Source organism: Nicotiana attenuata, chromosome 4, assembly GCF_001879085.1.
Source record: "Nicotiana attenuata strain UT chromosome 4, NIATTr2, whole genome shotgun sequence".
Classification (NCBI taxonomy): domain Eukaryota; kingdom Viridiplantae; phylum Streptophyta; class Magnoliopsida; order Solanales; family Solanaceae; genus Nicotiana; species Nicotiana attenuata.
Window position 1 is genome coordinate 5,852,720 of NC_031992.1, and position 72,089 is coordinate 5,924,808.

General features: G+C 38.1%; 2 protein-coding genes across 2 annotated transcripts; both read left to right on the top strand.

Annotated features, from left to right (window-relative positions):
• LOC109225120 lies at positions 22,618-23,541 on the top strand. The gene has a single exon (XM_019389706.1). It carries the CDS (start codon positions 22,676-22,678, stop codon positions 23,309-23,311), a length of 636 nt encoding a protein of 211 aa, XP_019245251.1. The 5' UTR covers positions 22,618-22,675; the 3' UTR covers positions 23,312-23,541.
• LOC109224885 (probable membrane-associated kinase regulator 2) lies at positions 43,072-44,748 on the top strand. The gene is made up of 2 exons (XM_019389452.1): positions 43,072-44,202; positions 44,298-44,748. Exons 1-2 carry the CDS (start codon positions 43,275-43,277, stop codon positions 44,378-44,380), a joined length of 1,011 nt encoding a protein of 336 aa, XP_019244997.1. The 5' UTR covers positions 43,072-43,274; the 3' UTR covers positions 44,381-44,748.

Consider the following 72,089-nt stretch of genomic DNA (forward strand, 5'->3'; position numbering starts at 1 on the left):
GAGTCTATTTGATGTGAGTTGGACTTTCGGTGGAAGAGTTATGAACTTGAAGTGTTCATGATGAAAATGATGAGTTTTGAGGTTTAATTTATAATTTTACATGTTATTTTGATGATGTGATTGCACGAGTAGGTCCATATGGTGTTTTTGAGTTAGTATGCACACTTGGTTTAGAGTCCCGAGAGCTCGGGTGAGCTTCGGGTAGGTTACGGGATGTCTTAGGCTTAAAACATGGATGTTTCAGGTTCAGAGAAGTGCAAATCTCCGAACCCGCCAGTGCTGACCGCATTGGTTTTGGTGCTGTCCGTAGTGGGGGCTGTGCGGCCGCACTCGATTTTGTGCGGTCCGCACAGGTTCACTGGTCCGACTTCGGAAGCCTATATCTTTTGATCTACAAGGAATTTTGAGATGATTCAAAAACGAAAGTTATAGCCTTTCGTGTCTAGTTTCCAGAAAATAGAAGGAATCACAATTTGGACATCTGTAGAGAAAGTTATAGCCAAAATACTAAAATATATCACTGCAGTCCACATGGAGAGCTGTGCGGCCGCACTCGATTTTGTGCGGTCCGCATAGGGGGCCTGAGAGGGGCATATTTAAACGGTATTTTCAGTTATTTTTCATTTTTCAAAACCCCAAAAACATGAGAGGCGATTTTTCAAACAACCTTTCTTCTCCAAAATATTAGAAAGTGATTTCTAACTCATTTTCTTTAATCCTTAACTTCTTTTTACAAGATTTCATCCTAGAATCTAGGTTTTTCATGGTGGAATTGGGAATTTTGAGAAAAACCTAAGAATATTGAAATTTGGGGATTTAGACCTCAAATTGAGGTCGGATTCCAAAATCAATTTTATATCCGGGCTCGGGGGTGAATGGGTAATCGGGTTTTGATCCGAATTTCGGGTTTGGACCAAGCGGGCCCGGGTTCGATTTTTGACTTTTTGGGGAAAACTTTAGAAAACTTATTTCCATGCATTAGAATTGATTCATTTAGCATTCATTGATATAGTTAAGTAACTTGTGGCTAGATACGAGCGAGTTGGTGGTGGAATCAAGAGGTAAAGCGATAGTTGAGGCTTGAGTTGTATTCGTGGCATTGAGGTAAGGGTTTGGTCTAACCATAGCTTGAGGGATTAGGAGTTGTGTCCTATTTGCTATGTGTTATTTGTTGAGTACGACGTATAGGCATGGTGACTGTTACACCTCCTTTTTACCACCCCTGGAAGGGAGCAAGGGAGTTTTTCCAATTAAAGTGACAATTGAAACGGGATTATTTAATTAAAAATCATAGTCGCCACTTGGGATAATTTATGGTGTCCCAAGTCACCGGTTTCAAATCCCGAGTCGAGGAAAGATTGACTCTGTTTTAAAGTCCGCAAACATAAAAATCTGGGTAAGGAATCCTGTTAACCCGGGAGAAGGTGTTAGGCATTTTCGGGTTCCGTGGTTCCAGCACGGTCGCTCAACTGTTATTATTGGCCTAATTATCTGATTTTTGCACATGTTTTAGCCTATGATAGATTTTAATTAATTAACCGCTTTTAATTATTTTTAGGAAGATTCAACGTTATTTAAAACGCGTCCTGAACCACGCCACATGAAATGCACCAGCGGTCCATGACACATTTTATCTAACGTTGTTGAGATTTGGATTTGGGTCACATGAAATGCACATCCGAGTTTAAGGAAGTTAATTTAAATTACGCGCCTAAAGCAACTACGCACTTTCAAGTTTGCAAGGGCCATGGAAAATTCGGCTAAATGGCGCGCCTCGATTCTAATTTCAATAGATGTTTGAATTACTCTTTTGAGGGCCATAAAATATACGTTTGGCTAATATGGCACACCTCAACTAATTAATGAGCATGACTAGTTGATTAAAAGACGTAAGGGGATTTCTACTTATTTTATGCCAACGCATAAGCTAAAATTTAGTAATCAATGAACTAGTAACAGACAACCCATATTTGATTACGGAAGAGCCAGGCTGGTCATAAGCCCAACGTCTGACTGCCCGTTACTGCAGGCCCAGCATGTGAAACAACTAGGCTCAACATGAAGCCCAGCTTGGCAATCTGATCGCTGAAGGGGAAGATGATCACAACTGGGCCAATGATGGCAGCCCAGTACATTTTCTTAAACGTTAACTTCATGATTCAGCATTAAGTATAAAATCAACTTAACAATTTTTATCGCATAGCAATCTAAGGAAACAATACGACCCCCAAAGAAAATTAAAATTCAATTAGGAAATGATTCAAGAACCTCAATGACTTATAACCAAATCTTAGCATGATTTTTCCCAAACAAAACAAACGTATGTATACTAACTAGATCCCGTCCTGTCCAATTCTTGTTATTTAAACATAAACAACTACTGAATTCAGGCCAACAAATGAAGAAATAATCCACCAACCAAATAGAATCCAAAATTAACTCAAGGTTCTAAGCTAATATCCTTCAACAGAAACACAACATCAAAGGCTTCCTACTTTTACCTCTGTAATCTACAAACACAACAGTAGACTTGAAAATCAATTGAGAACTGTAACGACCTGGCCCGGTCGTTTTGAGCCCTAGCGCATCGTTCAGCAGTCTGAGGCCATGAACAGCTTCATTTCAGGCATTATGACTTGTACGCGTGGTCGGAATTAAGTTTCGGGAAGTTCAGAGTTGATTTGGAAAGAGAATTTTTATTTCGGAAGCTTAAAGTTGAAAGAATGAACTAGGATTGGAATTTTGAGTAAACGACCTCGGAATCGGGATCTGAAGGTTCCAGCAGGTTTTTATGATGATTTCGGACTTGGGCGTATGCCCGGTTCGGGGTTTGGATAACCCGGGAGCGTTTTGGCGCCTATTGTGGAAGTTAGCTTTTTTTTGAAGAATTTCATAAGTTTGGCTTGAAGTGCATTTCAGTGCTATCGATGTCCGTTTGGGATTCCGAGTCTGTGAATAGCTCCGTATGGTGATTCTGGAGTTGGGAGCGCGATCAGAAGTGAATTCGGAGGTCTGTAGGTCGTTTTGGAGCCATTTGGCTAAAGATAGAAATTTGAAGGTTTTTGAGAAGTTTGATCGGAAGTGGACTTTTTGATATCGGGGTCGGAATCCGATTTCGGAAGTCACAGTAGGTGCGTAATGTCGAATATGACTTGTACGCAAAATTTGAGGTCAATCGGACGTGATTTGATAGGTTTAAACATCGGAAATAGAAGTTTGAATTTTTGAAGTTCATTAAGTTTGGATTGGAGGTTGATTCATGATTTTAGCGTTGTTTGATGTGATTTGAGGCCTCGAGCGAGTCCGTAATGTGTTTTGGGACTGGTTGGTATGATTGGTTGGGGGTCTCGGGGGCCTCGGGTGGATTCCGGGTGGTTAACGGATCGAAATTTGGATTTTTGGACAGCTGAAGTAATCTGGTTGCTGGTATTTTCGCTTCTATGGTGGGTTGACCGCAGAAGCGGCACCGCAGAAGCGGACAGGGAGCCGCAGAAGCGGGTTTTGGTCTAAGGCTTGAGGACAGCAGATGCGGTCAAAGTACCACAGAAGCGGAACCGCATCTGCGGAGAAAGGGTCGCAGAAGCGGATGGGAGTATCTTGGAGAGGACCGCAGATGCGGTCAAAGTTCCGCAGAAGCGGGACCGCATCTGCGGGTGGCAAGTCGCAGAAGCGAGAAAGGGGTGGCTCAGGGAAGACCGCAGATGCGGCATTTTAACCGCACCTACGGAACCGCAGAAGCGGCCAAGGAACCGCAGGTGCGGAAACAGCTGAAGCAGTGAGGGCTTTTAAGTTCGGGGTTGAGTTCATTTCAACCCCATTTTTCTTCCATTAGAGTCGATGGGGAGCAGCTTTGAGGTGCCATTTTCGTCACTTGTCATGAGGTAAGTAATTTATGCTAGCTTGGAGTTAAATACAAGGTTTATATATGGATTTAGACTTGGAAAATTGTATAAATTTGAGGTTTTGGTGGAAAACCTAGAAAATTAGTAATCTTGGAATTTAGCCATGATTTTGAGTATGGAATTGAGAGAAGATTATATATTTGAGTTCGTAAGGTCATGGGCAATCTTTATCTTCGAAAAATTTCGGATTCCGGACACGTGGGCCCGAGGGCGTTTTGGTCAACTTTTCGATCGGAGTTAGGAATTGCTATAAATTAGTTTGTAATGAATATTTGAGCATATATTAATGGACTTGCGTAACCGTTGGCTAGTTTGGGAGCATGGTGCATCAATTGGAGTCTCTGGAAGGGCGTGGATTGCCGGTTATGGATCTTCGCAGCAAGGTGAGTCTCCTTTCTAACCTTGTAAGAGGGAATTATCCCCATAGGTGAAATAATTGATTATGTGCTCCTAATTGCGGGGGCTACGCACGCACGAGGTGACGAGAGTCCGTGCGTAGCTACTATTATGCTATTGTCCAGGTAGTTAGAACCCACAGCATGTTATACTTGGATTATTTATGAACCCATTGATAGCTTGAATTGCTTAAATCACCTTGGATTAGTAAATGAATTTAAAAAGAGATTAAACATCATTTTCCTAAATTGTTAAGAAGAGAAATTGTTTTATTTGGATAAATATTCCCGATAAGTTCTTAATTGACTGATTGAGCATGTATCTCTATGTGTACCTACGTCGCATGCATGATTCGCGAGCAGGCTATGTGTTTATTTATGGAACAGGCCGAACGCCTCGGCAGATTAAATAGATGCATCTATAGGCGCGCCGTCGACCCTCGACAAGTGCACAGTTTATTTCTGTTGGATCGGGTCGTCGCCTCGGTGTGATTGCGCATGTTATGTTGTTGCTTGAGAACCTTAAATGTGAAATTTGCCCTTCGTGGCTCGATATGAATTAATAAGATAATAAAGAGTAAACCTTGAAACTCCTTGATTATTTGTTGAAGGTGCTTATCTGTTTTCTGGCTTCGTGAATTAGAACTGCTATATAAATCCATGACTTCCTCACATTTTTAGTATATTGTCAATTGACCTCTAGTAAGTGTCGAAGTTGACCATCTCGTCTCTACTTCTTCGAGATTAGGCGGGATACTAATTGAGTACACGTTGTTTACGTACTCATACTACACTTCTGCGCATTTTTGTTTCACAGGTACATTTATTTCTAGCAGCCACTGGGCGTAGCAGCGCGGATGATTTGGGGACTAGGTGAGCTGCATTACTCGAGGCGGCCCGCAGCTAGTATAGCCCTCTTCAGTACATTGTATTTATTTCCTGTCCATTGTATTCTGGACGGATGTTGTATTTTATTTCCTTATCAGTAGATGCTCATGCACTTGTGACACCGGGTTCTGGGATGGTTTGAAGTATTGTATTAACTGCTTATCATTTAAATTTGATTGAGACTATATTCTTTAGAATTGCTAAACTTGAAGGAAAAATCCTAGATTTCAAAAGTATTAAAACGAGATTTTGATTAAGCAATTCGATTGGCTTGCCTGACAGCAGTGTCCGGCGCCATCACGACCCTTAGTGGATTTTGGGTCGTGACAACATGGTATTAGAGCACTAGGTTCCTAGGGTCTCACGACTCATGAGCAAGTCTAGTAGAGTCTCGCGGATCGGTACGGAGACGTCTGTACTTATCCTCGGGAGGCTGCAGGACTGTTAGGAGTACTTCCCTTCTTGATTCCTTATCGTGCGATTTGATCCCTAGAGGCGTATGCCTTTAATTCATTCCTACTCAATCTTACGCAACGCAAAGCGCTTGTTATAAATCGAGAATTGAATAGTCATGATGGTACTACAGATGTGGTGCGGGATGTTTCTCCCGATATAGTTGATCGGATTATTATCGTCGCTTTATGGAAGAATATTTTATTGCTTCAGCTCAGTAACGGTACTTCTGCGGGCTTGAGGCTAGGCACAAGTTGTCGTGATGCTTATGAATGACCGTTCCGCAGTAGTGATATAACGGTAGGATGTTGCCCACGTTGCGGGGCAGTGAATGACTTGAAGGGAGGTTTACTCAGTGCTTAATCAAGAGATTCAGTATTTTATTCCCGGCAGGGGGAAAGGCAAGCGGACTAAGGATGGTCAGATGTGGGCTGGTGGAAGTAATGAGAATTGGTATTCGCAAGCGTGGTGGAGTTTTCTTCTATGAAGGGGTGTCGTTGTCCTAATTGAACGTACTAAGTTTGTCTGTGTTATGACCTTCTACAATTCGCCTTTAGGGCAAGCTATTGTGAAACAGGATTGAAAATGTGACTGTCAGATATCGCAGGGTGCGGAGTTTCAGGATTGAATCAGTGTTTCTAATGTTGGCGGTTCGAGAAAGATGACCTTCGGAAAGGTTTAAAGTTAGTAGCGATTTGTGGACGCAAGTGCTATGAAGATAGATTTTATTAAGGCAACAACCGAGCAGCAAAAGATGAGAAATGCGTGCGGGAAGTGTCAGGCGGAGTTTTAAACTTCTAAAAGGCCAGGTGTATGAAGCAAAGGTCAGGTATCTGATTAAAGAAGTGAGTTTGCCCAAAGTGGGAGAGCGGCGGATGTTTCATATGGGCTTGGTGGTAGGGTGGTTACGCACCTTAAGGAAAGTCTGGAGTGATTTGGGAATTATAGTGGCTGGCGATTGAAGCCTACAGATCTAATTTGAAGTAGGGGTTCTTGTGCGGCAGGAGATTTAGTATAACGGAAAGGAGCCGCATAAATGAAGAAGGATGCAGCATAACTTTGAATTGGAAAGACGTTACCGCACATTTAAATGATGTCCACGAGAAGCAAATTGACCTGTGCAGCTGGAAAGTGAGCTCAGATTCAGGATGGGGTATTGATGTCGTAATGATTGTACCCCGTGTAGCAGCGCTGGGAGATGTCGGGAGTGATTTCTACGGGTAGTTCATCCCTGTGAGCAGGTTAGCGATCGAGTGGTTAGCGAGCTTCTGCGAAGCATTCTATTGGTTATACAGCGAAGGGATCGGTCATGCGAAATGTGTTGATGAGTCAGAATATAAGAAGGGGGTTTTACAAAAGATTTCGAGAATTTTGGCGGTTGATTGCGCAAACTTATGTCAATAAGAGATAAAGAGGACGGGTGAGTTCCAGATTTGTGAAATAATGGCTTCAAGCTAAGTGGGAGAGTCCCACCGCTTATGATTGGGTTGCATAGTTAGCCACTTGCAAGGTTTCTGGTTATTAGCATATCGATGGGTTATTTTAGCTACGAGAAAAGACCATAAGTGGTAATTTGAGCAAAGGAAATTATTAAAGGTGGGCTATCGTTGACCTTATTGACCCATGTTCAGACTTGGGGGAGGATTCAGGATTGCGCTTTGTAAAAATGCAGGTTTCAAAGGAAGTAATTCCGTCGGGTGCCTCGTCGAGAGGGTATTCATGTGTTATAAGATTTATGGAGTTGATTATATTCGGGACCAAGTCAGAGCGGGTGACTCTCAGTAACGGTCCTAATGGATTCAAAAGAGGTAAAGTATGGTGCCTAATGATTTCGAGCCTATAAGTACAGTTAAGAATCAAGCTTGCAGCAGCTTATGAGTGGAGGCTCAGAATGTTCTATGATGTTTTGACTTGCAGTATAGCACTTGAGAGAAAGATGATGAAGAGATTTCGGATTCGTAGAAGGATTAGCAGAATGGGCATATTAGTTAAGGGTGCGAATATGCGCGCAAGGAAGGTATGAAGTGGTTCGCAGGATTCAGGACAGCATAGTCTCGTGATTCGAGGTCACTCGAGATGGGTGCAGATGGAGTATGTGATGTGTTGGATGGAGTTAGTATTATCTCTTAGGCCATCAAGGATAAACTGGAAGAAGGTAGATTGATTAGCCATAGTTGAATTTGGCATATTGGTGAGTGATCAGTTCCTTCAGCGTGATCGAGTTATGCGAGTGATTTGTGATGGTACGTATCAGGCTTGTCAGCCGCCGCAATTGATGTTATTCAGAAGCATTCTACTGTTATGGCTTGTTATGTGGAAGCAATTTCCGGAAGGGCAATGGTGGCTTAGGCCACTACTTAGAGATTTGCATATTCTACGGTTATGGGAATTCACCTGTGTGATACTATGGATCTCCTGAAGTGAGTCAAGTGAAGAGTTTTTATATGATGAATTGTTAACCTATTAGTGGTTCTGAAGCTATGATGAAAAATGATTTCTATCGTATACTGGCATGTTGAGTGCAGTGAGTGGTATGGAATTTGCAGTGAAGATCAAGGTAGCAGCTCGGTGTGGACAAGGATGTCATAAGCTCATATGAGCAGGAAAGGAGTTTGATGTTTGAGGTAAGTTGGTATTGTCTCCAGCGTCACCTGAGATTGGTGTTTTGTAAAAAGGGGCTTGTGTCATGGTTGATGATTCTTGATCGCTTTTCAGCGTTAGTGCGGCCGGTGGTTTGGATGTGTGGACCTGTTATGTGTTTCGGAAGGTTGTGGGAGTGTGTCCCACAGGAAGATTGTATAAGTGTGGCAGGTAGTCACATGATTGATTAAAAACTTAGTCTAAGTATGAAGGTTGCGATAATATTGTTGATTTGAGAACATATGCCTGGAAGGCACTCAGTCTATTGAGTCACGGACTGCGGATGATTTCTCCGGTTATGACGGTTGTTCTTGTGTGTTATAAGAAGGGGGAAGTTAGTATGGACCTTTGAAAGGTTATTGGCCTAGTTTGATACGATCAGGATCGACTTGAGGTCGGTAGATGGATTTAAGAGGGAATATGGGCCCTATGTCAGGCCAGTTGTGTTCAGTTCAGTAATGCGCTCCTTACGGAAGAGTAGTCAGGGTGTTATTTTGTTGTCAGATATTTCATGTAGTGATACGTCGCGCCGTGTGAGTTGGGAGGCGGCTTGAGAAATTGCTTATGTGTTGAGGATCCGCGTAGAGATGATGTTTTATGAGCAGGGTGCTTTTGAGATTTCAAATCGTATATCGCACCTCAGTAGTGCTTGAGTTTTGTAGCTTACAGCGCTATATGTTCCCTCAGGGATGTTATTATGCATTTAGCATGCTTATGACCGATATTCGGTATTTTGTTGTAATGAGCAAATTTGGCTCGATGTGCATCTCCTTATGTGAGATCTATGTGTGGATCGGGTTGCACGCCGCAACAGTGTGATGTTGAGTATAGTTTTCTATAGGCTATTTTGTGTGCCTTGCTTCCTGTTTCTAAGGAAAGTCCGTATTAGTGCGTGAGTTAGGAAATTCCTTCCAGAGTTCGTTTTCCTTTTGTGTCGAGTTCGAATTGGTCGCCTATAGGCACATGGTAACATCATATGGGGCTTTTGATAGTGTCTGGGGTGGCTTATTGCCTGAGCAGTTCGTACTGGGTGAGACGAGATCATTGGATTTAGGATCAGTGCAATCTGACTATATGAAGTACATTAAGGAGCTAAGACCATTATTTGGTTCAGAAGGAGGTGATGGTTATTGTCAAGAGTATAGACCCAAATGATTGGTTGATTCGGCAGTTGATTATGAATTTCTGCACTTCTCTTCCGTTGTGGTGGTATTGTAAGAGTTAGAGTAAGACCTGTGTATGTCATGGGGTACAATGGGAGCATCAGATTCGTGGAATTTCGACTAAGTTGATCAGAAAATGTTATTGTGGTCTGGTGAGTAAAATGATGCAAGGTGTGAATTCAGCAAGTTATACAGTCATGTTTGGGTACAGCGTGTAGTGATTGATACAGCGTTCGTATGTTGGAAGCAGGCCTGACAGAGAATTCCGGATGTTGGAATTAGGCTCTAAGGCCTATCTGCTTGAATAAAAGGGAATATCTTCAGAATTGATCGAGCTGATGTGCTCAACTGAGTTGTGGTAGCACGGGAAGGTGCATGAGAAGTTAACCAGTGATTTCGGACTACTTCAGCATAGATCTCAGCACGTTTGAGGACGAACGTATGTTTAAGTGGGAGAGAATTTAACGACCAGACCGGTCATTTTGAGCCCTAGCGCATCGTTCAGCAGTTTGAGGCCATGAACAGCTTCATTTCAGGCATTATGACTTGTACGCGTGGTCGGAATTAATTTTCGGGAAGTTCAGAGTTGATTTGGAAAGAGAATTTTCATTTCGGAAGCTTAAAGTTGAAAGAATGAACTAGGATTGGAATTTTGAGTAAACAACCTCGGAATGCATGATTCGCGAGCAGGGTCAATTGACTGATTGAGCATGTATCTCTATGTGTACATGCGTCGCATGCATGATTCACGAGCAGGGTATGTGTTTATTTATGGAACGGGCCGAACGCCTCGGCAGATTAAATAGATGCATCTATAGGGGCGCAGTCGACCCTCGGCAAGTGCACAGTTTATTTCTGTTGGATCGGGCCGTCGCCTCGGTGTGATTGCGCATGTTATATTGTTGCTTGAGAACCTTAAATGTGAAATTTGCCCTTCGTGGCTTGATATAAATTAATAAGATAATAAAGTGTATACCATGAAAATCCTTGATTATTTGTTGAAGGTGTTTATCTGTTTTCTGGCTTTGTGAATTAGAACTGCTATATAAATCCATGACTTCCTCACATTTTTAGTATATTGTCAATTGACCTCTAGTAAGTGTCGAAGTTGACCATCTCGTCTCTACTTCTTCGAGATTAGGCGAGATACTCATTGAGTACACGTTGTTTACGTACTCATACTACACTTCTGTGCATTTTTGTTGCACAGGTATATTTATTTCTAGCAGCCACTGGGCATAGCAGCGCGGATGATTTGGGGGCTAGGTGAGTTGCATTACTCGAGGCGGCCCGCAGCTAGTATAGCCCTCTTCAGTACATTGTATTTATTTTCTGTCCATTGTATTCCGGATGGATGTTGTATTTTATTTCCTTATCAGTAGATGCTCATGCACTTGTGACACCGGGTTTTGGGATGGTTTGAAGTATTGTATTAACTGCTTATCATTTAAATTTGATTGAGACTATATTCTTTAGAATTGCTAAACTTGAAGGAAAAATCCTAGATTTCAAAAGTATTAAAATGATATTTTGATTAAGTAATTCGGTTGGCTTGCCTGACAGCAGTGTCCGGCGCCATCACGACCCTTAGTGGATTTTGGGTCGTGACAAGAACCAACACAACACCACCATACAACTTACAGGTTATTCCCTAAGTTATATCCATATCTCAACAATGACAAAAGTTCATCTATTAAAACTAGAATTCAGCTATACAATTCTTGACATGAATCCTGGAACTACATACTAAGTCTACATCAACAGCTTATTCTAACAGCAGTAAAGTCATGCAGCTTCAACAATCAACTAAGCTGCTCAAATTGAATGAACCAACTACTGCATTTCGACTAACAGGATTCACATGATATCCACATTAAAGACATCAGATGAGAAAGAATTTAACCAAAACTAGAACTAGAATGACAAATTAAAGTCCAAATATATAAGGGTTCGAACAGTAAATCTAATACACCAAAGAAACACACGAATAGTCTTTGAAGAACATAGATCTATGTTCAACCTCGTTCTCATTCATATGCAAACTCAAATTGTTTACATAGCTTTGATATGCACTTCACATGTTAATGGGATCCGAGAAGTACCTGATTTCAGCAATGTAACAAGGAAAATAAACTTGAAGTTAGGATGAAAGCAGCAGAAATAGACTAGCAGCAAGAGAATCACACAGCAGCTTCTAATTCAAATCATGTTTCAGCTTTTGCAAACCAAAAAACCAACCCAGAAGTTCCAGAGTAGAAAACCTTTCAAAACAACTCAAATGAAGGAAAGAAAATGAGCTAAGTTCAGGGAATCTAAAATTAGACTGCAGAGAGATTTTTCTTTGTATTTTTTCTTCTGATTATTCAAACCCTTTTAGTATTGGTATTCTTCAGCCGTTTCTGATTTTTCTCCAGGTCTTCTCTCCCTTCATTCTACTGGAAAACATCCTTATATATAGGGCCTTAGGGCAGCAGAAATGAGTTCACAGTTTTCACATTTGCCCCTTCCCCAATTTTCCTTTTGTTCATTTTAAACCCTGATTTATAACCTGTTTTGTTAAGTCAGTCCCTTCCCCAACTTCGTGGAAACTTCCTAGCAAGATTCCCTCAACTTAAACTCCTTAAACTACCCTTTAGACTGCTACTATTTACCCTTAAAACACTGATAATTACCCTTACCCACATCTGAAACTTGGAACCCATTAAACAACTCACAAACCCCAAAACCCCTCACAAGCCTTTTGGGCCTCAGCTAATGGGCCCGTTTGCATGTAATTCAGGCCCCAAGCTAAACAAAGCGCGACACACTGCAAATCTGGAAGAAGAAGAAAGTAGCAACAACCCGACTCAAATGAAATCAAAACAATCATAATGGACCAATTCAAACTAAACCACGAAATTGTAACAGAAATTAAATAGAGGAATTTAGAAATGACCAATACAGAATTACATGGATTCAAAGGCTACAAACACATTTGAACAAGAAAAGAAAGCAGGAAGAAGAACACCAGGAGAGGACAAATACAAAAAATGCAATCAAAAGAAAAGAAAGAAAATGAAACGACTAACCACAGCAAATGAAATAGAGGCGAATTGACTAGCCAACTCGAACTGCTTCATCAAGGGTGAGAAACTCGCCCTAATGAACTCCCTCAAACAAGAGTGCCAGGTCAAGGCGAGCTTCGAACCCTGACGAGCAAAGGACTTCAACTCGACTCCAGCTTTGAAATCAGATAGAGCCCTAGATCCCAAATTCGATAAACTCTAGGTTCATTTGGGCAAATAGTCCGGAGTTTTGGGTTTGGAGAGACGTAGTGACTGTGGGGTGCAAATTTGGGTGGATTTGGGTAGTTAAGGTTCGAGTGCCTGACCTTCGATCTCAGATTTGAAGAGTTTAAGGGCGATTTGAAGGGAACGGGTTATGGATTGGGCATGAGGGGACGAAGGGGATTCTATGGTGTGATTTTGAGGATTAAGGCAGTGTAAGGTGGCGCCGCCGGCGAGTATGGTGGAGGTTCCAAGGCGGCGGGTCTTAGGGTTAGAGATGAGAGAGATGGAAGTGAAGAGATACGAGGTTCTCTGAAGTTTGGACAGTTTTAATTAAAATGAAAGGGAGCTTCACAGCCATTGGATGATGAAAAATGAAAAGGCTGAGATCGATTTAACACTAATGAACTCAAAGCGACGTAGTATCGCACCCATACTACGTCGTTTCAAAGGTCTTAATGACTGACCACTTGGACCGGGTATTGGAGTGGAGCTAGGCCGGACTTGAGCGGGTATGGGGGGAAATTCATTTGGGCCTGCCAAATTGGCCCAAATCACAGCCCTTCTTATTTGACTCTTTTCATTTTTTTAATTAATTTTTTCTTTTTCCTTTTCAAATTAAATCAAATCCTAAATTACTCTTAAACTAAATATTTTACCAATTAAGCTAATTGCTCAAAATTATACTTACCACAACTAATTAATTCCCAAATTAAAAGAAAGCTACAAAATTCAAAGTTAAATAAAATATGCAAAAATGAGTCATTTTTTGTGATTTTTTCTATTTTTGTCAAACAAATTGATTTACTAATTAATCTAAAATGTAAAATTAAGTCCTACATGCAAATGCAATGTATTTATTTTTTGTATTTTCATGAATTAAATAAAATAAACGTGCATAGACAAATACAAGCAATTAACAAAAAATGCTACAAAAATTCACGAAATTGCGAACAATGGGAAAAATTTATTTTGTTTGAATTTATGGGAATAATTCATATAGGGCAAAAATCACATGCTCACAGTGACGAGTATCTATACGTTGGTGTCAAGCATGCCCGTGAGTCTTATACTATGATTAATGTGACTCCGTTTGTATTGTTCATGCCTTATGTGATGATCTCTATTGTTGAGCAAGGCTTGTGGAAATAATATTGGTATTTGAATATTGAAGAGCGTTGGCTCAAGTTGTAAAATGAACTGTGGAAGTATAATTGGCAATTGAACCTTATAGAGCATTGGCTCAAGTTGTGAAGTGAGTTGTGAAGTAAATGTGAAAAGGAAAAGAGAAGAGGGTTATTATATTGTCTTCCTTGCCGGGATGTTGTTGCTTTTAAGTGCTATCTCCCTTGCCGGGATGTTGATGTTTTTGATATTGTTCCCTCGCTGGAATTTGATTGTTGTACTATTGTTCCCTTGTCAGGATTTTACTGTGATTTCATTTATTTCCTTACCCTTATTTCTTGCGATTATTATTTGGGTGAGGAAGAGTGTTAAATCACAAAGGGTGATGCCGTACACTTGTCCTTGATTTTCGTGAATCTTGCTGATAATTGAGTTATGTTGTCCCTAACGTTTATTTACAGATTTTCTGTTGTTACTTGATTTTATTATGATGTTATTGAATCCCTTGCCGGGATATTGTTGTTCCCTTATTGTTCCCTTGTCGAGGATCTTTTGTGATTGGTGTCGAATTGTATATTGGGATCGGTTGCACGCCGCAACAAAACTATATTTGGATCGGATTGCACGCCGCAACAATATTATATTTGGATCGGGTTGCACGCCACAACAGTGATATATGATTTGGATCGGGTTCTGTGCCGCAACAATAAAGGATAGAAGTGGATATTGATTTGATATTGTTTCCTTATTCTTTCTGTTGCGAATTTTAAATTGTTCTTTATGCTTTTCTCCTGACTTACTGTTGGTAAATGATATTCCCCCACAGCATGTCCCCTTCCCACCTTTAACTGCTGATTTCCTTTATTATTACTTGCTATATATATATGCTTTAACTGCACAGGTTTAGTTGGTATTCTTGTCCTAGCCTCGTCACTACTTCGCCGGGGTTAGGCTAGGCACTTACCAGTACATGGGGTCGGTTGTGCTGATACTACACTCTGCACTCTTTTGTGCAGATCCCAGTGCTGTAGATTTCGGACCGTAGTGAGATTGCTGCTTCTTGTTCATCAGGCGACCCAAGGTAGTCCTGCAGGCATCTGCAGGCCTTGGCGTCTCCTTCTATCTATTATTCCTATTTCCTTCTTGTATTTCCAAAGACAGTGTTGTATTATTTCTTTCAGACCTTTATTAGTAGTAATCTTAGACAGTCTGTAAAGTTGTGACACCAATCTAGGGTAGATTTGTTATGGAATAGTATTAGTAGTATTATTAAAACTTGAAATTAAATCTTCCGCTTGTTAAATTTTGTTGATTATTAACTGTTGGTTTATAACTGTTAACGAATTTAAAAATGGAAACCAGGTAGATAATTCAATCGATTGGCTTGCCTATCTTTCACTAGTAGGCGCCATCACGACTCCCGAGGGCGGGAAATCCGGATCGTGATAATTTCTCTTTTGAAATCATCAATCAAATACCAAAAATGAAGATGGAATCACGGAATAAAATCAATACCGATTAGAAAACACTTACCCCATTCTATGTGGTGAAAATCGCCTCCAAAATCACCCAAATTCGAAGTCCACAACTCAAAATATGACAAAAATGAACCAACCCTCGAATTTATAAGCTTCTACCTAGAGATTCCGCTTTTGCGGACAACCTGCCGCTTCTGCGACCAAGCCTCCACTTCTGCGGGAAAACACTCAGGCCCTGACTACTTGAACCTGCGGATATACCTCCGCTTTTGCGACCTCGCAGGTGCGAGACAAGACTCGCTCCTGCACCATTCTCGCTTCCGCGCCCATCACATCGCTTCTACGGCTCCGCAGATGTGTTCCAGCTCACCGCACTTGTGATCTTCACGCCTAGCATGCCACTTTCACTTTTGCGATGACCTGTCTGCATTTGCATCCAAATTCCGCAGATGCGGAAACACCAGCACCAGCACTTCTTTAACAATGCAACATTAGACAAAATGATCCGAACCACGTCCGAAACTCACCCGAACTCCTCGGGCCCCGTCCAAACATGCCAACAAGTCCCAAAACATAACACGGACCTACTCGAGGCCTCAAATTACACATAATAACATCAAAACGACAAATCGCACCTCAAATCGAACTTAATGAACTTTCAACTTCCAAATCTCGTGTCGAACCATACAAATCAACTCGGATTGAACTCAAATTTTGCACACAAGTCCCAAATGATATAATGAAGCTATTCCAATTCCCAGAACTACAATCAGAACCCAATATCATCAAAGACAACTCCCAGTCAAAATTATGAACATTTCAAACCTTAAAATTTCCAACTTTCGCCAAATAGTGTCGATACCTTCTAGAAATATTCAAATGCAAATACGGTCATATGCCCAAGTTCAAAATCACCATCCGGACCTAACGGAATCGTTAAACTCTGATATAGGGTCAAATATACAAAAGTCAAACTTGATCAAATTTTCCAACTTAAAGCTTCCTAGTTGAGAATCATTCTTCCAAATCAATCCCGAATTACCTGAAAACCAAAACCGACGATTCACACAAGTCATAATACATCATATGAAGCTACTCAAGACATCAAACAACTAAACGGAATGCAAATGCTCAAAACGACAGGTTGGGTCGTTACAGGTTCGGTCGTAGCTTTTGTCCATACCATGTGTTTGTCTTAAGAAATTCGTCGAATATGTATAATTTATTAATTTAGAACCATGTAACTTAAACAGATTAGATTCTCGAACCCATAAACTTCAAATCCTGGCTTCGCCTCTGATTTGGTTGGTCTTATTAAACTTTAGACATAGCTAATCGTGACATATAAGTTATACAAAAATTTATGTTTATTTTATGTAGGATAACATAAAAAAAATAAAAAAAATATTAGTAATATATGAATTAGTATAATTAAGACAAATTTTAAGTAATGAAGAAAACACTGCATAATGATTCCTGTATTATTCTTCATCACATAATATTCGCGGCATTATTATTCACTATATATATAGTATTGTAAGTTATAATTCTTGCATAACTATTCCATGAACCCAACATCCTTTAGCTAGTCTTTTAGCTGGAGGAGAATGATATAGTATTACAAACAGTATACGTTAAGGGGGAGTTCTTTTAGCTCGAAAATCCACGGGAAGCTTGTCTATGTTGTCAAATACTTCAAACTTGGAGGACTCAAATCCTGCTATTAATTTGTCTTGTAGTATTACAGATTCCCCGTGAAACAATACCAAAATTAATTAAGCTCTGTGTTTTCTTTTTCGTAACTTTTCTCTAAAATTTGATTGTATTGATCCTCTTCTATTCTATGTGTACTCCCTTCCACAAGTTACAAAAGTGCGTCCAGTGTAATCTGCCTGCTTATCTTTTGGTACCATGATTTGACCTCAACATGCGTCACTTCAAAATAGTGTGCTGTATTCTATGATAGGAGTCATGTAAATTATTTATTGAGCTATAAGGCGGATGTTTCACCCAAAATTTAGATCTAGGTTTAAACAATTAGATTTTCTAATAAAATAGAGTTGATCTTACCAATATTAATATCCAAAAAATTGATTAACCGATTTTGTAGTAAGATGTTACGAGTACTATTTGAGTAGCAATAAATGGTGACAATAAAGCGATATTCAATGACCCAAGAACTAAGATGGTAACATTAAATAGCAATAAATAGTAATAAATGACATTTATGTAAATAAATGCATAGGAGTCACCTGAAAATGGTAAGATTTTTTTGTATTCCTTCTGACAAAGATGGATGATGATAAGCCTAAGAATATTCAGATCCTCTTTGTATCGTGAGAGAAAAGATAGAAAAAGATCTCAAGAAAAGGTATATTTTGTATGTCAAAGATAAAGCAAGAATCTTCAGAGAATGACAATGTGTTACTTTTTAGAACGAGTGTCCAATCCCTTCTACAATCCTCTCTGTCTCTCTTTCTATTATATGGGCATATGGGCCACAAATACCCTAATAGTACAGATGGGAGGAATATTCCCTAGAATATGCTCTGTAAGGTCTTATTTCTAAAACTAGCCGTTACTGCTCTGCTGAAGGGAGTACTCGTCCTCGTCCTTATCCTTTGTCGAGTCTACTCGACCTCGCCTTCGTCCTCTGTTAGGTCAATTCGACCTCGCCTTCGTCCTCTGTTGAAATCAAATCGATGAAGCGTGGCAGTCTTCGAAGGCTTTCTTAATGTTGACTTGGCCCACATATAATTATGATAACTTTTAGCCCATACAGCGGCGACATAATGTATATATATGCATAATCTTTAAAAATATTGCTACTATCTACACATATAACATGAATTTTTCTTACGAAGCAGTATCATGACAAATTTTACTAAAGGATGTCTCCACGACTGCTCACTCATAAAACAAAGAAAAAATTAAAAATAAAGGCCGTAGCTAGGACACATATGTCACACCTCCTTTTTACACACCTACCCCGAAGGATAATGTATAAGGGAGTTTTTCCATTAAAAGTGACATTATTCGAAATGAGATTATTTATTTAGTTTTAGAGTCGCCACTTGGGAAAGGATTGGCTTTTGGTGTCCCAAGTCACCGGTTTAACTTAAATCCCAAATCGAGGAAAATTGTCGACTTCCCAATTGGAGTCTGCGAACCAGAAATTCTAAGTAAGGAATTCTGTTGACCCGAGGGAAGGTGTTAGGCACCCCCGGATCCCGTGGTTCTAGCACGGTCGCTTAAACTATTATAATTGGCTAAAAATCTAATTTCTGCATGTTCCAACCTATAGTGCAAGTTTAAGATTATTTACCGCTTTTTAGTTAATTTTTAAAGAAAGTGAACGTCGTTTAAGAACGTGTTTTTGGATCACGTCACATGAAATGCACGCGGATCCTCGACATATTCTTATTCAACGTTTTGGGATTTGGATTTGGGTTGCATGAAATGCACACCCGTATTTAAGAAGGTAAAATTATTAAAAGCGCACCTAAAGCGACTAACGTGTTATTATCTTTGCGGGAGGCCGTGAAATTCGCTAAACGGCACGTCCCGAGGTCTAAGTAATTTTAATAGGAACATTTAAAGAGGGCCACGCAAGTTATACATTTTGTTTGGCGAGGCTCATCTCCCTTTTTATTATTTAAAGGCCAACCTAAAGCAAACTAAAATTTTCTATTTCTTTTGTCTCTAAAAGGGCCTAATTAATTAGCATTTGGGCCTCAAGTTCAAGTCCACACTTAAACAAGAGGGAGGCCTCTTAATTCAAGTGTGCTACTTAACTTGGAAGGCTCAAATTGTTTTGTAGAATTTAACCAATAATTTAAGAACAAAGTTTCAAATTCTCCAGTAGATTGGGCCTAAAAATTGGCCCAGACATGAGGCAGTTCGGTCACATGGCTGGGCAGATCATTTCCATGAAATAGTCAAGCTTTGGTCTCAAAATGAGCCCAATCAAAAATGAGGCAAGAAGTTCAGGTGAATCTTCAGCTGAGTATACGTTGGGCCTATTTTTATAGTCCAAATAATCAACGAGCCAAAGCTAAACCAATGCTAACATAGAAATGAAATTTGAGGGCCTGACGAACTTATTCACCTTTTAACATATAAACAGTGATTCTCATATTCACATATCAATTAATGCTCAATTTATGTATTAGCACATGATCTAAAATTCTGATGGCCCTTTAGATTTAATTCATGTACTCTTAAAACAACTCAATTATAGACTAAAAAAGATGAAAGTCGACACCGGAATTCTTATCCTGTTCCTGAATCAATTTTAAACAAACATAGCCTAAACTGACGATCATATATTACTTTGGATTCTACTCTCAAGCAATTAACCTAATAGCCTAAACTGAAATTAACTACAGCTAGTACTCTACTCATAATGCTTATATGAGTCTGAAGAATAATGTTTCATACAGTCCAATTAATACAAGAATAGATAAAAGTCTAAACAACACTATCAAACTAAATGTCTAAATACACAGATCAGAACAGATTCATGCGAGGCACAAGGATGTATTCCCAAATTTCCCTTCAAACGCATTGGTACATATAGATCTAATCTTCATACAGCATTTGAAGTTAGAAAAGTACCTGAAAATGAAGAAATGTAAGAGGAAGAAGGAGTCAGCAGTGGCAAGCAAACAATCGACAGTTGAAACCAATAACACAGGAGTGATTTTGGACTCCAAACATCATCACAACAGCCCAGGAAGGAATGACAGAGGAGTAAGACCAACGAAATAACCAAAACAAACTTGATTGAACCCAAACTGACTCGAAATTAAACCAAGGAACACGTCTGAAACTTCAGTAGCCAGAAATATATCCTTGTCTAAGCTAGAAGCTTGAACTAACAACTGAAACTCGAAATTAGTCTAAGGAAAACTTCAATGGAATAGTATTTTTTGGAGTTTTTGTGTTATTTTTTTTGGGTTTTTTTGTGTGGAGGTTTTTAGATCTAAAAGGAACTCTCACTCTCAGATTTCGAACTCTTTGTTTTTTTTTGAAATTTGAATTCTAAATTTTCAGCTTTTCCAAAACTTGTAAGAAACTGATTTGAATTTTTTTTGAATTTTGAATTTTGGGGATCTCTCCAACTTCATCTGCAAGGCAGGGGAGACTGCCTTTTATAGGCAAGAATTAGGGGCTCTTTCAGATTTTTACTTTGCCTTTAGGTCCCTCATTTTGTGACTTCTTTACCAAGCTAACATCTGAAACATTAAACAAAGGCCCTTGCTAGAAACTTCTAGGGATTTCTATTTTAGTTACTGCAGGGTTCTTTCTCTGAGAAATGCCTATACTACCCTTAATTCGTTCATGAATTACAAACCTAAGCTAAACCAAACCCAATTCCATCCACACCAAACCCTTTAACTTGGTCAAATGCTGACTATGACTAATTTCAAAGGATCTGAATTATTCAGTAACAATCAAAACTTTCAATTACAACTCGACCCCAAAGATTTACCACAAATCCAAACAATCCTAAATTACGGCTTGAATCAACTACTGAAAAGCGGAAACAACAATTACTATTGGCCATTTTAACAGTCGACAGGAAATTATGACAACAAACAAAAATTAATCAACAAACAGATTATGAATTAAAACTGACTTAATACAAACAAACCTAAATCACTGGAAGACTTAAACAAAAGAAATCTAGAATGATGCAAAAATTAAAGTCTACAGAAACGTATGTGAATGGATTAACAGAAAAACAAAGTTTAAGCTAATTTTAAGAGCAAGGGATTCAAATAATAAAAGAAAAAGAAATAGGAAAACTTACTTATGTAAGATTGAACAAAGGCCGGACTTCGATTCGAGTCTCGAAATGATGTTAAACGTCTGTTCTTTGTCAATAACAAACGAAAACCATTATTTCGTGACTTGAATCCAACATTGGATCCACGAAATTGGAGAAGGAATCCATAATTTTAACTTCTAGGGTTCTGCTTATTTTAGATTTAAAATTCGAGCACTTCCAGTGAGATTTGGAGGGAACCAGTCATGGGTTTAGGAAGAGGGGGGTGAGGAGAGTATATGGTGTGAATTTGGCAGGGTTTGGGTGACGGCGCCGCCATGCACGGTGGCGGCGGTGCCTAGGGTTTTATATATTTGGGAATTTTGGTTGGGATTTGGAAGAAAATAATGAAGGATATGGGATGGGGAGATGAAGGAGATGTCATGGTGAAATTTTGGGCGTGATTGGAGCCGGTGGCGGACGGCGGAGTGAGGCGGAGACACGGTGGTGGCAGTCGAAGACGGGAGGGGGTACGAGGAGGATGACATTTGGTCGCTAGGGTTTGAGATTTCTTAAGACACTTTTATCTAACAATTAAATCAACTGGGGCCGTTGGATTAGAGAAGATCAATGGCCAGGATTTACGGACGAGAAACGACGTCGTTTTGTTCTTTTAAAGGGTTGGACCGGATCAGGGGTATGGTTGGGCCATTCTGGACGGGGTTTTTTTGTTGTTGTTGATTTTTGGTTTGGGCTACACGAAATTGGCCCAAACATTTTTGCCAACCCTTGCTTTTATTTCATTTTCTTTTATTTGTTTTCTTTTTTTCTTTTTTTGTACTTTATTTATTTATTTTTTCTGAATTTTCTGATTTTATTAAAATCAAAAATTAAAGACCCAATATTAAATCTAAGATTACACTAATCAATTTTCAACATTAACTAATTCTTAAACCAAACAAATGTAAAAGATGTTATTTTTTCTCTTATTTTAGCAATATTAATTAACTAGTAAGAAAAAATATAAAAATCGAATTCTAAATGCAAACGTAATATTTTTGTACTTTTTTTTATGAATTATAGCAACTAAAAATGCACACAAAAATGCAAACAAGACACAAAATCATGCAATTAATTCCTAAAATTTCAAATAATAAAAGAAAAATTCTAATTCTAATGAATTTATAGGAGTAAATTAAGCGTGGCAAAAATCACGTGCTCACAACATATTTTGCGATTGACATGATAAGATTCCACTAGAAGACTGATATAGTAGAGGTTAAACCTTTGCACCACAGAAGAAGTTGACAAATTAAGTGGCTGTTTACTTTCAACTGCTAACTTATGAGAAGCTTCTATATATGCGGTCGATCCTCTTAAATACCATATGATAAAGAAGCACTTTATTTCAACGCGCTTTGACTTTAAGAAACCCTTGTAGTTAGGTAACAATAAGCATCAGACTTGTCTTACCAATTGTCACTACTTTTACTAGTTCTTTTTGTACTATATAAATACAAGAGTTTTCCTCATTTTTTATATCTCAGTCTTCAGCTGCCACATACTTTTTATTTATTTATTCAAATCAGGTTTAAATGGCAGTAGAAGGGGAACAACAACTTCAGACTAACGGACATGCAAAGCAAGCTGAAGAATCAGCCAACTCCATACAATCCAAAGAGCTGCGCAAAAAGAAACGCAAGAAATTCTTAATTTTTGTTGCACTCTCTATTCTGTTTCAAATTGCAATCACTCTCTTCTCTTCATTGTACATAATGAAAGTCAGAACTCCTAAGTTTCGCATCCGGTCAGTTACCTTTGATGTGTTGTCGAAAAATGCAGAAAATTCTTCATTCAACATTACAATGAATGCTGAATTTGGTGTCAAGAACACCAATTTTGGACCTTACAAGTACAGAGACAGCACTGTTTATATTTTCTATAATGGTGTGAATATTGGAGAAGCCTTTGTTTCCCATGGCAAAGCTGGTTTTAAGTCAACCAAGAAATTTAATGTTGTTGTGAATCTGTCATCGAAGGATGTATTAACTAAGGACTCGAAGCTAAGGAATGATCTGAATTCTGAAACTTTAATTTTGACCAGCAAGTCAAAATTAGAGGGGAAAGTGGCGCTAATTTTTGTTTTGAAGAAAAAGAAATCTACGGAGATGGATTGCACCATTACTGTAGGACTGGCTGATAAAGTGATTAGGGATATAGACTGCAACTAGGGAGTTAATTCAATTCCTTACTTAAATATTTGTAATTTTTTATTTTATTTAGTAGTGTCTTTTAATTGGATGAGTTCGATTTGATATATCTATAAACCAGAGAATTAGACACCACTAGTTTCGCAGTGTACAGTCGTACTACAAGCTGGTCTGGTGGTGCCTGCAGAAGAGGGTTAATATGTAAATATAGTAATCAGTTGGTTAAAAATAATAACCAAGCCTCGCATTTACATTAAGCTCCTCCATAAGTAACATTTGATGTAAAAGAAAAAGAAATATTTCCAAAGAGCACCAAGAAGTTGAGAAAATATAATTGTTTAGCTCAAAAATTATATTCGTATTTTATAAGCTTAAAAACAATCGAAAATATACAGGGGTAAATCGTAATCAAATATAATAAGCCCAAGAGATGATTATTGCTTCAAGAATGTTTGTAGATCTGTAAGTGCGTAGTGAAATAGACTTAGCTTAAGAGGGAAGCAATGGTTGGAAAATCAAGAAAGAGATAAGAGAGAGAGATAGAGAGAGAAATTGTATTATCCGAGAATCACCCTCCCCCTATTACAATGTGGAGGTCTCCTTTATATAGTAGGAGACCTCCCTCGAAATAATCAAAAAAGGTACAAAAGTTGGTGGCTTCTACTCAGTAAAAAGGTCAGACATTAAACGACGTCACTTCTTCTTCACCAACTTGGGCCGTGCCCTCACTCGGGTCGCCCTTATTATAAGGGACGTGCCCATTTGGCGTGGGGGCGTTATGAGCCAAATTTAACCCTATACAGTTAGTCCCTCCGTTCGTTGGAGACGTACTCGATGACCGTCTTCAATGGACGGACATGCACGATTTGCTTTTTACGGAAATTTGGCCGCGCCCATAGGCGCCTCTTTCGAAGAGCGTGAGCGTGGATAATATTTATTGGGCCGTTGACATGCGACCCCCNGTAGAGGCTCAATTACTGAAGAAAAGAAAAATGAAATCAAAAGGCTCTAAAGAGTTAAAGATTATCAAACATGCAGAATCGGAACTTACCAATTTTGGGCACTCGATTGACTATGGAGCGCATTCTGACCAGCTTGTTGTGAATCCTCCGGGACTCTTGACACGTAACATCCCTAATCGTGTGTTTTCCAAAAGAACACACATGATTAGGGAAGTTATGGTCGAAAATCCCCAAGATTTTCTAATTTAGGGTTCTGCCGGATTTTGATCGGATAATTGGGCAATTCTGGCAATATTTAGGACATGTGGCTATGGGGGTTGGATAGAGGAGGTCAAGGCGGTCCCATGGTGTTAATTTGGGATCGTTTGGCATAACCGGCGACTTGGCCGGAAAACTTCGAACGGATATTCGACGAGTTCCAGTGATATTTGAAAGCAAAGGCCAGTGGATTTGGGTAGAGGAGGAGAAGGGGAATCTGGGGTGTAATTTTGGGGTTGATCGGAGCATCGCCGCCGCCGGCGACGATTTCCGGCCGGCGGCGGATGGCGGAGGAACGGTGGCAGATGGTGGGGTTAGGGCGGAGGACGCCGGCGTTACAGGGGAGGTACGAGGAAGATAAAACAATGTTTTAGATTTTTAGGTTAATTTCGGACAGTTTTATGGGATGGTTTTGGGTTTATGAGGGCCGTAGGATCATGGGGACTGGACGGGCGAGATTGAGTGATGCCAAACGGCGTCGTTTTGCCATGGGGAGGGGACTGGACTGGGTTGACGATTTGGGCTGGTCTGGCAAAGACTTGGGGCATTGGGCTGGGATTAATTTTGACAGTGGCCCAATCTTGGTGGCCTGATTAAGCTTAATGTCAATTTATTTTATTTCTTTTGATTTTTGTTCATTTATTTATTTTTTGAAATTTGTTAAATGCAAAATTAAAAGTAAAACCCCAAATTAATTCCAGAATTACACTAACTCCTAATTCAAAAGTAAAATAAGACAAATTAAAAGTATAAATGCGAAAGAACAATTTTGTTATTTTCTTCTTTACTAATTAATTCTAAAATGTGAAATTAGAACCTAAAACAAATGCGGAATGTATTTTTATATCTTCCAGATGAATTAAAATGCACAAATAAAAATGCAACAATTACCAAAGAACGCCACAAAATTCACAAGAATTTATAAAATACTAGAAAAATTGTTTTGTTTGTAATTTGGGAATTACTGCTTAGGGCAAAAATCACGTGCTCACAACCGCGGAGCGCCTTGTTTTCATTTTCCATTTCTTCCATCTTCTTTAGGATGGCTGTTAGCGTGCCATCGTTGGTTTGTGTCTCGATGGGTTTGTTATTTACTAGTGCAACTTCCGGTTCACCCACGGCAGCAGTGGTACCTACCGTTGGTGTACACCCGATGTTACTTTGTGGTGACCTCTCAACCAAGCCACTTAGACTGCTTGTTAGCCATCTTTCCAGTAGCTTCTTGAGCGCTGAGGGTGCTTCCGTAGCCGCAGATGTAGAAGCTCCTTTTTCGTGCAAGATCGTCAGACCTTCGGATGGGGAAGGTGAGATCTCTGCACCTGGTGTGATGCTAGGGGTTGCATTCAGGATGCATCGTCACTGGCCTCGTTGAGAGGGCCAAGGAGATTGGTAGTGACACCCAATATAGCTTTCGATCTTGTGTTATTTTCGGCCATTTTCTATTTTTGTGTGGTGTAGAGAGTGGTAGTTGGTTGATCTCTAGGTGGATACTATGGTTTTGATTCTCGAAATCCCCACAGACAGCGCCAAATTATTTAGCTCAAAAATTATATTCGTATTTTATAAGCTTAAAAACAATCGAAAATATACAGGGGTAAATCGTAATCAAATATAATAAGCCCAAGAGATGATTATTGCTTCAAGAATGTTTGTAGATCTGTAAGTGCGTAGTGAAATAGACTTAGCTTAAGAGGGAAGCAATGGTTGGAAAATCAAGAAAGAGATAAGAGAGAGAGATAGAGAGAGAAATTGTATTATCCGAGAATCACCCTCCCCCTATTACAATGTGGAGGTCTCCTTTATATAGTAGGAGTCCTCCTCGAAATAATCAAAAAAGGTACAAAAGTTGGTGGCTTTTACTCAGTAAAAAGGTCAGACATTAAACGACGTCACTTCTTCTTCACCAATTTGGGTCGTGCCCTCACTCGGGTCGCCCTTATTATAAGGGACGTGCCCATTTGGCGTGGGGGCGTTATGAGCCAAATTTAACCCTATACAATAATCATTTGAAGAATCAAGAAATGAGAGTTTTTAGAGCATCTGCTTCATTTCCAAACTTGTGGAGATGAAGAATCTTGTTTGTTATCAGAAATCTATCATATATATGTGTGTATGTGAGTTTCCCTACGCCCGTTATTTACAACAAACTACATTATTTTACTATGGTTACCTAATATTATTAAGATGTATATACACATCAATTAATCATGGTTAAGTACTAACAAAATTGTGCAGGCAGAAGAGACATGCCACCCTCTTCAAGTTGGGCGGTAGGAAGGGGGTGTCAATTGATACTCATTCACCGGAAATTAAACTGCGCAGCCTGATAATAATTTTTTTTTTTATGTATGATTCCCTTTGATTTATTCGTGGGTTTACTTCTTTATATTTTAATCCTCTTAATGAAAATTTTGGTTACGCACGACACCATCCATTTAACCAAGTCAACAAAACAACTGTAATGGGGTTCAGAAAGAGAGTTCTGGTAAGTAAGTCAAGAGGCTGATATTTGGTGGAAATATGAGATTGAGAAATTGGACTTTGCATAAGCTGCTTGAGTAAAAAATTGCAATGCAGATCTTTATCTGTATAAAAGGTGGCGTTTTCTAGTCCACTACATAGAAAAATGGAAATGGTTTTTCGGAAGAGAGTTTTACATTCCTATGCCACATAAGAAACCTTATTACCCTTAATGTTTAAGGTTTCACTTAATTACACTTAGTATACCAAATTACCAATTCTATACCATAATTAATTAAGGGTATAATTAATTATATATTTTTTACTCCTTAATTAAAGGAAGCTGCACGTTTCTCTCTCCTAACCCCTCAGTCCCACCCACGTTTTACCCATACCCACGTTCTTTTTACCATTTTCCATCTTCTGAAACCAAATTCTCCCTCTAAATTCACAGAAAATTGAAGAAACCCTTCAACAAAGTTGGTTCCCCATTTTACTCCAGTTGAAGTTCATCAATGAAGAACAACAAAGTTCATCAAAATTGAAGTCAAATCTTCAAAGTTCATACACACATTTACCTTCAGCTTCAAATTTTCTCAATGAAGAAGAACAAACCTTCAAAGAGACAAGAGAGCACCAATTCCACTATTGACAGCCATTAAAAAGCTTTGAAGCTTTGAATTCAAATTTGGGTTTTTAAAATTCATTATTTATTTTGATTGGGTGTTGTTGAAAATAATTGGGAATATATTTTGGAGTTTATATCTCAATTTTGAGGGATTTTGGTGAAGATTAGACTTGGTTTTGACTGAAATTCAGATTGAAACTCGAAGAAGAAGAAGAAGAAGAAGACATATTGCAGAAACTGTAGATAAATTGTAGACTGTTTTTTGCAGAAGATTTTGTAGAAGTTTTAGTCGTTTTGAATTTGTGAAAACAGAAAACAATGCATCTACAATCAGAATATAAATAATCTACAATTTATCTACATAATATCTACAAACTGGATACATTGAATTTTAATATCCCAATTCTCATTTCAATTGTAGCATAATTGGCATTTTCGACATAATTGCGTTTTTTGCAGAAGATTTGTAGAAGTTTTAGTCGTTTTTGATTTGTGAAAACAGAAAACAAAGCACCTACAATTAGAAAACAAATAATCTACAATTTATCTACAAAATATCTACAAACTGGGTACATTGAATTTTATATCCCAATTCCCATCCAATTGTAGTATAATTGTGATTTTTGACATAATTACGTTTTTTCAGAAGATTTGTAGAAGTTTTAGCCGTTTTTTATTTGTGAAAACAGAAAATAAAGCATCTACAATCAGAATACAAATAATCTACAATTTATCTATAATTTATCTACAATTTCTGCAATATGTCTTCTTCTTCTTCGAGTTTCAATCTGAATTTCAGTCAAAACCAAGTCTAATCTTCACCAAAACCCCTCAAAATTGAGATATAAACTCCAAACCATATTCCCGATTATTTTCAACAACACCCAATCCAAACAAATAATGTTTTTTGAAAACCCAAATTTGAATTCAAAGCTTTCAAGCTTTTTAATGGCTATCAATGGTGGAAAATATCTGGAAGAATATTTACTTCCATAATTATAGCGCGCCTAAATAGGAATATCTGGAAGAATATGATTTGATCTGATTCACGCCAAATCTTTTTCGAATATTCTGTTCCTCAATTTTAGCTCGACAAATTAGGAAGATTCAGCTACTATTAATTAGTATTTAATGATTGGTATAATAACTGTAGAAAAAATATGGACAGGGCGGGTAAATTAGAAACTATGCACATTTTTGGTAATAAGGTTTCATATATGGTATAGGAAAGAAAAAATCTCTTTTCGGAATTGGACTGTGTATGCGGTCTTTTGGTCTTTTTGTTTCTACCTCTTCCCCATATTGGGCTGCAGCCTTGGAGCTCAAATGTCGATTACTTCCCTTTTATTTGAGAGATTCACAGCAAAAAAAATCTACGGCTCACTTAGGGGAGAAATTCAAAAATAGCCAGATTTACAAGTGGTCGTTCAAAAATAGCCCAGTTTTAAAAGTAATCGAAATTTAGCCACTTTTCATGTAAAGATAAATCTGAGCGAAAACACTGTTCAAAACCTAGAACTCCAGCATATTATACTGGAGTTCCAGGATAAGTATGCTGGAACTCCAGCATAATATGATGGAGTTCCAGCATAAGTACACTAGAACTCCAGCATAATATACTGGAGTTCCAGCAAAGTATACCGGTCCAGTATAATATGCTGGAAGTTCATACACAAGTGCTCGAATCTCCAGTATATTATGCTAGAACTTTCCGTGTGTTGGAGTTCCAGCATAATATGCTGGAAGTTCATACACAGGTGCACCGAACTCCAGTATATTATGCTGGACCGATCTCTGTTGCGGCAAAATAGTGGCTATTTTTTATTGACTTGGTAACACGCTGGCTATTTTGAATGACCTGTCACGACCCGAACTTTCCCACCCTCGGGAGTCGTGATGGCGCCTACTAATAGGAGCTAGGCAAGCCAACTTAATTTACTTGTTTTAGCAATTATCGTCCATTTAATGAAACAAAACATAACATGATAAAGCGGAAGTCCCATATATAATTAACTGAAAGAAATGCGGAAGTTTAACAAAATCCTCTACCCAAGACTGGTGTCACAATACTCACGAACGTCTAGAGAATACTAAATACAAGGTGTGAATTAAACATAAAACTGTCTGTTTTGGTACAAATGATAACAAACTGAATAAAACAGAAAGGGACTCCGGGCCTGCAGACGTCAGCAAGGCTACCTCGAATGTCCCTGGACCGAAAGCTCGCTCCCAGAATGTTACTGCTACTCAAATGCTGTTCCAACACCTGGATCTGTGCAAAAAGATGCACATAGTGTAGCATCAGCACAACCGACCCCATGTGCTGGTAAGTGCCTGGCCTAACCTCGGCGAAGTAGTGACGAGGCTAGACCAGACTACCAAACAATGCCTGTGCAGATATATATACAAGTACAACGAAATAATAGCGGAAAGTAAACAATTAGAGCTGAGAGGGGGAAACATGCTTATGGGGTAGCAGATAAATCAGAATATCAGGAATAACAAGAGAAGAACTACATCTGATTCCTTCTAACACAGAATAAGGGAAAACAAACCACTTTCACTTGTTTCAATTTCCTTTCGTTGCAGGCGTGCAACACGATCCTATTTCCTCATATCACGTGGTAGGCGTACCACTCGATCCCATTTCATAATATCACGTGGTAGGCGTACCACTCGATCCCGTTTCATACTATCACGTGGTAGGCGTACCACTCGATCCCATTTCATAATATCACGTGGTAGGCGTACCACTCGATCCCATTTCATAATATCACGTGGTAGGCGTACCACTCGATCCCATTTCATAATATCACGTGGTAGGCGTACCACTCGATCCCATTTCATATTATCTCGTGGTCGGTGTGCCACACGATCCCATTTCTTTCAACACAACACACAATATAATCCCGGCAAGGGAGAAAGATATTATAATAAACTATCCCGACAAGGGAACAAGATAATATAATAAACTATCCCGGCAAGGGAACAAGATAATATAATAAACTATCCCGGCAAGGGAGATCCAGCTATAACCAAACTTATTCAATTTCTACTTAACACAATTAAATCAATACTCAGTCTCAACAATTACTGGCTCAGTGTTAAAGATTTCCAACTAAGTCCTCATAAACAACAATTAAGAATTCGATAATTTAGCAATTTAGGACTCACGGTCATGCTTGACACCAGTGTATAGATACTCGTCATCATGCCTATACCCCGTACTCGACAAATAGCAATTAGCAAATAAGACTCTACTCCTATTCCCTCAAGCCAAAATTAGACCAAACACTTACCTCAAATGCTCCAAACTCAACTCAAGCCTCTAGTATAGCTTTACCCCTCGAATTCACCACCAAACCGCTCGAATCTAGTCACAAATTACTTGTATGTATCAACAAATGCTAATTGATTCAATTTGAATGCATGAAAATGACTTTCCCAAAGTTTTGCTCAAAAATTCCCAAAATGCCCCCGGGCCCACGTGGTCAAAACCCGAGGTTCGAACCAAAACCCGGTTACCCATTCCCCCACGAGTTCATATCTATGTTTTGTTTTGAAATCGGACCTCAAAATGGAGGTACAAATCCCCAATTTTATGAAAACCTAGTTCTACCCAAAATTTCCATTTTCACCCATGGAAATCCTTGATTTTAAGATGAAAACATGTCTAATGATGTTAAAGATTGAAGAAGTTAAGTAAAAATTGACTTACAAATGATTTGGAGAAGATAGGTTTCTTGGAAAATTGCCTATGGAGTTTGGGTTTTGAAAGAATGAAGAAAAGAGGGTTAAAATTCGTCTAAGTATGAAAAATTGCAGGTCTTAGATGTGGGAAATGCGAACATGGGTTTGCAATTGCGAACCCAGCAGGCTTGGGAATTGCGAAAATGGTTTGGGAATTGCGAACCTGGGAATTGCGAAGAAAGTTTGGGAAATGCGAACAGGCTTGGGAATTGCGAAAAATGTTTGGGAAATGCGAACCTGGGAATTGCGAAGAAAGTTTGGGACATGCGAACAGGCTTGGGAATTACGAAAAATGTTTGGGAAATGCGAAACCTGCAGACCTGCAATTCCTTAAGTCCAAAATTTCACTCCGTGGCCTATCCAAAACTCACCCGAGCCCTCAGGGCTCCAAACCAAATATACACACAATCTCAAAAACATTCTACGGACTTATGCGTGCGATCAAATCGCCAAAATAACATCATTTACATAGAATCAAGCCTCAAATCGCATGATTTCTTGCAACTTTTCATAAAACACAAATTTTCCATTTTTAAGTCCAAAACACGTCAAATGACGTCCGTTTTCAACCAAACTTTACAGAAATCGCTTAAATCATATATAAGACTTGTACCGGGCGTCGGAACTAAAATACGAGCCCGATACCGTAGTCTTCTGATCAAATTTCCTTTCCATTTTCCTTAATTAATTTCAGAAAATAATTTCACACAAAAATTCATTTCTCGGGCTTGGGACCTCGGAATTCGATTCCGAGCATACGCCCAAGTCCCATATTTTCCTACGGACCCTCCGGAACCGTCAAATCACGGGTCCGGGTCCGTTTACCCAAAATGTTGACCAAAGTCAACTTTAATCATATTAATATCAAAATTCATCAATTTTTACACAGAATTCATATTTAAGCTTTCGGGCTACGCGCCCGGACTGTGCACGCAAATCGAGGCAAGTAAAAGTGAGGTTTTCAAAGCCTCGGAAGTACGGAATGAAAGAGAAAATAGGTGATGACCCTTTGGGTCGTCACATGACCAATCCGAAAATTGGCTAGACCATACTATTTTTACCTCACTTAGCCGTAGATACTATTTACACTGTTTGGCCCACAAAATTATTGATGATGTACAACATACAGAAGACCCACGGAAAAAAAATGATTTTTTCGCCAGGTAAGGTTGTAATTCGTTAGAAACACCTTGATAAAGCAATATACAAAATTTAAACAAGATTAAAAGCAATATGGACTGATTTGGTGGCTCACATCGAATTTAAGAATGTCATTGCATCATATTTATATCACATATTTATCATTGTGTATCCATGTACATCGCATCTAATGGTACACGCATTAAATGTAAATATATGAGCTAATAAAAAGTGTTAGTCTCATATTGGTAGCGGAATTGGTTGTTGGTTTTGGACAATCCTCATCTTATAAGCTAACTTTTGTGATTGAATTACATCAAAGATGTAACTATCTTTGTTGAAGGGGGTTCACTTAGATCACCTTTGATGGAATATTATACTAAAAGGGGAAGAAAATATTTTTATATATGTATAGATTGTTAAATCCCCTAGACATGGTTCGAAATCTTAGGGAATACTTTTATATTTTCTTGATTCCCTTATTTAAATTTTGACTTTGCAATTGAGTTACGCAATCCATTTTCCAAAACATTCTCATTTTTCCCTTTCTGTTTCAAGACAATTCTTTTGTTCATTTTGTGATCAACTGCACTTTTCTAGTAGTATTAAAAAGATAATGTTTGCTAGCATAATCAACTACCTTCCCTTTTATTTTGTATTTTTCGTTTTTTGATTTACCTTATTGATTTAATAGTTGAAAAAGGTTAATCAACACGAGTCCCACAAAGCGAAAGAGTTGCTCTTACATCCATTGAATGGTTGCCTTTATAGTAGCCATCATAATGTCACTTACGAGAAAACTGTTTTTAACATAATCAAGACATGAAACTAGTTCTATTAACTCTGCTTAATGATGAGAATTAGGAAGAGGAGACACGAGACAAACAAGAAGACAACTCTATAATCTGTTGTCCTTAAACCTAGGAACGGTGTCGAGACTCTGTTTCGTGGTATGTCCTCATACATGGTATCTCCCTTCTATTTTATCTACACAAACTAGTCTAATAATTGTTTGTGCTTCCTATAATCTTGATTGCACATTAATTTGTACCTAAATAACTCTCACCTTGATTTTTGTCTCGTCCATCATTCATAGCCAATTAATGAGTCCTAAGTTGTAGTGTAATAAAGTCAACTTTATAAATTGTCTCACTAACCGTCCAATTTCTTATAATTGCTATGTTCCATAATTTTTTGAACAAAAGTTGACAAGAGCAACGTGGAACTTAAACTACATAACATCATTTCCAGTTTCTTTATAAACTAAAAACTTCCTTCATACGATCAAAGACATCTCCCAATTTCACAATCCTGAATTTGTTTCTGGGACATTTTGATGACAGGTGTGTACTTATTTAATAGATATTTTATTTTATTAGAAAAATATATTGCTTTACTAATGTATAGAAAATGAAGTTCTTGACTATGTGTATGTGTTGTTGGCATATTCCCTGAAGCCAATAACATATCAGTGCAATCACACAGGTGGAGTTACAAGCAAAATATGAGCAACGTAGTGTGTTACTCAGACTTTATCCTTACCTTGTAAAAGTAGAAAGGCTATTTCCGATAGATTCTCAATTCAAGGAAAGTATAATCACAACAACCATACAAATGAAATACGATAGTGGAGAAAAATCCATGTAAAAAGAAACAGTAACCAAAAAAAAAAAAAAGATAACCTAAGTAAAAAATAACAGGTAATAATAGAAAACTTAGAAAAATTCGGACCATGTTATAAATAGAATTATATTTATGGTGAATGTCTATATTTAGAGAGATTCTAGGGTTCATTACTTGGTGTCTAAGTCACCCTCTCCCTATAAATAGAAGGTTCTATTCCATTGTAATTGATCCCAAAATTCAATAAGAATTCTCTCTCTCTACTTTTCTCTACAATATTGCTCTTGTTCTTTTATTGTTTTATAACACGTTATCAGCACGAGACTCTAACCAATTGAGTAGAAGCTTTGGGATTGAGCATAATGATTGTCAATTATTCCATGAACTTCCTTCATGATTAAATTCTGGATTTAAGGTAAGTATTTTACCGTATTTTTCTCTTTTATTCTGTACTTTGATTTTAAATACAAGCAAAGACAACAAAGTTTGATTATAACTCTAATGGAGTTTGTAAGAAATTATAACCACCTGAAATGGTAAAATTTCTATGTCTTGCCATGATCAAAGTCATGTATGATCGTGAGCACAAGAAGTGAAAACCCGTCCCATTGAATTTGCTCCATTCTCATTCCCTTAAGAGAATGTGATAGCAATATGTGATAAGTCTGAAAGAAGACAAAATTATTACCGTCAAGGTATCAATGGATGTGGACGTGGCAATAGACGAAATTATAATCGTTATCATTGTGATAATGAGAATAATAAGGATTCTCAAAATAATCCTTCACTCTGTGAAAAATATTTGTCATCGATTTGACATGAGATTTTGTAAAGCACATATAGATGATTATGGTCCATTCATGATGTGAATGTGACAACATCTGATTTATGAATACATATTCATTCTTCAAAGGATATGAACGTGCTAGTGGTAGTGAATATACCGCACTCACCTCTAAAAGGAGGTTTGAGATGATATAAGAAAATAATGTCATTATTATGGCATGAATGGTTATTGGTCACGTACCTATTGTACGCCAAAATATTTTGGCATTGTGATTGTTAAAAGACAACGGTAATGCAAGAAACAGATCTTGCATATAATTTTGACCATAACCATAATAGTATAACTTTCTCTTTAAAAGAGATATTTACCATATGGGTGTTGATGAATATGTGGTACTACAAAATTAATTGAGAACTCTGCAAGAGCCAATTATACTATTTTGGAGAAACACAATTAATTACCAATAAGGTATTGTATTGTAGTAAGTCTCAAAGAAACTTATCCAATTTCCAAATTATACGCGAAAGCGGTTGATTATATTGAGACTATAAATAAAGGAAAGATTTAATATCTTCTATTACTACAACTTGTAGCGTGGTAATATGTATGTGAAAAGCTACCCGCTTTATTCTCCAATTTGTACTACATAAACAAAAGAATACCACAATGAAGTGGATATTTATTGATATAAAAACCCATATCATAATAAACTTGGTGTTTATTCATAATTGCACACATCATGGTGTAAACCTGAAGTTCATCAATATTGATAATTTATCCAGTTGGCATAATTGATTTAGCCATGTTAATTCAAGTATGATGTGCAAAAATAAAAGAGAATTCACATGGATAAATATTAAAGAACTAGAAAGTTCTTTACGAATTCTCTTACAATGCTTGTTCCCATTAATTAATAGACCAATTAAAATTGGGGTTGAATCCCATGAATGCTGGAAATATCAAAGGTGAATATGGGCCCATTCACCTGCCATGTATACCACATAAGATGCATCTATGAGATGGTTACATGTGCGATTATTAATAACCCGCAACATGGTGTTTTGCGAGGTAACTTGCTTAATAATTTATTTTCGAGCATAATTTCCAGATTTTCTATTCAAGATAGTTTATCTTGATAAGTTGGTTTACATCACAGTTTGTTTAGCACAATAATTTATTGAGTGCCTCCACTTGATAGCTAAACTATTGCTTATGAGAACAAAGTTATCTATATCAGTTTGATATAGGTTATATACGAAAGTATATTACATTCTCCCCTCACAAGTGGTTCAGGGTCAGGAACCAAATAATTCCATCTTATTATTATTATTGATGTGCGGTGTATATTTTGATTAACACCAGAACACACAAAGGTGGATTCTCAAAGTTGAGGTAACAAGTTAGTTTTTCCAACATGAGGGGGAGACATGATAAATAGTTGAGAAAAAGTTACGTGGAATGAATTATCATTTGTACATCTAGATCCCCGAATAAGATAATATGAACTTGAAGTTCATAAAAGGATAATTCATTTGCAATATATTGCAAAGCATGCCAGACGCATTTGCTGGCCCAAAGAAAGTAACTATATTCTCATTGCAAATGCTCCTATTAAGTCCTAGAAGGACAAAGTCTATGGTACGCTTGAAACGTATAGACAAACCGGTTTCAAATAAACTTCTTGATAAAAAAGATGAGCAAATGATCAAAATGATCATAATAAAGGAGGCAAGTGATCTAGAAGATCACATGACATAACAATTCATAAAATCTCATGAGAGATTCAGGTACCTGAATATATGAATGAAGAGATCTCTATGTTATGTCTTTATGAAAAATAAGGAGGTTGGAACTGATATAAAACGTTTGTCGACGACATCTATAATAGCGCTAAATATATATGAGGATCTTAAGTTTGAAGAAACATTTCAAATAGAATTGGTTTCATATGAAAGCCATGTAGTTTTGAACATGTAGTTCAAACACTTGAAAGTATAAGTCAATGGTATGTGCAATCAGTTTTCGATATCTTATATGTCTAGCATGACATGAAAACTTGATATGCATCTAAAGTCTATTATATGGCTTATATGACTTAACAATCCTTGAAGGATTTAAACTGCTTAAAGCATATAGAATTCATGGTCATGAAGTACTACATTCTCAATGCAATTTGTGCACAAATGTATCTTGCTATAACTATATGCATGATAATATGATAGCAAGAGTTTTCACCTCTATGTGAAGATATTGAACTGACGTTCCAACAAGATCATATGAAGACAATCCATCTTTATCAAGAATGATGATTTCAAGGTGCAATATATCCATTCAAGTTAATATGGCTGATTTGTTCATCAAATCTCTACCAAAGTTCTTTTGAAGATGGTGCACAAGATTGGAATGCAAATGCTTAAGGATGTGAATTGATGCTCTCATGAGGGAGAGTTAATACGCGTTGTACTCTTTTTCCCTTACAAGGTTTTGTCCCACTGGGTTTTCCTTGCAAGGTTTTTAACGAGGCAACCAAAAGGCGTATTGTAGATATGTGTACTCTTTTTCTTTCTCTATAATTTTTTTCCCACTGGGTTTTATTTTAGTTAAGGTTTTAACGAGGCACATTATCTGTTGAATAGACATTCAAGGGGGAGTGTTATAAATAGAATTATATTTATGGTGAATGTCTATATTTAGAGAGATTCTAGGGTTCATTACTTGGTGGCTAACTCACCCTCTCCCTATAAATAGAAGGTTCTATTCCATTGTAATTGATCCCAAAATTCAATAAGAATTCTCTCTCTCTACTTTTCTCTACAATATTGCTCTTGTTCTTTTATTGTTTTATAATAGACCAAAAAAAAACTTATGGAAATAATAAATTTAGGCATGTGCTGAAGTAATATGGATATTAATGGAGACGTAATCTATAGCGGGATCAGAGCAAATCTATGGTTCTCTTGGATAAGATCCCAAGCTTCGCTAAGACTAGTCTCTTTCTTTGTACTGATGCACTGTATGCTACCACTGATCATACGAATAAACACTTTGCTACCGTCATGCGTTATGTCTTTATGCATGTCATTGGTTCTTGAATTCTAATTTTTTCATTTTTATTTTGTCCATTAATATTTGGGGGAAATTAAATGCTACTACTTCCTTAGGGATCTCCCAACGAAAAGGCAAACAAAATTCAATGAATGAGTGAGATATTCAGAACATACACTATAGGGAGAAGCCACTAAAGCAGTTGCTTTAGGCCCCCTAAAATTGAAGGGTCCAAGTTTTAAAAATTATAGTATATTATTACATATTATAATTTATTAATAAAAGATACTGAATTTTATACTTCTTTTTTTTTTAAATGTAATAGAGGTTATTCAAATAAATAAATCGAGTTTTATAATAAATATGCAACAACAATGACCCAGTAGAATCCCACCAGTGGGGTCAGGGGAGGGTAGTGTGTACCCAGACCTTACCCCTGCCCCGAAGAAGTAGAGAGGCTGTTTCCGAAAGACCCTCGGCTCAAGAAGACGAAAAGAGACAATATCAGTATCACCAATAGAAAACATAGGAAAAATAACATCATGAAAATGAGAAAGAAGATGCAAAGGAAAAACGATAGAGAATACATAGAGCTGGCGCTATGGAAAAACGAAATAGTAGTAAGACACAACATTGCCACTAGCTGACTTCGACAAAAACCCTACCAGACTAGACTTACAAAGGGACGAAGTAAGGAAAGACTCAACTATCTCCTAACCTACAATCCTAATACTCGACCTCCACAACTTCCTATCAAGGGCCATGTCCTCGGAAATCTGAAGCCTCGCCATGTCCTGTCTGATCACCTCTCTTCTTAGGCCGTCCTCTACCTCTTCTCGTGCCCTCCAAAACCAGCCGCTCACACCTCCTTACCGGAGCATCTGGGCTTCTCCTTTGTACGTGTCCGAACCATCTGAGCCTCGCTTCCCGCATCTTATCATCAATGGGAGCCACGCAGCTTCCTTTGATAACGACTTTGATAATTAAAGAATAAATTTCCTTATAGTATCATTTAGAGTTGATCATTTCTTATAAAGAGTGGATTAAACTATTATTACTTTGAAATACACTCGAACTATTTTAAATGTATGAAATTATACGAAGAACTATTTCGTGGTACAAATTTGAGATTATTAGATTATGAATTTATACAAATATTATTCTAACTGTCAATGTGTGTTTCTTGTAAAAACATTATCAAAGTCTTAGTGACTAGAATTAAAATATTTGTAATGGTGAGTGAGAGCTAGAAGGTAAAAGAATGAATAATCAAGATATATACAGGATGTCGGTATACCATCGTTACAAAAATAAAAATTAAAATAATATATTAATTTTTTATTATATAAATTTAAGGCCTCTTATTGAGGTTTGGCTTTAGGCCACCAGTATCATCAAGCCGCCTCCGGGAACAGAACTTACTAAAAAGGCACTTTCTGGAATGTGGACGTGTAGTTTTGACGTTTCTCTACTGTCGATATGGCCAAAGGATTTTGAATAAGTGGACTTATGATTTTTCTTTTGTTAATCTTTTGTGCAATATGGTATGCATTGGCTTTAAAATATTATGTTCAATTTAAGAACCAAAATCTCATGGTCTCACTAGTCAATTTATATAGAGAAGAGCAACACTTACCAAGGATCGTGAGTTAATTAGATAATTATTTTTAATGAATTTGGTTAATATTGAGCAACTTTAAGATAATCGAATAATTTAAATTCTAGTCTTGAAACTTAAAAGTTCATTTCATATACTAAAAGCTAGTTAACGAGAAGTTAATGTTATCAAGTGCCTCGTTAAGTGAGAAGAGACCTAATCTCACTTACTATGCATAATTGTAAATGTAGGTTAATGACTTTTACAAGTTTCAATAATATCTAACATTTAAAAACTTCATGACGCATTTTATTAAAAAATTCAAATAACGAGAAGACTATAAATTAATACTATTTCATTAATAAACTTAAAATAATACTACTACTAGTAATTTTGGTGTTTACTGATGTTTGATGTGATAGTGGGGAGCCAATGATTCTTATGATATTCTATTTCCGTAGACTGATTTAATAATAGCCTACAAACTTAGAATACTCTAATAAGAGTGGCATAGCATGTATTCACTATTCACAAACATAAATTGATAGCAACATACTATAGTTTTAGACATTAGAGTTTAGATAATAATCTATAGAGACAGAAAGCAAAGTAGTCTCATTAATTTGGTCCAAAGAAAGTAACATTTGCAAACTCACTCTTTCCTTCTTTATATGTAGCTTACTTTATTTCTTTTTCTACTTTTCCTACTCTCACGTTCTTTTATCACTTTATAATTACATTTATGTGGAACCATTTTTTTCTTTTTAGCTTTAGACAGTGTTCCCAAAGGAAAATTGAGGAGGACTTTTACAAAGATGAAGGAAAAAGAAGCAAGTCAAACCTTTGAGCCAATCTGAATAACAACGAGCGTGCCCACACTTTGGTCCTTTAATTTTCACAAAGCAAAGAAGCCAATGTCTTTGTCTCTCAGTCAGAAGTAAATAATAGGCAGAATAGCCTAAATGGCATTTATACTTGTGCCACTTTGTCATGTCGGTCCCCAAACTTATTATTTTGCCAATTGAACACTTACACTAGTTCAAATCGTATATTCTAAATCCCTCTGACCTTTGACCGAGCTTATGTGGCATTAACATAGCTGAGGTGGATAAGTTATGTGTAACACACGCGTGTAAAGAGAGTGATATTAGTGATTTTAATTAAAAATGAATTAAACTAAAATCAGGCACAAAATCGGGCCAAAAATCCCACCTTTCTTCTCGCCCCCAATCCCTCTTTCCCCTCCACACTACTGTAAACAATGGATGAGCCTTCAAAGGCTTGTTTTGGTTATTGTTGATGTGTTTCACTATTTGAATCTTTATTCGGATTTTGGAGAGGAGATTCAAAGGCTTGTTTGTTGAGAATTTTCAAAATTCCATTGCTGGTCTTGCGAAGAACGAATCTAGTGGTTTGAACCTAGTACTAAAACTCAGCTGGGTATTGAAATTTAGACTTGAAAATGCGATAAACATTTGTGTTTGAGGATCAAAACCGGAGGGACAAGCAGAGACGCCATTAAAGCTCGCTTGAAGCTTCTGGGTATGTGTGGTTCGAAGATTTCAATTTTAAGGCTCTCTATGTTTCGGATTCCCCCTCTTTGGTCCATCTCTATGAGGCATCTCGTCGCCCTTATGGGATTGTGTCTAAAGCCCAATGCCTCACCCGTGTTTCAGAATGAGGCATCTCGTCATTTACTCATGCCTCACCCGTGTTTCAGAATTTCACATTGAATAACAGAGTGAAAAGGCTTGATCTTGGTGGGAAAGCTTTGAGCAATTTCATGAAGGAGTTAGTGAGTTACAGGAGCGTTAATTTGATGGAGGAGAATTTCCTTATGGGTGATGTAAAAGAGAAACTCTGCTTTGTGTTGCCAGACTTGCAGATTGCTAGGGTTTTCTAAAAAATCCTATTTTTAAATAGTTTATTTTCCTATGTGGCACTAGTAATGACGTGGCGTCCTACGTGTAGGAGATTGTATTACACGCACTGGTAACATCCTGTCATAAGTGTTTATTATATACGATTTGAACTAGTGTAAGTGTTCAATTGGCAAAATGATAAGTTTAAGGACAGGCATGACAAAGTGGCACAAGTATAAGTGTCATTTAGGCTATTCTCACAAATTGAAAAAGAAAGAAAAGAAAAAGTTGAGTGTCCCTCACAAGAAAAACAAAGGCGGCATTGCTTATATCGTCCCCTTTTTATGAGTCTTTTCTTGTTGGAAGTTTCTCGTCACCATCCTCCTCTGAGAGCTTCTCTGCCCCAAAATCCGTTCAATCCCTTTTACTTCCTTTTTGCTTCTTTTAGTTTGTCTCTTGCTATACCCTGATTTTCAGCTCTGTAAAGGTTTTGAAAAAAGGACTAGTTTTTATTGGTACTCTTTGAGTTTAAAAAAGGCATATTTTTTTTTTTGTTGATAAAATGGACATTTATTTCGTAACACCAAAACGGAACTAGGTATTCCAGTGGTTACGATCCTGAGGATCATTAGTAGATGATAATCCATGTATAGCATTCTGATTACCAATTCTTGCTAGTTGACTACAAGTAGTTATAGAGATAGTTTTTACAAAAACATAAGAAATACAACATAAAATTGTTATACAACTAATAATAACATACGGTGTGAAAGAATAATAATATGCGGATTTTTAAACGTTAACAGTTGCACAATGGTTGTTAATAATTTATACATCATTCTATTCAATATTTAATTCTATAAAAAATAATGCTTAGATAATCACAGAAAAAATTGTACGTATTTGAAATTAAAGTTAAAAAGAATATTTAGAATTTCAATGCAAAGTTTTATGTGAGAATACCAAACTGAAAAACCGCTTAACCTATAGAAATGTTACCATCATTGATATCCACAAAGTAGACTTTACATTAGTCTACAACACTTAATTTTATATATACAGGTAAAATTTAAAATTATAGTACTAATATTAGGGGAGGCCGATACCTTGAGGCTTATAGTAGGGAACGTTGGGGAATCTTTTACATCCAGAAAAGGCTGTCAAATATGAAGTGTGAAGTTTATTGGATGCAACTGTATATCAGACTCTTAAGTAGTGTTTGTCCATAGCTTTCAAATTTATTTTGAAAAATTTGATTTGGGTGAAGTTTGGTTTGAAGATAAAAATGTGTTTGGACATACATTTTCAAAACATATTTTGTAACTTTATTTTGGACAAACATGTATATAATTCCCAAGTTTTGGGATTTTGACCCAAAATCAGCTCAATAGCTGATTTTGGGATTTGATATTTGAGATTTGGGATTTGGCAAAAATATAGGCAAAATTTATAGCCAAATATGAGTTTTGAAAATAAATCCCAAATTTATTTTGACAAAATTCATGGGTAAACGGGACTTCTCTGTTAAATTAACCTCTAGTCCGTAGTCTGTATGTAAGTAGAAGCATACGAATTATTACTCTTCTATTTTTTAATATTTAATTCAACTGAAACTGTGCCTCTCACTCTCACATGACGATGACTCTAATTCTCCTCTCTATATAAAACGATGAAACCAACTAAGGTCTTTGCATTATTCCTCACTCCTCAGTCTTTCCTCTCTCAAAAAGTACTGAAGTTTACATCAACTCTTTGCTTTCACAGCCTAAAATCCAATTCGAAAGCTGCCTTTATTTATAGGCCCACGTTTTCACTCTCTTTGCCCATTCTGATCTCACATTTTTATCTTTGCTAAAATACTTGTTGAAATCTATGGAAGCTTTTAACCTACTCAAATTCTGGCGAAATTCCAGCGCCGATACTGCTGCTGCTGATCGGGACATTGTCTCTGAACTCGATGATCTGGACTACGTACGCAACCCGGCGATTGAAACTGATGAAGAAACAGATGACGATGAGGACTCCTTCTTCGATTTGGTGTTTACTGGCCCAGATAAACGGCCCAAAGTAGACAACAGCAGCAACTCAAAGTCATTTTCTGTCAACAGTCCCCGCGACCCTGAATCTCCTAGAGATGTTTTCTTTAAACCAAAACCCTTTGCAATCGACTCTAACTCAAAGCCTCAATCTCCGATTTCGATCCTCAAATCAGCCCCTAAGTTTCGGGTCTTCTTATTGGGCTTCAGGAAGTCTAAGCAGGAGAAAGCGGGTATCGACGATTCACCTACGGCAAGCCCAAAGATTCAGAGCAAACGCTTTACCACGAAATGCAAGGCGGATGAGGTTCCGGTTCCAATGAGCCCTGTGTTTACCAGAGACAATAGTTTAAGGAGCAAACTGCAGAAAGAGAAAGAAGAAGACTTGTTAGTTGACGAATCGTTGAAGAAGTTTGTAAGAGCTGATGTGCCCAAGTATTTGAAACTAATGAAGCCTTTGTACGCCAGAGCTTCAAAAAGGTACACCGAAAAAATCGGAGTGTCTCCATTGTCTTCTCCGTCGACGCAATCAATGTGCTCCTCACCCAGAAAAGCATCAGAGGAGGGAAAACAGGGGAACCGAGTTGCTGCATTTGGAGCTGTGCGTAAGCACCTAGGTAAAAGCCGGTCGGCGGCGTCTACCTTTGCCGGAGCATCACCGTCGCCGATGAACCGGAGAGACGATTCACTGCTGCAGGAGCAAAATGACGGAATCCAAGGCGCTATTCTTCATTGCAAGAGATCTTACAGCTCAGTTGCAAAAGGTACATATTATGTCCATAAAGTTTTCTATAGTGCACTTAAGTCCTTAATTTTTTCAATTTGTACGATTTGACTAATGTTATTCTTAACTTTACAGACTGTTCGATGTTATTACCAAGATCTGGAAGTGAAGATCTGCCAAGAGCCTCTTCGGAGGAACTGAACAGATGGAGTATTTGAATAGTAGTAATATTTTGAAAGTGAAGAGATAGCGGGAATAGGAAACTTAAGTTTTGTACTATTCCCTTTGCTCTGCTATCATTAACTATTTTTGTTTGTATAAGTACAAGTAGTGTTGAAAAAGAGAGGAAATAGTAGAGTAGTAGGATATTAGAGCAGTGGCTCTGAGGCGTCACATGAGAACGTCCGTCCAAGTAATGAATAGTAGTGTTTTGGTTTATGTAAAGTGACTGTAAAAGTATCTCAAATGGAAATCAGGAGATATGATTTTGTAAAGATCTACATCTTTTAAGTGTGCCTCTTCCTTCTGAGGCTCTCTGTGAAGTGTAAATTTTCAAGTTTGGTTATTATGCTTTTTCGGAATCAAAGTTATCATCAATGTCACTGACGTTCCAACGTTACAGCTGCTGCGAGCTGGACTGCGCATGACTTGCCTTGTGTTCTTGTTTTCTCCAATTTAATGATTCACTTGTAGGCTGTAGCTAGAAATGGAGTGCTCCATCTCCTTTATCTGTGAGTAATTAAAACTTCATAAGACAACTCATATAACTACACTAAATTTAATTCTTTCAAATACGTCCTTAATTGTTTTTTTCGGCTAAAGATAATTTGTTTATCCGTAAAACGGTACAGTTGAATTTGTTACGTAATTTACAGCAAACAAACTAATTTGATTCATAATAATAAAATTAAAAGTAAGACTTAGCGATTAGAATCAAAAGAAATGGCAAGCCTGGCTCCGGGAGCAATGCCTCCAGAGACAGAAGTAAGAACAATATAAAACAGGAAGTAATTTTGTTTAGCTTTAGAACAAAATGTAGCATAAGATTTGCCAAATATTTCCAGTAAGAACAATATAAAACAGGAAGTAATTTTATTTAGCTTAAAAACAAAATGTAGCATAAGATTTGCCAAATATTTCCTTCTCCTACAAATGGCTTTTGAGTATGCTATTTATAGCTAAACTTAGGGAAACGAGATCCTAAGATCGAACTCCTCTTAAATGACAATAAAAAGGGCCATTGATGAATATGTAACAGTATGTTATGAATGCAAATATTCTCTGTAACAGCTGCCCATTTTATGCCAGAAAATATTCTCATTAAATACTTTCCGATGGCAAGCATTTGGTTCTGCTCACATTGATCATGTTCCCCTTGGGGTCAACCCGATGTCACTTGCAGCTATTGTTCCTCGTCCCAATTACTACGCAATTTATTTTATACCTGTCTTCGTTTCTACATATCACGCTATCATTCGAGCATTTAATATAAATCAATTTTACCCTATATAGATAGTCCCCCTGTTTTCCGGTGGCACATATTTGTGTTATCGTGAAGTTGGTAAAGATTCCTTTCTTAGCGGAAAATCTTCTGAAATGCTTGCGAACAGTCTCTGACACTTGAAAGAACGCACGTCTTCTCGTATTTAATTCCCTGAACACGTGTTGCCCCACGATTTCAAAATATTTTTGCAAGTTCTCGAGTTAATCATGACCATGATTTTTGCCATCTATATCTTTACTTATACTCATCATTTTTCCACTTTCACTTCCAAAACTTTCACAAGTTCATTATCTTCTTTGCATTTATCCTTCTTCTCTTCTGCTCTCATCTCGTTCCGATTTTCTTCAAAACTTCCATCACTATTTTGCTAACATGGCTTCTTTTACTGAGTCTTTCAAAACCTATGGTCTTTTCTTTGGTGGGGGCCCGAAGAGAAGCAAAGATAAGAGGTGGATGCCGATGCTGATCCTCCTACGGTGAGCACCATCATCCCTAAATATCTGAACACTGTTAACGACTTCCAAGAGAAGCTCCCCTCCGTGTCTTCGCGGACTTGGCCATTAGCAGGTATACTTCCTCTATCTGCCCTTCCTGTATTCTTATTCTGAAGGAAGGCTGTAACTCCTAGGACCTTAACGTCATTGCTCCTGATCTGATAGAGCAGGTTACCTTCACCAAGGAAGGTTTTACGTATTTCTATACATATCCTTTCACTTTGGGCCCGTTTTTCTTTGAGCGGGGAGCTTGACCCCGTAGTCTTGGAATTCTACCATAGGTTCAGGTTTGCTTGGCACAACTAGGCCCCTCAATATGGCAAACGGTGTCTTGCCTGCGCCGGCTATGCACTAAGACTGGGAAAACCCTAACTCTAGCGCATATGATGTATCTCTACTCATCCAAAATATTCCGTGGGGGAGTAATCAATTTGAGCAAACGTGGCCACCACGCTCTTCTCACAAGTGTGGGTGATGACAATGACCGTAGGTGCATGGAGCGGTTTTGTCATCGTTGCTACCAGGGATATCTGGCCACAACTCCATCTTTCCGTGAATCGTGGAATCGTTCACGTAAGTTTGTAATTCATTCGCCCTTTTCTTTGTAAAAAGACCGTCTCCTGACGTTGTTGACCTTTTTGTCTCTGTTGTTGCAGCTACTTAGTGGACACCTCAAGGGTTCCAGGCCTTGACCGATAGTTTCAGAGAATTCTGCATATCACAATGCCAAAAACCCGTCGGTAGAGGAGATGGCCCCAAAATATGAGTGGAAGGCCAAGAACCCCAGTAAACTGAGTTCTTCTTTCTTGTATCTCTTTATATGAGTGAAGTTGCTAACTAAATCTTTTTCTTGTTTCAGGTCACCCGCAGGGCTCTGTCACTTGCCCTGAAGTGGACGTTTTGGCTGAGCCCGAGGAGGCCGCAAGAGTGTTACAGAGTGCCCTTGCTTGAAGCGGTGTATGCGGTCAATTTAATATTACTTTTATTTTTTCTTCGTATTGACATTATTGAGTGGTAATGTATTGCATATACGAAGGATTCTTATGAAATTAATTTTTTTAAACCTTCCTACATATTTTTAATAAGAATTTAATAAACAAAATTTTAAATATTAAAAATTAGCATAGAAGGTACTGTAGTCCAAAAAATAGGTTATTGCAGTTATGTCCTTTTCCTATAAGTTCTTCCGTTTAATATTTTAGGGCTATTTTGATATATTAATATTATATTTATGCTTTTATAATAATAGGGGCTCTCATTTTTCTAAATGAATTTGGCCAATATAATACATTCTCAAATTAAATTAGTAATAAGACATTATAATACGTTTTCAAATTAAATTAGTAATAGGAATGTTTAAGAAGTATATCAAATTAATTCTAATGGTTTAAAGCGGACAATATTACATTATTATGAGTATTTTTGGCTTTGTTTAGCCCAACAATTGTACTTGTTGCTCCCTATACGAACTATTTAAAAGAATTATAGGTAATTTGCCATAACTAGGAAAGTACATAGGTGGGATTGATTGGATTTTTTAATCTATCATAGCAAGCCAACTATGTCGGATTTTTATTCGGAAAAGGTACCCCTATTTTTTATTACTAAAGATTTACAAATACCCTCCATCCATCTATTCGTCCGAAAAAGCACTCAACGTTATTTATATACATAATATTATCCCTCCTTTAACGGCAGCAGATCTGGGCCCCACTTTTAATGCGTTGGTAATATTTTAATGGGCCACGTGGCTCCTGATTTCACTTCATACATATAAGTATAATATACTCGCCCTATTTATTTGACCCGCCCCATTATTATTATTTTTTTTACTTCTTTTTCCCCTTTTTTCTTCTTATCACCCAATACACCTAGTCCCACCCACCAAATCACCCCCCTTCTTCTTCTTACTGCCTTGAAAAGAAAATCAACATCAATGTCAGCTTCCTTCCATCTACTCTCCTTCCTCACTAGTTTCAGTTCACTAATCTTATTTTAACTTTACAAATCATCTGCCTACCATTACCGCCGCACTATCCCTCTTATACAACAGCCGCCATCCTACCCTTTCCTCCTATCCAAAAGTCATCCCAAAGAATCACCCTTTTCTACCTAAAAATATCCGCAAAACCACCTAAAAATATACATATGGGTATAAAATAGGTGGCTTTGCGAGAAGCACGACAAATACTTGTTCTGGGATTGGTTTCACCCAACTTAGAAAGCAACTGAAATGGAAGCTTTATCTCTTCTTTATGCAATTGGGCAGGAATCTGTCGCACCCGTCAATTTCAGTACATTGACAAGTATTCAGCTGTGAATTGTTATAGAGTATTGCCAAAAGCAAAGAAATTAAATAAAAGCAGCTGTTAATTGCGGTACAAGGAGTCAAGTCTCGCAAGGTCTTTGGCGAGTTTTTTGGTTTGCAATTTCCGGTCATAATTCGCGTCCAGTCAAGGTGGTAAGAAAGAAAGAGAAAAAAATAGTAAAGCAAAAAATAAAATAATGGGGAGGGTCAAATAAATGGGATGGGTATGTTATATCCATATGTGTAAAGTGAAACCAGGAGCCACGTGACCTAATAAAATATTGCCAACGCATTAAAAGTGAGGCACATGTTTGCTGCCGTTAAAAGGAGGGGTAATATTAGGTATATAAATACGTTGTGTGCTTTTTCAGACGAATAGATGGACAGAGGATATTTTGTAAATCATTTAATAAACAATAGGGGTAGTTTATGTCCTTTTTCGTTAAATTTATAAACCAACTAAAACCAATGAAAGTCAGCTTTTTCCAATATCGATTCATTTGTTTTTTTCGATTTGGTTCGATTTTTCTCTGATAAGGTCTCTACAACATAAAACATGTTATTAGTACTTCCAAATATTTCTCGCATCCTAGTAAGTAATGACAACTACATGGGGTTTTCCGGTAAAATAACACAAAATGTGAGATGAGTCATGCATTATAGCTAAAATATAGTATCACCAACAATAATGATAATGAAAACCCATAAGACAAGTAATGTTAATAAGAGAATATGAAAATGAGCATAGTTTAATTTAAAATTTATTTGAGTTACTAGACATCTATGGGTTCAGGAGCGAGGCGCCTTGTTCCAAGCGGTATCACATTTTTCCTCGCTTCATCAAATTTTTTTCGTAATATATATGTAGAAATAATAAAAATTAAAATTTTAAGTATAAATATAAAAAGTAACATTGTTAGTCACTACATTAATTTATTTATTTATTCACTTTTTCACATATTGATGCCCTTACAAAAGTTCCTGCGTCCACCACTATATGGGTTATGATTCTATAGTAGACCATTGCATCATTCAAAATTTATATGTCTAAACATGAATAATATGTTACTGCTATAAATCATAAACTATGAAAATTATTAAGAAACAATTATAAACAGGGGCGGATTTAGGGTTGCGGAAGGGTGTTCAGCCGAACCCCTTTCGTCGAAAAATTACACTGTATATGTAAGGCAAAATCTATTTTTTATCTCTACATATTATGTTTTGAATCCCCTTGCAACAACCTAAAACCATAGCTTAGTGGTCAAGGAGGTTAAAAATCTTTGTAAGGTCATTGGTTCTATTCCCACTAGCTACAATCTTTTAAACTTTTTTCTTTTTTTGACCCCATTGGCAATAATCCTACTTCTGTCACTGCTTATAAATTATATTATTGTTAATGTAAGAAACCGAGCTGTGAGAAAGGATTTCACAGAAGAAACCCTAGAAAATAGAAAAAGAGAAGAGAGAGTTTATTTCATCAAAATGTTCAGAAGATACAAATGAATCTGTTACTTTCTAGAGTGTTCTCCTACTATATATACATGAGCCATTAGTGAAGAATACATGGACTAAAGTGTAAGAAATGAAAATTGTAATAAAGCTAAGTGGGCTGCCGGGTATCAGCTATTATTGGGCCTGGAGATGGGCTCCCATTAATTCCCTCCCTCAAGCTGGAGGGTGAAAACACTCTTAGCTTTTCCAAGATGGAATGATGAAGAGGACCATGCAAGGCCTTAGTCATAATGTTTGCCATTTGATCAGAGCTTCGAACAAATTGAAGAGAAATCAGCCCAGAAGAGAGACAATCGCGGTAATGGCAATCCACCTTGATGTGCTTAGTGCGCTAATGAAATACGTGGTTCTTTGAAATATGTAAAGCAGCTTGGCTGTCACAAAACACAGGTACAAGGGCAGTAATAGAAAGCCCAAGATCACCAAGAAGTTGAACAAGCCAAGACACTTCATCCACGACCTTTCTCAAAGCCATATACTCTGCATCAGCAGAGGAAGGGAAATAGTAGGTTGTTTCTTGCTCTTCCAAGGAATGGGGCAACCACCAAGAGTAATAAAATATCCAGTGAAAGACCTCCTTGAGAAAGCACAAGTGGCCCATTCTGAATGAGAAAAAGCAACAAGAGATAGATCAGATGCATTGGACAACAGAATCCCCTGAGCTTGTGCAGACATAAGGTATCTCAAGACATGCAGGGCAGCCAACATATGAGGGACCCTGGGAGTCTGTAGAAATTGACTCAAATGCTTAACAGAATAAGCAATATAAGGCCGGGTATGTTGCAAGAAGTTCAGCTTGCCAACTAGTCTTCTGTATAGACTAGGGTCTGGGAGAGGGTCACCCATGTCAACAATTAACTTAATAGAAGGGTCCAAAGGGGTGGAAAGAGGAGAAAGATGAGAGCACTTGAATTCCTCCAACAAGTCTGAAGTATACTTGTGTTGATGCAAAACATAACCATCAGAATGGGACGAAACTTCAAGGCCCAAAAAATAATGAACCAAACCAAGGTCTTTGATCTTAAATTGATCATCCAAAAACTGTTTTAAAGCAGTTCATTTAGCAATATCAGAACCAGCAAGAAGAATGTCATCAATAGACCACAAGGATGACCAAAGAAGCACCAGAAGACTTGGTGAATAAGGAGAAATCATTCTTGCTGGCAATGTAGCCTTTGGAGAGCAAGGCATCAGATAATTTAGAAAAACCACTGCCTGGAAGCCTGGTTAAGGCCATATAAGGACTTCCTGAGTTTGCAAACCAAAGGAGAAACAGTAGAAGGAGAAGAGGAAGAGATTTGAAGACCAGGGGGGATCCTCATATACACTTACTCATGGAGATCCCCATGAAGGAAGGCATTATTGGCATCAAGCTGAAAGATAGTTCAATGTCTCTTAACAACCAAAAAAAGTAAGCACTTAATAGTAGCGAGCTTGACAACTGGGGAGAAAGTCTATGTATAATTAATACCCTCATTCTGAGTATCACTCCTGATGACAAGCCTGGCCTTGTATCTCTCAATGGAGCCATCAGACCTCTGCTTAATCTTATATACCCACTTGCAAGGAATGACTTTCTTATGAGAAGGTAGAGGGACAATGTCCCATGTATGATTTGCCTCAAGAGCCTGGAATTCTTGTAGCATGGCCTCTTGTCAAGCAGGATTAGATGCAGCCTGCTAGTAATATTGAGGCTCAAGCATGTGCAAATCAGAGGTAGAAACCTTGTGATTCAGGGAGACAGGTTGGGAAAAAAATGGGAGAATAGAGGAGCAAACAAAATCTTATAGGTAGGCTGGTGGGTTAACAACTCTGCCTGATCTCCTGAGATCAGGAAGAGGAGGAGGAGGTGGAGGAGGAGGAGGAGGAAGAAGACCAGAAGTAGAAGGGAGAGGAGAACCAGAAGAGCAAGGTGGAGGAGAAGGAGAGGTAGGAGCAGTAGTATTGGTAGGAGGAATCAAGGGAGAGGAGCAGAGGCGGAGGTTTTGATAGATACGGGTGACACTATTTAATGTGAACTTACAACTAGTCAAGGAGATTGAATTAGGTTATACATTTGCTCGATTCTATTTTGAATTAATTCGATTCGCTTTACAAGATTTTTAGCGCTTAAAATAAATACGTGATAACTAAAATGAAAATATGTGGTCCTGTACATTTGATTGATTCTATTTTGAATTAATTCGATTTGCTTTACAAGATTTTTAGTGCATAAATAAACACATGATAACCAAAATAAAAATGTTTGGTCCTTTACTTGAAATCGTGAAAAAAAATAACATTAACTAGATTAAAAAATGATTAAAAGCATATTCAAATAAAAAATTTGAGATATAAAAAAAATAGAGGCAAATATAAATTTATAATTTAAATAAACAATAAAAATAGGGTTGAAAAGGGGAATACAAACAGAAAGATAAAAGAAATTAAGAGAAAGAAAAGAAAATGAAAAGGGGAACAAGTGAGGCGGAGAGGAAAGTAAAATTGAATTGACAAGATGAGTGATGCAAGTCTCGATCTTGAGCATTCCGCTTGGCAAAAGAAACTTGGACCACGACACCTAACGTCATTTTGTGACTGAGGGTGCCACTCTTTACTTATGGACGCTTTTAACGTGAAAATACCAGTGTATATATGAATTTTTACTCAAGCGGCCAGGTGGCGTACCACCCCCTCTCCTCTACCTAGATCCGCCCCTGGAGAAGAGGCACAAGGTGCTGGAGGAGGATGGGCAATAGGGGGAACATCAGAATCAACAAAATCAGTGGGAGGAGAAGGGAAAGGAGAGGAAGGAGGAAGGTGGTAAAGAAAAATGTGTTCATGAAAAAACACATCCCTAGAAACGAACACAATATGGGTAGAAATATTAAGAAACTTATAACCCTTCTTCCCACAGGGGTATCCCAGAAACACACAATAGATGGCTCTAGGTTTGAATTTATCCCTGCCATGCTTGGGGCTAATAGCATAGCAAAGGCACCCAAAAGACCTCAAATGATCAAAAGAAGGGGGATAACCATATAGTTTTTCAAAAGGGGAAATGTTATGAAGGACAGTGGAAGGTAATCTATTGATCAAATAAGTGGTTGTCAGAATACAGTCACCCCAATACTTGAGGGGATGTTTGGATTGATACAAAAGAGCCCTAGACACTTTCAATAGGTGTTTGTGTTTTCTTTCAACCACTCCATTTTGCTGAGGAGAGTGAGGGATACTGCTTTGATGGAGAATGCCATTGGCAGAAAAACATTGTTGGGATTCAGAGCTAGAGCCTAGCTCATAAGCATTATCATACCTAAAAGACTGGACAGTTGAGTTAAAATGAACTTTCACCATTGCATGAAAGGCCTTAAGCACAGAAAGGGCATTGCTCTTGCATGACAATAGATGAGTCTAAGTGACTCTGGAGAAGTCATCCACCAAGGTCAAAAAATACCTAACCCATTATAGGTCTGAGTATTGCATGGACCCAGATGTCAATATGAACAAGCTGGAAATGAGTAGAGGCATGAATAGAGCTGTCAGAGAATGGCAATCTCTGTTGTCTTGCCATTGGGCAGACATCACAAAAAATGTTTGTTTAGGTGAAATCTTACCAGACAAAAAGGAGATAGATTTCATTCTATTAAAAGGAACATGTCCCAATCTTTGATGCCAAATCACATCATTTTTATTAATATCAGAAGAAGTACTAGTACAATGGGTAAAAGAAACATTTGCAGGAGTGGACTGAACATTATAAGATGCACTAGAATTATTGCATTGAACAGGATTAGAAACAGTAATAGGAAAAGAAACAGCAGACATAGTAGATGAAGTCATAGTAGGATGCAAGAAGTACAACCCTTTTGCAACTTTACCAATTTTCAGTGACCTCCTCAGAGAAGGGCATTGTAAAATGCAGGCAGAAATGGTAAGAGTTGCAATGCATCTGAATTGAACAAGGAGTTTGTGAATAGATATGAGATTGAAATGAAAAGAAGGAACTAACAGAACATTATGTAAAATCATATCTGGCCTGAGTTGTATAGATCCAGTAGATATGACTTTCCCTTTATATCCATTAGGTAGAGTTATTAAGAAAGGGGTAGTGAGTGGTGTTAAGTTGATTAAAAGGTGTTTGTGTGGTGTCATGTGGTTGGTAGCACCTGAATCTAGAATCCAAGGATTTGAACCTAAGTTTGAAACTACACATGCATGAAAAGCAGCAGAATGCACTTCAAGATGATTAAACGCACCTGCAAAGTGAGCAAAACCAATGTTTTCTGAACCAGGAGTTTTAGGATGTATGATAGGAGGATGATTCAGCTGTTGGAAAAGGGTCATGAGATGGTCATATTGCTCCTTCCTGAAGCCATGACCAGTGGTCTCAGAAGACTGTCCATCAATGTGAGCATGATGGTGAAAAGAACCTTCAGATTGCACACAAGCAGTAGACCTTTTGCCTTTGGTGAACTTGAAGTCAGGAGGAAACCCATGAAGTTTGTAACACTGCTTAATAGTATGACCAGTCTTTTTGCAGTATTTGCAAGACAATTGAGAGGAAGAACCTGAGCCTCTCTTTTGTTCAAACTGGAACCTTTGAGTAAAAGATCTAGCAGGTGCCTGAACAGGTCTGCTAGAAGCATTGAATGAGGTTGACTCATTTGAGAAGCTGGAGATAGGAGCTGAAGTCTCCTTTTGTTTTTCGTCATGTTGGATCATAGAATAGGCTTTGCTTATGGAAAGAAGGGATGGCATCATCAGAATATTACTCTTGCAAGTGAAATAGGACTCATTTAAACCACTAAGGAATTGGTATATTTTCTGTTGTTCAATGAATTTTGGTAAGGCTCCACAAGTACACACTGGTCCTACATATGCAGTACTAAGTTCATCCCAAAGACCCCTCAATTTTGTAAAGTGGCAATATCTAAAGGACCTTGGGAAGCAACACTGATTTCCCTTTGTATTTGAATATATTTTGAACCATTTGATGTGCCAAATCTTTCATTAATATCATCCCAAATGTCTTTAGCAATATCAAACCCCATGACACTGTTTGCTATGTCTTTAGATAATGAATTTGTTATCCATGAAATTACCACGTCGTTGCATCTTTCCCAGAAGGAGTAATAAGGAGAGTCAATTTGAGGTTTAGTAATTTTTCCAGTTATGTCCTAGTTTCTTCTTAGCAGACAGAGTAGTAAGCATATTTTTGCGTCAAATAACGAAACCATTCCCATCGAAAGGTGGAGATACTAAGTGTGTACCAAGACTATCGGATGGATGTATATAGAATGGGTGAGATGGATATATAGTAAAGTCATCAAAACCATCTAACACAGAAGAAGAACTAACATCTGGACTTCCCATGATTAAACTCTAGAATTGTAAAATTCCTAAAATTGATACAAAAATACTCGATTTTCACCAATATGCAGCAGGATTAAGGAGAATGTTACCGTCCTTCTTTGCAACCTAAAGAAGGTAAGGCCTTAAAACAGAGTTATCTGCTGAAATTAACGAGAATGAACAAGTACCGGAGAACTTCAAAGGAAAACACCAGAAGTCACCGTGAAAAGTTCAAATAATTGCAATGCACAGCTAGAAACCACCGTAGCCCAAATCTCCACATCAAAACGCGAGGACAGACGGAGATCGACGGAACATAAAATCTCCATGGAAATCGATGAGGGTACCATTGGTCGAAAGAGGAGTACAAGGATCATCGATTCCTTGCTTTGATACCATGTTAATGTAAGAAATCGAGCTGTGAGAAAGGATTTCCCAGAAGAAACCCTAGAAAATAGAAAGAGAGAAGAGAGAGTTTATTTCATCAAAATGTTCAGAAGATACAAATGAATCTGTTTATTTCTAGAGTGTTCTCCTACTATATATACATGAGCCATTAGTGAAGAATACATGGACTAAAGTGTAAGAAATGAAGCTAAGTGGGCTGCCGGGTATCAGCTATTATTGGGCCTGGAGATGGGCTCCCGTTAACAATTATAATAAATGTTTTTATGCATAAAATATTTTTAAAAAGGTATATACATATTGATTTGGTTCGATCGGTTTTGTTTGACCTTTTTTAGTTAAAATTAACGAAATCAATCATGATCTATTTTCTTTTGATACCAAATCAAATCAAAAGTAGATTGCTCGGTTTTTTCTTCTGTTTAACTCAATTTATCGATTTAGTGCGATTTGTTGGATTTGGAGGAGCACCCCTGACTACAACCAATTAGTAATTGCAACTACCTCTAAGTACAAAAGACGAAAACAGATTCGCTTTTACTGTGGGAGAAGTGAAGAAGTAAAAAAACAAGTCCAAAACGTTAGCTTTTCAGAGGATTGAGAACAGAACGGACGACACCTACAAATCTACAATTGGTTACGCCCTTGGCTACTACTTTTATCTGCTCTACCCTCTTACCTTCTTCGCTCAGTCCTCAAAACTCTTTCTTGCTGCAGTAGCTTTTTCAGTCACAAAAAGTATAATGCCTATGGCAATTTGGCATCTAGCTGGTTGATATTAAAGTTCTAGAATTTCCATTAACTATTTAATTGAATGCTTACAACTGTGTATTAAGCTACTTATTTTTATTTTATTTTTTTTCAATCATCTAAACTTATTAACCCGGCCGTCTAATTGAATTCGTGCTAAGTAGACCTATTATGAATAAAACGCTCCCTCACAAGGAATTGTCTAGTCCTATGATTCGATCCAAGCTACTTTTCATTTACCTAAAAAGAAATTATTCCATATGATAAAGGTATTTCAATGAAGTAGACAAATATTCGTCATATGTTTGATTTTCCATATACAATTTTCCGTTCTGCATCAACAAGATCTTTAATCACAAATTCTTTCTTCAATTGTATTTTAGTACATCATTAGTCGACGTATTTTTAACTTTAATTATTATGTCATCAATTTTCTGAAAATATACACAAAAATTCCTGAGTAATCACTATCAACTTTAAATGAATCAAACCTTTTGTTTCGCCGTCCTGAAAACTGTTTCAAACCAAACGACGATTTCGTCAAAATGAATACATGATCTTCTTTTCATTTGTCAACAAAACATTCATGTTACAGCAAATAAATTTGTTCTTCCAATTTATCATGTAAAAATATAGTCAAGCTACTCTAACTCTGAAATTTTCGACACAACTAATGGAAGTAAGATATGAATGGAACTACGTTTTAATCAGGGTGTAGCAAGAGACAAACTAAAAGAAGGAAAAAAGGGAGTAGCATTTCGAGTAAAAAGGATTAAACGGATATTGGGGCAGAGAAGCTCTGAGCAGAGGAGGGTAACAAGAAACTTCCAAAAAGAAAAGACACTGTAAAAGGATAAGACATAAGCCGTCTCTTTGTTTTTCTGAGAGGGACTCTTTACCTTTTCTTTTCTTTCTTTACAGTTGCATAGTCATTTACCCTTAAAATAGATAATAATTAAATTTGTACGCGGTTTTAAGGATATACGGATATATTCAACACAAATAATCAAGAATGTTAGATAAATGAATTAAAAACACAATAAATAATCAAACCAGTCATAACATTATGGCCCAGCTTGAACTTGGATAGGGCAATAGTTTCTGCCCTCGGTAGGGTCCTTGGTTCGAAGTCGATCAAGAACAAAGAACAAAAGAAAATAAGGACTTTGCAATAGTTAGAAAGCATAGAAATGAGTTTGTATTGCCTTGGTATGCGTGTTACTATATGCCATATTAAATAAAAAGCTTCCCCTTTATATAGTAGGAGAGTCTCATCTCTAGTACAATTCTAAAAAAGATAAAAATCCTCCATTCTTGTTAATTACAGATATGTTACCAACATCGGGCGAGATCTGAGATGTGATATCCGGTTGGGTGCGGATATCACGGTCCTCTGTTAGTCGTGTGCAGCCGTTCGCCATGTTTTCTGAGGTCATGGAGCTTGTTCTGGATTTGGGGAGTGTTTTGTCATCAGGTCCGATGGTAGGCACCCCCGTCTGTACCTTGATTCAATGAGTTCCATGCTTCGATTTCAATCCGTGTATTCATACTCTTACTTCGTTTGATCCGCCGGGAAATTGATGTATAGGTTAATCCCGGTTTCACCCGTATACAGATAGTCCCCTCATTTCCCAAAGAGTAGGTTTGCCGAAACGATGGGAAATGACAAATGAACCCCGGTTCCTTCCTTCGTACATTTCTACCGAGGTGACGGACAAGCTGAAACGTCCTGTCAATTGCGTCGTTCTGACTTCGGACACACGTCGATCATCGGTTGGTTGTCTTCGAATGCGAAATGTCACGTAATGATTGCATTTCCCCTATAAAAGCTTCAACCCTCTTCACTTTTTTCATTTTCTTATCCTAGATCTTACCTTCGAACTTTACAAAGGCTTTCAACTTTCTCAAATCTTCATACCTCGCTTCTTGAACCTTCACATCTTCATCTCTAACCTTCAAACCTTCATGTTTTTTCTTGGATTTTCAACCCAGAACTTCATATCTTCATTTCTAACCTCTAAATTTTCATACGCCTTCTTCGAATCTTCATATATTTCCTAGATTCACGATGGCCAAAACTTCCAAGTCTGTACCACAACAAACATCCCCTTCATCTTCCCACCCGGCCGCAGGTGTCGAGGTGAATGCTACCGAAGTGCTTCTAGAGCCTCCTATGAAAAGCTTCATACCCTAGGGTTGTTCTGTCGAGGATGACTTCATGGTCGAGAAGGCCTCCGTCAAACAAGACCGAGGCGAAGGAGCATGGAGATACCTATGCTCCATTACTGAAGATACCCTTCCCATAGTCCGGGAGGACTGTAAATGGGAAGGAAATGGCGTTTTGTCCCCGGGCCTGAGGACGATATGACTACCCACGTGGAGGGTTATTTATGTGTTTACACTTACCCCTTCACTCTAGGATCGGTAGACCCGGTGATCCTGGCCTTTTGCAAGAGGTACGAAGTGTGCCTTGGGCAAATCCACCCGTCTCTCTAGAGGATAGTGATCCTCATACGCCATTTTGTGAACAACACTGAATCTCCTCGATTCACCCTCGACCACCTGCTCCGTCTGTACAGTCCCCGAATCTTCGAGAGGGACTAATCAGGCTTGTTCGTTGAGCCAGCAAGGCCCTTTTTTCGAGCATCGACGAGGATCGAGACCAAGGTTTGCATGGGCGTTTTGTTCGGGTAAAAACTGTACAATTGATCCCTCCCGAGTTCCTCCCATTCCCCAAGAAGTGGAATGCATCTCGTAAGTGCAGTCTTTTCTTAAGTCTCATTTTCCCTTTATTTCTCCTCTCATCACCAGTATTTATGGTCGTGCAGTTGTTGCCCGTGTTCCTAATGCGATCCCCTAGTTCAAGGAGTAGATTGAAGGAATCTACAAGTAGATGTCGTGCAACAAACACACTTGGCGTAGACTTTCGAAGGGCAAATGGGAGACCCGTTCTCATGGTAAGGCCCTCCCCTGAATAGTTATTACTACGCCCCAAACTTACATAATGCTGAGTTTTTCCTTTCCCTCGTAGGTTTTCCTAAGACCACCGAACTTAGGTCGATGAACGGGGATGGGGATACGTCCTTACCCATTGTACCTTCCATTTCGGGACATCTCGAGGCTGCATCAAAGGAGAAGAAGAGGAATAGAAAGTCCTTGGGTTCCCTAGATCCTGAGGTGAAGATAAAAATGAGGATGGCCACCCGGGCTCGTAAGCCCAAGAAGAATACTAGGTCCACGGTACTAGGGATGAGCCCGAAAAGGATGACATTTTTGTCGCTCTTGGATCGACCCCTGCCGGGCAGCAGGCGACGATCGAGAAAAGGGGCCACGAGGCCGATACCCTTCCGATCCGAGAGGCCAAAGTGGAGACGGGGGTTGAGAACTCCCAATAAGCCGTACCTGTTCTGAACAAGATGAACAGTGTGATAGACATCATCGAGACGCCCTCCTATACCGAGTCCATCTTTGAAGAGGCCCAAGCGGGTAAGGAAAAGTGAAGTGAAGGAGTTCAGGGTACTGATGACCCTCTCCACTCCTTCTTCGATGGCATGGACATGTCCATATTTGAAGATTTGTTCAGGTTGGGTCACCTAGAGATTTCGAAGAAGGACGTTCCTTCGGGGCTGACGAGCTGAGTACGAGCCCAAGATTTGTAAAGCAATAGCGTGGACCCCGAGCATAAGAGGACGGTTGTTCTCACAATCCTGGAGGATGCCCGGATCTTGTTTGCTTCGGTAGGTGTAGCCAGCTAACTCCAATGCCTGGTAACCGAGGAGGACCTAGCAAAGATGAACGAGGTGGGCACGTCAAGTCTCTTTAACAAGGCACAGAAAGCGCTGAACCGTGTAAGGTTCTAACACATTCATACTCCCTTCATGAATCCCGCTTAAGTTTTCACTTGATGTCTCTTACAGTTCCACTGTTTTACAGGCTTCAGCGCTTCACCATGAAAGCTTCCTCCGGTACTGCTTGGAAATCAACCAGCTCGGGTTTGAGCTCAAAGAGCAGGTCCGGATGAAGGACATGTATAGTCTTCTTAGTGAGCAACAGGACGAGGCCCTTAAAGAAGCTCGAGGCCGAGGTAAAGGAGCATTATGAGCCTGAGGGTGCTGAAGGCTCCAAGGGATCTGAGAGCTCCGAAAGTTCTTGCAACTAGTCGGCCCCCGGTGAAGACCAGGCGTAGATGCCTCAGTCCCTTTTTTGCTTTCCCTAATATTTTTTTTGTTCTTGTTGGTGCCGTTTTACTGGGGCTTTGTAAATATATTTTGGAATATAAATGAAAATTTTCCCTTTCTAGCAATATCGTGTCTTTACTTTTCCAGCATCTTTTATTCGTGTATTATTTTTGGTGCCTTAGCATAGAATCAGATGTAGTTTCGAGGTATTAATTTTTTGGAAGTTCGATCGAAGCCCGACTTCAATTCAACTTTTGTTGCTAGTGGCTTTGCAACCTCGGTGCAACTGGAGGTTCCGAATATGCTTAAGTGTTTATAGACGACACTTTTTATGATTGTAACCTTTTAGTAGGTTTCGATTTTTTGTAAAGGTCTTACTTTCTGATTACGAACTTTGGACGTCTCCGGTCCGTTTTAGGGCGCTCGTAGTCTTTTATTTTTGGGAACCACCTAATAGGTTTGGTGCCTCCGGAATTTATTAGCCCGGGTTATCCGAATTGTTTTAGGCAGCAGTTCCCAAATAAGGGTAGCCTTTGGGCTCGATAGTCCACGAGCAGGGGTAGCCCCTGGGCTCGATAGTCCCCGAGTAGAGGTAGCCCATAGGCTCTAGCATCCGGAATCGAAGAAGTAGAAAAAAATACGTAATAGCAAGGCGGAACTTTCTTTCATTTCTTAGTGTGTAAAGTACATGATCGAAAGCTCATAAAAACATGTATAATGGCTAGAGTGGACTATGTGAGCACGGTTCATATGACCGTTTGACCCTTACAATGAATCCTACCCACCAGGCCTTAGCTTCTAGTGTTACACCCCATGTTTTCGTACGTGGAAGTACGCCATAAGTAAATAGATTTAAGCTCGAAAATGAGATGTTACATTTCGCATTTTCATATGTTAAAGCTTTGTCATAAGTTAATCGGCGTAAGTTCGGGAATGAGATTTATTTTGGGGTTATAAGTATTACGCTATTTCAAACAAGTGAAAAATTAATTCGTGAAGATGAAAGGGTGAGCGAATCAAAGAAAATAAATTTCGTCAAAATTTGACATTTTGGGGTAAAATACGATCTAAGCTATAATACCCCGTATTTATGGACTAGTGCCATAAAAGGTACCACATGGCCATGACAGTAAAGTGTATCAAAAATTAGTAGCATTTTATGATAATTCTCAATTATGTGAATAATTGATTAATTATTGGACTAATGGGGACTAATAAATAGATTAAGGAATATGACTTTTGGATAAGTCTTATAACCACTTACGTAGCAACCATATAAGATCCACTAGGTGACTCTTAATTAAATATGCAATATGGCAAAATACACAAAATGAGTCATAAGACAAAAGGATATCTTGTTTACACGTAAGAAGGCTTGGTCTATCTATTAGTTAGTATATGAATTTTCTAAGATTAAGTAAAAGAGCCTTCCTACATTATTAAAAGAGAAAGGGAAATGTCCAACGTGAGATTTCTCTGAAATACTACAAGGTCCAACGTGAAATGCTAATTCAAAGAAGGCCCGATACAATCTTTCTCAAGAATATTATACGGATTTTTCCCTTCTTCAATCCACCGTTACGTGTTTTCTCAAAAGAGAATCGGTTCAGGTATGTTAAGGCTATCCCTTCTTTCTTTTTGGCATGATCCAAATGATAAAAAAGAAACGAGCAAACGCAAAACATTCATAAACGACTCCATTCATAGAAATACTAGGGGTCTCTATTTTCTTGATTCCCCATGTGACATATTATTATATCTTTTGTTCATGGGTCTCAGAATAATATGCAGTTGATAAAGTTTATCCGAAAGGAATATTGAGATTATTAACATATTTTTATGCATCGCATGCGTTTATACATGAATATCGAACCATGACTAGATGACGTTATATACGCGTATTTATAGTATATATATGTATATGGGATATGGGAAAAGGTTACGGCGTTATATACGCACCACCACCTGATCAGCTGGTATACGTTGATGATTTTTCCCACAGTGGCCAAGATGATATGATGGGATACCCTCAGAGGCTTGATGATGTTATGAACACATGTACCTATGCACGACATGGCATTCATACGCATATGCATGACACTATAAGTATTTCATGATTTACAGAGTTATCCAGATATACATGTTGAGTCTTTTACTCCATGTTTCTCTCATGTATATTGTTTGCTGATTTTCATTCCTTACATACTTGGTACATTATTTGTACCGACGTCCCTTTTGCCTGGGGACGCTGCATTTCATGCCCGCAGGTCCCGATAGACAGGTCGAGAGTCCTCCAAGTAGGCTATCAGCTCAACGGAAGATGTTGGTGCGCTCCATTTGCTCCAGAGTTGCTTGTTTGGTCAGTATGATTTAGACGCGTATTGTTTGATATGGCGGGGCCCTGTCCTGACCTTTATGATAAACATGTATTCTTAGAGGCTTGTAGATAGATGTCTTGTATACAGATATTTGTATGGCCTTGTCGGCCTATATTTTATGTATATAATGGATCACATTGGCCTTATAGGTTCGTATGTCACAAGTATGAGTTTCTATATCAGGTTGGGTCATTTTATGTCGGGTATTCCCTCATATTTATTTTGGTTATCTCATGATGCCCCTTCTGGACCGCTTACCTATGATGATGTAATTAAAAAGATACGTTACGTTGGTACTCGGTTGAGTAAGGTACCGGGTGCCCGTCGCGGCCCATCGGTTTGGGTCATGATAGAAGTGGTATCAGAGCAGTCCTATCCTAGGGAGTCTACAAGTTGTGTTTAATAGAGTTGTGTTTATGGGTGTGTCGTGTACCACACTTATAAGCAGAGGCTACAGGGCTTTAGGACTGGCATTCTTTTTTCTTACTCTAGATCGTTTGGTAGAGCTCAGTTGTAAGAACTCATTTCCCGATCTCTATCTTATTCATAATACGACGATGCCTATATCTAGAAAGACGGGTGGTAAGGGATTGAATCCGGCTATGGAAGAGTTGAGTTAGAGGAACTCGAATTTGCATCATGCTTATGATGAGTAAATGTAAGGTCTTAAGTAGATCATGTGTATACTAAGATGTGTAAGCTTCTTGATAAGGATCCCTAATGCAAGAATGCCTATCCACTCTTATGGTTAAAAGCAATGAAAGAATCAGAAGATACAAGTTTCAACAAGTAAAAGAAGCAAGGTGAAGAAGGGTACGAGGCACCCAGTTAATGAAGATTATCAGCATTAAAATTCAAGCAGAGAAATAAGAATTTTGAGTTACCTTCAATTGTAACCCATCTCAGTTATGCACCATGGGAGCCAACAAATATAGTTTAAGAGAAGGACAGAATATCAGGATCCAGCTGGGGTTAAAAGTAACCCAAAATGTTAGATGGATTGTTAGCATTAGCTAACATTTTTGAAGGATATGAGTACTACAAAAATAGGCACTGGAAGCCTTGAAGGGATAAATATTATCTTAATGTGGGTCCCGTACCTAGTAGAGAAAGAATGTTAGGAACCCGAAGAGCCAATAGATGGAGCAAGGGGAGCTAAAATCAAAAGAATGTCTTGTTCGAGTTTTCAGAATAAAGTGATAAACATAAATGTTAGCGGGAAATAAAAAGAGAGTCAATGAAGCATTATGAGTAAGATGTGATACATGGATGACAACGGTAGATCAAACAGATGACAGTATTACAAAGTCTATAGTCAAGTGAAGGAAAAGACGAGAGGCGACAGGCCTTGACACAACAAAGAGTATAGGCCATAAAGTCATATCCTCATTACGAGAAATAAGTTCGTGACTCTATCGTGATTAACAGAAGGAAAAGTTAGGCCCTAGAGTAATAGGAACCGGGTTGGTGAACAAGATAAACTAAACATGACTTAGGGACTGAGTGATTTGATAATAGTCGGCATCACGAGAATTTCAGAGATTGCGTTCCGGCGATAATAGAATAGACGACAGAAGAATACCCTTTAAAGGTCATTCAGGAAGACGTTTCCCTAAAGAAAGAAATGTGAATAAAGTTAAGCTTAAGGGACTGTATGTGCCAGTTACACTAAGTGTCACCCTCGTGAGTAAGGAAATTTATTATCCTTGGTATAGAAGGATTACTGCGAGGCGAGTAAGGGTCATCGATGATGTGAAAAGACGCCAAAGATGAAGAGGTAAATCATTTATACATAGATCATCGTAGCGCTAAATCTTAGTACTTTCCTAAAGGGGGGGAATATGGAGTGATGTGGCATTAGGTTAGAATTAAGTGGTTCTAGTAACTATGGAATGGTAAAGGAAGAACGCGATAAAAATGAGAAAGGGATGATATTGCGCTTACTTAAATCCTACTGATATGCTACGATTCCAAAACATTATGCAAACACGACGTCAAGGAGAGGAAGTAATGGTTCCTGCCCGAGATGTTATTGATAGATAAGAACAGTGACCTAAAAAGGAAATGGTCTTGTAACAACAGTCTTACAACAACATTGTATGCACTCCATGAGAAAGTGGCACCTACGGTGGCTAATGGACGGGAAGTAAAATCAAAAGTAATACTCGAGATCATATGAAGTTGCACGAAAATTCTGGCATAGGTGGGAACTAAGACAAGCTAAATAGGCACGCAACAAGGAGGCAGAAAGACCATGTAAAGTAATAGCTTACGTTTAAAGGAAGCTGAGAAGGAACTGAAGGAATTATTCGATCAATGATTTAGAGTTAGTTACATTATGAATGCACTTAAGATTTCGGAGTACTATCCATGTAGCATATATGTTGACAATCATACAGCCGTAGAAGACTCTGATATAAGTTAAAAGGAAAGAGTTGAGTCCAAGTCATAAACCAAGATTTGAATTGTTAGATGATGGTATCATAGATATTCCATAGCGTCCATCAAAGGCTAAAGTAATAACTAATACCATGAGCCGGAGATCGAAAGATAGCTTAAGCCTACATAAAGGTTGATCAGAGGGAAGAGGAAACTAAAGAGTTACGTCAACCAAATAAATCAGGAGTCTGATTATTGGACCCATAAAATTATAACATCATGATCGAGAACATTGCAGAATCACTCTTAATATCATAGGTACAAGAAAGATAGTACAGTAGCCATATTTTATAATGGCTCTACAATAAAGCCTGTTAGAAGAGTACCAGCCTCATAAGAAGTCAATATGAAGCTCCCACCGGATTGTGTATGCACCAGAGGTGCAAGTATTATAATAGAGCTTCAACTTGTGGATGTGAATTATACCTATGTGGATGGGAGGTTATGAAAGAAATAAAAGATGTGATGCGAGATTTTAAGGCGAGTAAGGTAAAGGTGAACAACGTACGAGATACTCAAGTGCAGAAGGTTGTGAATGGTCCATACTTCAAATAGAAGGCTAGAAGCGCCGGGATTCAGTATCCAGGAATGATAGCGGCATCGTCAGTGGCATATCTTCCAACCTATGATTTCTAGGTACCGAGAGATCTGTCAAGAGAGTAAAGAAGAGTTAGAGACGATGTGATGTCTCGCTTGATATTCCAGAATAACACAAGGAAATCTATTGTGCAAGCAAGCTGAAGGAAGGTTGCGAGTAATATAAATAGATATGTGTAGGTCGCAAGCTAAAGTATGGTAAAGCGACAAGGTTTTAGGAAGACAGGAGTAAGGATAAGAAAGGGCGAGTGAGAAGGTGACGAGAATGGATAAGTCCTCAGGATTAAGCCCATGAAACAAGAGGAGCTGATGGTTTCTCTAAGTTTTGGAAAGTTCAGTATAGCCTGAATGAACTCAAAGGAGTCTAAGACTAATAGCATTTAGAAGAGATGGAATGATGCCCCGTTGGTAGAATAAGGGTGTAATTGTGATAAATAAAGGATGATGTTTGGGCCTTCTATTGAGTAATGAGTTTATGAATTGTACAGGATTATAATACCCACGTAAGGCGAATCATATTGGGATGACTATGATATGAAATAGGGTTATAGAAGTATAGTATCACCCCAGGTGGATCAGGAAATCACTTCAAATGTTGCACAAGGCAATGTAAGCCCTAGTGGCAGTATATTACGTAAGAAGTTTCAAGTTATCAATGGAAGATTGTAGATCAACATCGAGGTGAATCAACAATGGATGGGTAAAAGTTTCAAGGTACGAGATGAGATCAGGCCATCAGTCTTAAGATGAACAGTAATGAAGAAGCGTTAAAAGACTTAGCTTTATGCATATAGGATAAGCAACAAACGTAACCTCGAGTTTGGTAGTAGACCTTAGTAACGATAAGTCGAGAGAAGAGTTATGGTATATTATGACCTACTTAGATGTAGTAAAGTCATGCGGATAGATAATCGGGCCTATGAAATAAGATATAGCAATATTCGTAAGTTCGTCAAAGTACCGAGCGAAGGACTTCATTATACCTATAGATGCCCAAAGGGACATCTTGTCAAGCTCTGCATATGTTTACAAAGTGAGGCCTAGAGATGGGCTAAAAGCTGGAGGAAAAAGGAGAAAAGAGTCGCATAGGCGCACTTACAAAGTTAGAATCGTACAGGCTGCATGATAGAATGTAGCAACAGTTACAAGATTGGAAGGATTCCGACCACGAGTCGTGGAGTGAGAAAGAGGCCTAAAGGGGGGAATGCCCTAGCCTTTGGGAGTCATTCACAGAATAGTTTCCTAGATGGCAAGAGTTCTAAAGTATTCGGAAGACATAGGGTATGAAAATGATAAGTGCATCAGTCAACATTCGAGGACGAATGTTCCAAAAGGGGGAATGATGTTACACCCCATATTTTCGTACGTGGAAGTACACCATAAGTAAATAGATTTAAGCTCGAAAATGAGATGTTACATTACGCATTTTCGTACGTTTAAGCTTCGTCATAAGTTAATCGACGTAAGTTCGGGAATGATATTTGTTTTGGGATTATAAGTATTACTCTATTTAAAACAAGTGACAAATTAATTCATGAAGATGAGAGGGTGAAATAATCAAAGAAAATGAATTTCGTCGAAATTGACATTTTGGGGTAAAATACGGTCTAAGCTATAATACCTCGTATTTATGGACTCGTGCCATACAAGGTACCACATGGCCATAATAGTAAAGTGTATAAAGTGTATTAAAAGTGAGTAGCATTTTATGATAATTCTTAATTATGCGGATAATTTGTTAATTATTGGACTAGTGGGGATTAAGGAATTAAGTGGATGACTTTTTGATAAGTCTTATAACCACTTACGTGGCAGCCATATAAGAGCCACTAGGTGACTCTTAATTAAATGTGCAAGTAGGCAAAATACACAAAATGAGTCATAAGAAAAAAGGATATCTTGTTTACACGTAAGAAGGCTTGGTCTATCTATTAGTAAGTATAGGACTTTTCTAAGATTAAGTAAAAGAGCCTTCCTACATTATTAAAAGAGAAAGGGCAATGTCTAACGTGAGATTTCTCTGAAATACTATAAGGTCCAACGTGAAATGCTAATTCAAAGAAGGCCTAATACAATCTTTTTCAAGAATATCATACGGATTTTTCCTACTTCGATCCTCCGTTACGTGTTTTCGCAAAAGAGAATCGGTTCAGGTATGTTAAGGCTATCCCTTCTTTCTTTTTGGCATGATCCAAATGATACAAAAGAAACGAGCAAGCGCATATCTTTCATAAACGACTCTATTCATAGAAATACTATGGGTCTCTATATTCTTGATTCCCCATGTGACATATTATTATATCTTTTATTCATGGGTCTCAGAATAATACGCAGTTGATAAAGTTTTTCTGAAAGGAATATTGAGATTATTAACATATTTTCATGCATCTCATGCATTTATACATATACATCGAACTATGACCAGATGGCGTTATATACGCGTATTCATAGGTATATATATATATATATATATATATATATATATATATATATATATATATATATATATATATATATATATATATGTATATGGGATATGGAAAAAGGTTACAGTGTTATATACGCACCACCACCTGATCAGCTGGTATACGTTGATAATTTTGCCCATACTGGCCGAGTTGATATGATGGGATGCCCTCAGAGGCTTGATGATGTTATGAACACATGTACCTATGCACGACATGACATTCATACGCATATCCATGACACTATAATTATTTCATGATTTACAGAGTTATCCAGATATACATGATAAGCCTTTTACTCCATGTTTCTCTCATATATATTGTTTACTGATTTTCATTCCTTACATACTCGGTACATTATTTGTATCGATGTCCCTTTTGCCTGGGGACGCTGTGTTTCATGCCCGCAGGTCCCGATAGACAGGTCGAGAGTCCTCCAAGTAGGCTATCAGCTCAGCGGAAGATGTTGGTGTGCTCCATTTGCTCCGAAGTTGCTTGTTTGGTCAGTATGATTTAGACGCGTATTGTTTGGTATGGCGGGGCCCTGTCCCGACCTTTATGATAAGCATGTATTCTTAGAGGCATGTAGGCAGATGTCATGTATATGAATACTTTTATGGCCTTGTCGGCCTATATTTTAAGTATATATTGGATCACATTGGCCTTATAGGCCCGTATGTCACAAGTATGAGTTTCTATATCAAGTTGGGTTGTTCTATGTCGGGTATTCCCTCATGTTTATGCTGGTTATCTCATGACACCCCTTCTAGCCCGCTTACCTATGATGATGTAATAAAAAAGATACGTTATATTGGTACTCGTTTGAGTAAGGTACCAGGTGCCCGTCGCAGCCCATCGGTTTGGGTCGTGACATCTAGCATACAAAGTTTTCTTTTTCCTTGCTAAAAACCTTAATCCGAGGGTAATGTCCCCAGTATTCGAGGTAGAGCTTGAGAGGGCTCGAATACTATTGACATGAAGTGATCGATCATCGACTCCATCTTAAAACCGATCTTCGAATCTAAGTTAGCACGTTATACTATTTCCTCGTTAAAAACCTTGCCGAAAAATCCATTTTGGGACAAAATCGGTTCAAGAGAAAAAAAGTGCAACACATATTTTCTGACCAAATAGCCACATCCATCCTTGGCCGTTTACCTGTAAATGTTAGTCCTATTCATAACACGATTAAAGAAAAATTGAGTTCGTACCTTAGCAGTAGCACCGCTTTAAGTGTGTCACGTTCTAGTTGTTCGGTAGTTGCACACCATTTCCTGCTTTGAGTTTGTACGAGCCTTTGCTAGTAATTCCAAGGACTCGATATGGTCCTTCCCAATTTGGTCCTAGCTTCCCCTCATTTGGGTTCCGGGCATGTAATGTTACTTTCCTCAACACCAAGTCCTCGATCTTAAAAGGTCGGAGGTTGGCTCTTCGATTGTAGTATATTTGGGCGGCCAACCAGACCAGGGCAGCCTCTTGCCTTTCATCCAATAGTTCCAGGCTCGTGATCATGGCCTCGCCATTTAACTCTTCTTTTGCATATTGGAACCTGAGGCTCGGTTCTCCCACTTCGACTGGTATTAAGGATTCGGCCCCGTAGACCAACGAAAACGGGGGGCCTCATTGCTAGACTTCGAGGTCGTACGATATGCCCACAGGACTTCGGGTAGGATTTCCTTCCATTTCTCTTTGGCATCGGCCAAACTCTTCTTCAGGTTTTGATGTATGATCTTATTTGTTGATTCCTCCTGCACTCTTGAACTTGGATTGGGCAATAGTTTCTGCCCTCGGTACGGTCTTTGGTTCGAAGCCGATTAAGAACAAAGAACAAAAGTAAAATAAGGACTTTGCAATAGCTAGAAAGTAGAGAAATAAATTTGTATTGCCTTGGTATGCGTGTTACCATGTGTCCTATTAAATAAAATGCTTCCCCTTTATATAGTAGGAGAGTTTCATCCCTAGTACAATTCTAAAAAAGGTAAAAATCCTCCTTTCTTGTTAATTACCGATCTGTTACCGACATCGGGTGAGATTTGCGCCGTGACATCCGATTGGGTGCTGATATCATGGTCCTCTGTTAGTCGTGTGTTGCCGTTTGTCATGTTTTTTGAGGTCTTGGAGCTTGTTCTGGGTTCGGGGAGTGTTGTCTCATCCGGTCCGATGGTAGGCACCCTCACTAGGGCCTTGATACAAAGAGTTTCCATCTTCGATTTCGATCTCGTATATTCATACTCTTATTTCGTTTCATCCGCCGGAAATCAGGGTGTGCGTTAACACTGGTTTCACCCATATACAATAGTATTTTACAAGACACTGGCTTAATTCTTTGATTGAGGATGACACTAACTCGATTCAAAATTTCTTCTAATTAGTTGTAAAGCTTCATTACAACCAATGGTGGATTCAGGATTTTAATATCGTGGGGCTCAACCTTCTTTAACTAAATATTTATACTCTGTGATGGGTGCTCAATCAATATTTTTGTATATTAGTACTAGTTTCTAACATAAAAATATACAGTTTCAGAAAACACAATGGGTGCTTGAGCACCCATCAGCTTCATCCGCTACTGATTACAACTAGTATTACTTTTTATATTAAGAGTAAAATTAATACAAATTATTTTCTAAAACATTGAAGGTAGTGTCTACGTCCAACTCGATGTCTTAAAGTTACATTTGTTCTTATAAACCTAAGAGAGGGCACCCGCAAACTTATGGTTAATTAAGTACATATTTAAGTTCTATACTTTATCTCAAATTATGATAAATTAAAATAAAATAGATGAAAAAATCGACCGTGAATAATAATTTTTCGAGCTATATCCTCGCTATTTTCCTTCTTTCTAACTAAATGGTTAGTCTGATAGGCTCGGGGCCTTAAAGATTTGACTTAGTTCTTGAACGTAGCTGATCTCATCCTCTTTGTACAAATCTCATATTCTCTTTGGAGAAGATTGTCAAAAGCTAAAAAAGAAATTTTGGTTACGGAAAAAAGTACTCCTAAAGTGACGAAAAACGTGAGAAGAAAAATAGTTCCGAAAAGGAGACGGGGGCTCCTATTCTCCTAACATAAGGAGGAAATCTTGAGTTTGCAAATGTACTTTCCTTGGACCAAAGGAGAAGATTTTTACCTTCTGCCTTAGATTATCCATTTTATTTTTATTACTTATTGACAACATTGCAAAAAATATCTACGTTTTTAGATTTCTTAAGATCTCGTACATATATTTATTGTAAGGATGAATTGATAACATGAAATGCTAATAAGTAATCTTTTACAGTTGTTTAATCAAAATTAATAACAAAAAATTACACTGCTTGTAGTTGTATTTATAGGTGGCTAGCGGGCCGGGTTGACCCGGAACCGGACCGGCCCAGATCGGTTAAAACCGGAACCGGACCGGCCCGGTTCATAAGGGGCCGGGTGGGATGGGTTGGGGGGGTAAAGGGGTTTGTTCCGTTTAAAATTTTTCACCGGTTAACCGGACCCGGTAAACCCGGTACGGATGAACAGTACGCGTAACCGGTTTAACCGGCCCGGAACCGGCCCGGTTTAAC

Coding starts and splice junctions, on each gene's coding strand:
- LOC109225120 (XM_019389706.1), top strand. CDS start 22,676: ATGGCAGTAGAAGGGGAACAACAACTTCAGACTAACGGACATGCAAAG.
- LOC109224885 (XM_019389452.1), top strand. CDS start 43,275: ATGGAAGCTTTTAACCTACTCAAATTCTGGCGAAATTCCAGCGCCGAT. Junction 44,203..44,297: donor TTACAGCTCAGTTGCAAAAG/GTACATATTATG, acceptor TTAACTTTACAG/ACTGTTCGATGTTATTACCA.